We start from the raw sequence: 72,089 nt of genomic DNA, 5'->3' as shown, positions 1-72,089 counted from the left end.
GTGGGTCCTCTAAGAAGTAGAGCTGGGACTCTCTATTCCTGTCCTTGAGTCACTTTTTCCTGCCTGTTTGAGCATCAGTGGGAGAGAATGTGCCTAGTACTGTTGGAACTAGAAACCCCAGAGTGTGGTGGTGCTCAAGGTGGGCTTCCCTTTTTCTCAAAGAGAGTAATGGGGGTATTTGTACAAGTGGGACTTGGAGGAGAGGAGGAAGGGGTGCTATGATCAGGACGTAAAGTGAACTAAAGAATTACAGTTTCTTTCAAAAGAAAAGAAGAGAATTTATTTTCAATAAAAGGAAAAATGAAAGTGTGAAAGTTACATTCAGTGGGAAAAAACATTAATGATAAATAACTGTTAAGCATTCATCCCTAAATGGGACATCCATATCACATATACCCGAAACTCTAGTGCCCATCATGGAAGATACAGAAAGACTGTAAGATTCAGAAGATGAGGAAAAGAGCTACGACACACTGCCATCCAACTATGGCAGACAATTGCAGTCATAAATTCACAACAGTAATTAATAGATGGATACCAGTACAAGGCTGTGCCCCTCAACTTTTTAGCATAGGTAAAGAAAGCACCTGCTAGGTCCCGAGGAATTCATTACTGTGAATTGTTACTGTAGGATTGAGTGGTTTTTTTCAGTGCTATAACCCCTGACAGACAAGTTGGGAAGAAGTTTAGAGGACAAAGAAAGGGGATAACACAGGATAAGGGGAAGTGAGTATAATCACAATAAATTATACATAATACATAATATATAGGTAAAAACAAATTATTACAGTTTATAAACTTTTATAAAACATGTTTGTCATTGAAAAGCAAACAACAAAACTAAAGAAATAAGCAAAAAGAAAAACAAACAAACCAAATAATAATAAAAATGTGCAAAGATATAAAGTTGGGTGGGTGTAAAATTGAGGCTGAATCTGACAGGGGAGGGAGTGAATACAGTCAACATATGAAATTCACAAAGAATGCAAAATAGATTTTAAATTCACTATGTGGATCCTGGCATGGATTTGCGTATTAGAAGCAATTTTACTTCTGCCACAGGTGCTATCACTTCACACGCCACAAAGTCCTTGTGATAGCCAGGTTCATGTGATGGGACAGAGAACATGACAGCTTGCTGCTGTTTTTAACAGGGTGTTTACAACATGTTAATTCTTAACAACTGTTGTGACCGACACAACGGACATCCTAGATTTCCAGATTCAACTTCTGTTAAAGGTTTCAATTTCTCAACTTTGAACCTATGATAGCTCAGAAACTGAATATACCATACAGGTCTCTATGTTAAAAGCTTGGTCACAAAGTCATGCTTTTGGAAAATTACAGAACCTTCACAAGGTGCGAACTCCTAGGAGATGTTAAATTAACAGTGACTTCCTTTGAGGGAGAGAGTTTTAGGACCCAGTCATTGTCTGCTTCTCTCCTTTCTCCTCCCTTTCTTTTTCAGATTCTTTCTTCCTCTTCTTTCTCCTCCTCTTTCTCTTTTACATCCTGAGCATAAAGGGGACAATTTCTCTCCCAATATACTTCCACTACAGTATGTGACCTTATTCTAAAAACTACAGAGTTAACCAGTCATGGACTGAAATTTCTCAGACTGTAGTAACTGGACCTCAGGCATGATAAGCAAGTGCTCTAATACTGAAGTCTATCTCCAGCCTTGTGTTTATTTTATCTTTTCTTTTCTGTTTTATTTCTTTTCTTTTAGTAAGTCAGAGTCTTACTACAAGCAAATCAAAACTGTCAAGGCAGCCCACAGAGAATCAGTATACAACTGTTTTCTTTTTTCACTGTTCAAATGCCCTTCCTTTAACTTCTCTGTGTGTGTGTCTGTCTCTGTTTCTTTTTTCTGTCTCTCTGTCAGCCTCTCCTTATATCTCTTTGAATCTCTCTTTTTTCCTCTTGCTTATAAATCAGTCTTTAATAATATCTGATACAACGTTTTATAGAGATTGTAACATCTGAATAAAATTTATTACAAAAGTGTGAGCTTAGATGTACAGTGACATTATACAGAAAAAAGCATTAAATACCTAAATAATAAGTTTAGTTAAAGATATTTAAAGGTAAACACAAGTTACTTAGAAGGAACATAAACTACTTCCCATCTGATATTTTCTTGAGATCTTGCTAGCAGAAGAGTTATTTTACTCACAGAACATTTTGACTTTTCTTGCTCATCGCTTTCTTTGCCAGAAAGAACACACAATGAATCTCATGTTTCAAAAAGTAAAGCTTATAGTCAGGTGACAAAGTCATTAAAGAAATGAGAGAATAGTCTGTTTCAGATTCGTAAGTCAAGGCTAGGGATCCTGGAAGAAATGGGTCTCCAGGTGGCCATCACATCAGTGTAATCGGAATCTCAACCATTAATTCTTTGTAGAAAGGAAAGGTTATAGTCACCCTGTCAGAGCTAGCCACACAACCACACCAGATATGATAAATGGGGGATAATGGATGTAATATCTAACATTGGAACTGCATGGAGATCAGGTTATATTACTACAGTGTATTTTAACTATATCTTTACTCCTATGTGTTTTCTTACTAATTTCAAGCATGCAAATTATCACAGTGTTATATAGTTCGAGGAGAACAGATGTGAGGATGTCGTCAGCTAGTGCCTTGGTGTGAGATTCTACAAAGTCTTCCAGCTACAGCCATCAGAAAATGTGAGATCTGTCAAATTATAGACTGCCTAGGTTCTATTTTCCTGATCAGCAGGTTTGAAGCAGCTGGTCCCACCTCACACAATTGTAATGAGAATAAGCAGTCAAATTCCCAGGATTCTGCCTCCTCAAAAGGCTGAACTTGGACTAGCAGATCCTCTGGAGAAGCATCAACCAGAACCATCTCTTCAGTACCTATAACAACTCTTACAATTCCCTTCACTTTTAACAACTCAGTGGTCCTCAATCTTCCTAATGCTTTACCACAGTTCTTCATGTTATAATAACATACAACCACAAAACTAGTTTTTGTTACTTTCTTCATGATTGTCATTTTGCTGCTGTTACTAATATTTTTGGGTAACAGAAGTTTTCCGAAGTGGTTGTGGCTCACAGGGTGAGAAGCACGACTCTAGCCTATATTCATTATATAATATGTGTTTAATATTGGCATTTTCTGTCATGCATATGGTTTATTGTGATCATATTAATGCTTAGTATTTCTTTTGAGGTATCTACACCAATCTTCATTTTCTTCCAATGTAGTTCCCTCCAATTTTGTATATTAAAAATATTGATTCTATGTATTGGAAAATATATGACTTTTGTCTTACTGAGTTTGGTTTATTTCATCTACCAGGATGATCTGCAGTTTTATTGATTTTCCTGTGTGTGAAAGAAGTCCACTGAGAATAATATGGCACCAAGGTTGATTCTGCAAATTCATTATTGTGCAAAGTGTTGCAGTAAACATACAAAAGGGTGGGTAATGTTGCTTTTTCCCCCCTATTAAGGTGTTACCAAAAGTGACATGGTAGGGGGTCACATGGTAATTTTAATTTTCATTTCAAAGGAAAACCACACAGATTTCCAGAATGGACTGACCAGTTAACATCACATAAGGTTTTTTCTTTCTTTATGTCCTCCTAAGAAGATTTACTGTCATTTGTTTTCTTGATGCAGATATTATTTCAGAAGCAGAGATGGTATTGCAGGGAAGTTTTGGTAGTGATAAACTTTTCCTATAACTTATACTCATTTTTAATTTATCTATTTTCATATACCAAAATCATCTGTATAACCATAGTTATTTCATTTTTAATAATATAGCATTTAAATTATGCAAAATTTATATTCATGTTCTTAACAAAAATTAATGATCTTTCTACTCATCCCATAAATTTTACAACATGACAGAAATAACAAAGGAACTCTACTGAACAATGTCCCTTATTCATGTACTAGGTAGTCACTAATAATATTCTTTAAAAAATGTAGGATAAAAAATTACCTTTACCCCTATTTTTAATTTTAATGCTTTTTAATATCATTAATATTTGGGAAGGTAAAATCTTATCTCTGGTTTGATATTGACTAATTTTGAAGACAGTTTCTAAAAAAAATGAACATCTTGAAAGTTGGTATTGTTTATTTGAAATAATAATATTATTTTTTGGACATAAAACTACTAGACACAAAGATACTGCCAAAACATCTAAATACCGTGTATATAGCTAGGTTCTCTCACAAGTTTACTTCAAATGCTTGGGAGTACTCTAAAAGATAAAGAGTAGTTCCAAGGACCCCTTAAAATTATCACCTGTACAAATTCAACCATAACAGCAGAAGGTATAAGAATATAGCATGGAAGCCTTGGGTGGAAAGCAACAATCAGATTTGTGTTTGAAAGCCAATGTGTGGTGCTGTAGCAGCCCAAGTTTATCCTTCACTCTACCTCAAAGCCCTAATAGGAGACCGCAAGTCAAAGAATTTCCTAGAAAATCAGTGAAAATTGGAAAAAGTCAAAATCTAAAATAAAATATTTTACCTCTTTGTTTAGTAGAGGTGATGATGCATTTGGAGTGGTCAAACCAAGGACAGCAGACAGAAAGAAGAGAGAGAAAGGACATGGTCCTTTGGGCTAAGACTGACTCCCTGTATGAATCCGTTATAATATTTGATGGCTTTGAGTCAAATGTTTTCATCAGAGGATAGATGCATCACTCACAGAGTAGTAGCCTGTTCCAACTCTGAAAGTGTTATAATAATTAATAATAATAATAATTAATTATAATAAATAATTTTTAAAATTATAATAATTAATAATAATAAATAACAGCTTCAACACCACCCATTGTCATCATGGTATCTTATGGTAAATATTGTTCATAGTCAATGTCTCAGATTAGACAGAGTACTCCACGTGCATCAAAACACTGTCACTGTTTTTATGAGATGTATATTTTTATCTTTATGGTATTTCAAACAAACTGGTAAATGAAGATGGAAATTAATATGTAAATGTTTACAAAGATAACAGTGAGTTTGCTGACATTCCATGACTAGGACACTTGACAGAGTTTCGATAATTCATTCTGATTGCCTCCCTGCAGTGATTATAGAATCAGATGAAAGTTAAATCAGTAGATCCACTATTTTTTACTTTAAGAGTATGGTCAGGTAACAAGCACTCAAAATCCCCACATCCATAAAATAAAATTCCATTAATAACAAATGTATTGTAAAGATGAGGCTTATAAACAAATCATCATGAAAGGCTGAACGTCATATCTAAGAGTGAGAATTCATATGAAATTTCAGCTGGAGGGCAGATTTTATAATAATTACTGGGTATACTCATGTGAGAATGGGTGAAGAACAAAATTAATCAAGCCTCCTTAATAGATGAACTCTGGGTACTCTGAAAGCTTGTTGACTGAGTAATAGTAACGAAGACACCAATGGACATGTTTAATGATATTTAGCTAGTGTGAAAACCAATACAGAAGAGAAAAAGAAGCAATGGACAGGGATTCCTGGTGTTTGATTCTGGATCACATAACCCTACAAGCTGTTTGCTTCTCAGGTTTTACTGTTGTGTTGTTTTGGGAAGGTGACTTGTTTGTTTTGTTTAGGTTTCTTCTTCTTCTTCTTCTTCTTCTTCTTCTTCTTCTTCTTCTTCTTCTTCTTCTTCTTCTTCTTCTTCTTCTCCTTCTTCTCCTTCTTCTCCTTCTTCTTCTTCTTCTTCTTCTTCTTCTTCTTCTTCTTCTTCTTCTTCTTCTTCTTCTTCTTCTTCTTCTTCTTCTTCTTCTTCTTCTTCTTCTTCTTCTTTCTTGCTTCTCATGTCATTTTTCCTTTCTTGTGGTTTTAATTTTTTCTAACAATACAAAATGAGATCATCTCCATTCACGCAATGAAAAGTGGTCACCTCACAAGAATCATGGAACCTTCTTTGCAAGGGTCTTTGCAATATCCTTTGTCTATGACACTGTGTGACTAGCTTCCCTGGCCATCATTCGCTGTCCTCACCTCAGCGGTGGTCTTGTGCCATCGCCTTGACTGTGATGGCCCTGATGATCAGCCTCATGGGATTTTCAGGTAAAGAGAAATGTTGAGAGGTTCCTGTCATGGCAGTTCCAGCCATGGTGGCTGCATGCACTTGACCAGCAATATTTGTATTCTGAAGGAGCGGCTATGGCCAGTTTCTGCTCCCATTATTCTCATAAATGATCTTGGAAGTTAGTGTCAAGTTTCTTGTCATTTTATACTCAAAGATTTCAGAATATTTGTTCCTATTGCAGAGTTGTCCCATGTACAGAAAAAATATGGTGCATATTAAATTCAAAGGGTTGTATAAATTCCTTACACACTGGAGGTTTCAAAATGCTAAGAAAAACATGAAAGCTAGTTTTGTGCCAGGAAATTTTCATTTATAATTATGTTTTTCCCCAGCCAGTCCTAAATATGTATATTATCTCTAGCATTTTTGGTGGAAATTGCTCTGTGGTTACAGTCGTACGTCAACAGCTCTAAAGACAACTGCTGGGCAGGCACTCATTCCCCTATTGTGATATCATCAGGCTGAGTGCTCTACCTGCGTTGCACTTTCCAACTATACTCTACCATTACTCAGCTCCATGGTTTTCATTTTGTTTTGTCAGATGCTTAACTGCTATGCTACAGTTTTCTGTAGGAAACTATTTCTCTCCTAAATTTCTATCACAAAAGAAGATACTAGCATGCAAGGCCAAAGTAAAAGTTACCATATGGATAGGCATATTTTATAACTGTTTTAGTAAAAGATGACGTCAGATAACATGTCAGTGTCATCTTTCAAAGGACCTTGCATTCAACTGCAAACAGCATATATAGAGGACTGCTCTAGGGTAAACTACAGTGTGCTTGCATATGTAACATAAACAATAAGAGAGTTTATTTTCATACCTTGCAGAAGACCTGAGTTCAGTTCCCAGGCTCCAGACAACACAAACTCCAGGGGAATCTGATTACCTCTTCTAGCATTCATGGAAACAACACCCATGTGCAAAACTCCACAAAGAATACATACATAATATATACATAAATTAGGAATGACACTGTCTGCCCCCTAAGGCTAGATATTTCATGGTTTTATTGAAAGCTTCAACTTCTATATGATTGTTAGTAATATTTATACTTTTAGTTTCTTATTAAGATCAGAAGTATGCAATGGTTACTTTATTATCTTTCAACTAAACTCAAGAGGTAAAGTCTTAGTAACACATGTGACTCTATTTGGAAATGAGGCTCCAAGGAACAACTTATAATTCCATCGGCTGGTAATTAAGAAAAATAGATTTTTCTTAGGACTAAAAAGAAATACAAGGAATATTTGGAGGTCAGGAAGAAGGTGTTGGCAAAGCAACCCTGCTGAACTACCTGGCTTCCAGAAACTTCTCCCAAATCTGATACTGTTTTCTACCACCACTGTCACCACAACAGCAACAAAGAAAGGAAAGAAAGGAGAGGAAAGGAAAGGAAAGGAAAGGAAAGGAAAGGAAAGGAAAGGAAAGGAAAGGAAAGGAAAGGAAAATTTAGAAACACTTTCTTCAATGTTTATTAGAAAAAAAATTAATTGTGCATAAAGATCTTCTTAACATTCTATTTACTTTACCTAAAATTTAGAATTGTTTCTCCCCTAAAGAATACTTGCATTAGGGCGGTTACTAGTAAGATTTCTTTCTCTAGATTTTTCAACTGTATGCAAATTTTCTACTTACCTTTGTAGTTTTAAAGCCAAATCCACTCCTCAAAATTATCTGTGAAGAATATCCTGAAAACACAAACATCTAATTATCAGTCTTTTAGTTAGAGGGGAAACCCAATCGATGGACAGCAAGCAAAGATGACGCAATTATATCAAGAACAGCAATAAGCAAATACACACAATCCTTCCCTTGGCAGAGGTTGGATGCGCTTGTTTAGGTCCCATGGGCACCCAATGCTTTCTCCTCTGAAAGCTTTCCCCGTACCTCACAGAGATGAGCTTAGACTTCTTCCCCCTTCTACTAGCAAACATAAAGGGATCTATTTTTTTTTTTTGTTTAACCCCATCCTATGCAATTTTTTGGTATGACAGAATTCAAGGGACCCAGACATGCAAATCCAGGAAGAATTAATATATGAAGAGGACAAAGACAGTGAAAACAACTCAGGGTGGAGGAAACTGCAACTATGATAGGTAACTAAGATATCTGGGTTGTGGCACAGCAAGACCCACAGAAGTTGCACAGTCGATCACTGAGCTTGTGTTCCCTGGAAGTATGCCTGAGGGAAGGATTGAATAGCAAGCAGCTCCTTTAGGAAGTGGATGAGAAGAAAAGATTATTATTTCACGCTACTTATTACTGTGAGTGACAGGAGGCTGCTTCCCCATGAGGAACTTGAGAAGTTCGCGATGCACACCTCCCAAATTTTGAGGCACCTGAAGGTTTTGTGGGCTGGCTTCTGTTGGATCTTGAGATATTGAATATTGGATATTGAGGATATTTATGTTGAGTAGTTGTATTCTATAAGTCAGGTAGGCAGAGTCTTCTGTGGGAGTCATGTATAGGAAGATAATGAGGTTCTCAGGAGAAGGACTGTAAATGTCATAAGAGAACCTACCATACAGCATACAGCACATGGCATATACACAGGACATCTTTAGGGTAAACTACAGTGAGCTTCTTCATGTAACCTTAGCAATAAAAAGGCTTACAGATCTTGGAAAGGACCAGTGTTCAGCTCGCAACATATAGACAACTCTGGGTCCAAGGCAATCTAGAATCTAGTTTTTTTCCCATGAACACAATATGCATGTGCATAAACCAACATAAAGAGCACAGGATAAACACATAATTAAATATAATTAAATGCAATGTACGTTTAAATTCCAGTTATTATAAGCACCAGTTATTACATCTATTTGTTTGTCAATCTGTCTTTCTGTCTGTCTGTCTGTCTCTCTCTCTATATATATACATAGATATGTACATATATATATACATATATTTGTACATATATATAGATATACATGTATATATATATATATATATATATATGTATATGTCTGCACTTCAAAATCTCCCCCCTCTTATTTTTTAATTTTTCATGAAGAGCAACAAATGGAGACGTTTTCAACAGTTTTATAAACATTCCACTGACAGTGAAGTGGGAGATTGACTCACAGTTTTAAACTGCCAGGAGATATAAGGACTTTTCCCTTTGCAATCTACACAATGCTTCACACAAATCTCTTCCAGACCTGCTTTTCGTGAGGCTTCAATGGTATAGCAGAGCCCAGAGCTTTCTCTCCTAAGCTATGTTCATACTAACCAGGCTCACACTGAGACACGCAGTAGATCAGACCTGACCTGTGTTTGGCTATTTGACGATAATTTTCTCAAAGGTATACTAACTTGTTAGTCATTTATCTTCAGAACGAGTTTTGATTTATTATATTAATAAACTATCATAGAATTCAAGAGCAGTCAGAAATGAGAGGAAATATCATCTGTATTATTTAAAATGTTATAAAAGCCAGTAGGCTATTTCATATATTTCAACTTTATATATTTTTCTGAGTCCAGTATCACCACAGAAATTATTTTGTAACAAAGTTTCTTAAAATCTGATTCATTCATATTTCAAAGTTATGGTCAGTTTTAAAGTATAAAACAAATAGCCTTTCATCTTTACAAAAAATGCTTTTAGGTATTTCCTATAGCTCTCTATTTCTGTTCATCATCAAAAGATGATAAACCTGCTTCCATGGTGCTTGAATTCTAGTGCGCCATAAACTGAGTAATGAAAACAAATAAAATGCAGTCATGAGCTGCATAGTGCCATTTACCTTAATGACCCAGCACTCCTGTGATGCTGGTGTCATAGATCGCATAGCCCCATGTCTCTGAAGCCATCCTGGATTGAAAACGTATACTCTGTGATATCTTTGTCTAGGATGAAATTGCTTATAATGCAGATCTCTGAGCATGATACAGTCATTTAATTATCTCAAGTAACATGAGATGCTAAGGCAGAATCTAAGGCAGAGAAGGAAGAGTGTTTGTTTTGAGTAGATAGTTGGATTGGGGATCTGATGAACTCATTGGATATGGGGCAATAGTAACATTAGTAGCTATGAAGATTTACCCTGGGCAGACTAAACCTGCCTGGAGGGGCCTGAAGCAAGAATATCAGACCTATATGAAAGAGTCAACACAAACAGAGAGACAAAAAAGTTGCCCTTTGCCTTACAGAAGCTTTGCAGTTTTATGAGGTCCCATTTGTTGATTCTCGATCTCAGAGCATAGGCCATTGGTATTTTGTTGAGAACATTTTTCTTGTTGCCCATGTGATGGAGACTCTTCCCCACTTTTTCTTCTATTAGTTTGAGTGTATCTGGCTTGATGTGGAGGTCCTTGATCCACTTGGACTTAAGATTTCTACAGGGCCATAAAATGGATCAATTTGCATTCTTTTGCATGCTGACCTTCAGTAGAACCAGCACCATTTGTTGAAAATGCTCTTTTTTCCATTGGATGGTTTTAGCTCCTTTGTCAAAGATCAAATAACCATAAGTGTATAGGTTCATTTCTGGGTCTTCAATTCTATTTCACTGATCTACCTGCCTGTCTCTATACCAGTACCATATAGTATTCATTACTATTGGTCTGTAATTCTTCTTGAGATCAGGGATGGTGATTCCCTCAGAAGTTCTTTTCTGGTTGAGTGTAGTTTTATTTTGTTCTATTCCAAATGAATTTGCAAATTGCTCTTTCTTACTCTATGAAGAATTGAGGTGGAAGTTTTATGGGAATTGCACTGACCATATAGATTGTTTTTTCCAAAACTGGGTCTTAACATCTACTCTCAAACATATATTCATTATCACTAAACTATGACATTATTAACAGATAAAGGCTATGAAATAATCTATAGTTAGTGTTGTGGTATAAAACACACATACTACATATCAAATAGCTAGAAGTATATATTTTTCTCAAATTAAGAGATTATTTAGCAAGTCAGAACCTATTACAGGCCATAAGCTATATTTTGAATTTTATACAAGGAAGAAGTATATAACATCTGCTTCTGGAACATGGGTAGAGGAAAACTAGACATCAATAGTAAAAAGAACTGAGTGACTCCAAGACATAAATATTTATCATTGAACATCTGTCCACTGTTTGGCAATGGATTTCTGAATCTCTGTCTGAATATTATAAAAATATTTATACAATCAATCATCTTTTTTCAATTATAGGGAACCATAACAACTTAAATCCAAAGCAATAGAAAAAACAATTAGAGCAGAAACTCAATTGAACCACAAACAGAAATCAACAGAATTGATCAAAACAAGCAAACAAATGAAACAAACGAAAAAGCCAGGTGATGGTGGCACATAGCTTTAATCCCAGCAGAAGCAAGTGAATCTCCAAATTACAGACCATATTGGACTAGAGAGTGAGTTCCAGGACAGCCAAGTCTACATGGAGAAACTCTGTCTTGAAAAACCAAGCAATTAACCAATCAATTAACCAATAAACCAACCACTAACACCACCGCCACCACCACCACTGCCACCACCATCACCAACAACCACCACCACTACCACCACCACCACAATAACAACAAATGAGGATTTACGGAAGCTACCGATAAAGTTGAAACTGTTTTAGCTAGGACAAGACACCAATTAATTAATTAATATCAGATGTTTCAAATCTGAAAAGTCTACACAACTAAACAATATGGCATTCTAGAAGGGAAACTCTACAGAAACACTGAAAATAACATTAACTGACAAACTCTGTCGAAGAGTAGGGAGAATTGGTACACAATAGGACTTTTGGGTACAAAACCATTCTGAGTGATACAACAGGTGACAGATACAGATAACATACTGAATGCAAAATGGAGGTCTTCACAGATCAATAAAGACACAGTAGTTTTAACTAATGTACCACATACTGATAATGGGAAAATATGAAAATTTGGAGAAAAGGTGTAGTTTAGCAGTTTGTGGTTTTATTATCTAAGCATGTAAATATATCTCTTGAAGTTTAAACTGGGAAATAGCATCTGCTTCTGGAACATGGATAGAGGAAAACTAAACATCAATAGTAAAATCAGGTCAGTGTCTCCAGGACAGAAATATCGAGTATTGTCTATCTACATAGCATATAGTCTAATGGAAAAATATCTTCATTTTTTAAGAATTAAATCAGGAGGAAATGATAAGACATATGTGAATACATGGAGTCAATATAATAAACTAGAGGGCCCCAAAGAACCAGTTACACACTCACATATGCAAAAACAACAGAAAATATATAGTTAAAAACAGCTATTTTATGGCTGACCAACTGATTTTTGAGAGCCTTCTAACTACTATAATTTCAACATTATCAATAACACAGTGTTTATTCTCACTTACATTTGAAATTTTAAGATTAGATAAATCTAATTTGCTTTGTCTTCCTAAGATCCTACAATCCTTATCCATTTCCATGGGTGTACTGACTAAGTAGAGAGAGTGCAAGTTCTTTTTGTTTAGGTCACTCAGCACAGAGTAGATGCTTCTAAATTAAAAAACTTGTCACACTAATGAACCTATGAGCTAGCTAAAAGGTTTGGTTTGTAATAAAATATGAGGGTAATTCAATCCTAGCCTCAAAGGAAATTCTTGCTACATAGTGGTGTTGTTTGCTCCAGAGTCAGACAAATGTATAGACAAACCATCACAATGAATTGAAAAAGGAAAGAAAACTGCATCTGTGAACTCAAAATAATTGAGTCATGATCTTCCTATTGAATCAGGAAATTTGAGTATATTTCAGAAAGTGGATAGAGGCCACTCAAAACCAGGAAAATGGTGTCTGCCTGGGCAGAGACGTCAAGGTGCAGTTGCCAGGAAACGAAGTAGTAAGCTGTGTCTTCCGTGGCTTGGTTTGGATTTTAGAATGCATTCTATAAATGTCAAAGACATACCTGAGCAGGCCAGCTGCAGGTCCCTGGCATGTGGGCTACCACAATGAAAGACAATGAGGGATGCCTTCTGCATCTGTGGCCTACGACCCCTGTCTTCCATGTTTGTGTGTTAAATGAGGATGCTTATGGGTAAGCAGTGGACCAGTCATACCTGATCTCCTGAAAAAGTCTTGATAGAACATGTCATACCTCCAGCTTCTGGGGAAGTCATGAACAAGTAATCACATTTCTAACTTCTGAGGAATTCAAAATATATCACTCATGCCTTCAGAATCCGAGAAGGTTCTTTCAGACCAGCCAATCTCAGGGAGTCGTAACAGAGGGAAAGGATTGATGGGAAAGAGTTGCTTTGTTTTCCAATGATTTCTTGTAATGATAGAAACAACCGCAAAGTCATCATCACTATTAGAGAGATGTTTTGCACATTAATGAGGAAAAGTGCTGCTTGTATGTGACAGAAGCTGAGGCTTTCCTCAGGAAGCAGAGATTTTGGCATTTTCACAGAGCCAAAATGTCTTACCAGTTCAGCAGTGGCTCCTGCTGTGCTTGACGAAGAAAGATTTGGATTCCAACCTGGACCTGCATTGTTCATCATAACTGCTATTTTAGGTAACTTAAAATTTAAAAGCAATTTTTATTCATGGGTGATCAAGCATTTGCAAACTCAAAATCACCAGACTCCTACAGAAAAATTCTCCATTTTATACTAGGGTGCAAGAAAATAATCAAGTGGACATTTCTAATGAAGGAAAACAAATTTCATGCTCATTTAAAATTATTTTGAGTTCAAGTCCATGCAACTGTTGTACTTGTTAAATCATCGGTGATGAGTCCCGATGGCAATATTTAATAAACTGAACACAGGGGACAAAGTATTAATTAATCACAGCACACAATTCAGTCATAGGTGATTTTTAGATTATGAAATTTTTTGACATTCTTCCCCAAAATGCTATATTTTATTTTTGTTTTATGTTTGAGAATGAAGAGCTGAATCCACATCAGTCTTACTTATCACTTCCTATTCTGTTTCTTTGTCCTCCTTCTAAATTCATGATTTTTCTTTATTATTGCTACATGTATATACATACATATGTGTACACGCACACACACATATGTATATATTCAATGTACTCAGTCCATTTTTATTTTGTAAATAAACAAATCTGAAATTCAACGAGTAGAAAGGAATTTCCCAGGTATATCTGGAATGACCACATCAAGGATTCTGAACTAACTGAGTTGTTAAAGAGTTGATTATTAGAAAGAAAGAATACTCACAAAGCATAAAGTCACACAAAGTACACTTAATTTCCACATTAGAGATGCACAGACATATATGTAAAATGAAACATTTGATGGCAATTGTGAGCCATTTTCTTCATTCTGTATTTTCAGAATAGTTTGCATTGCATTCTTACAATGTTGATAATATGACCGTGTCCATATTGTATTTGAGGCAATATGACTGAGAACAAGGTAAGTTAAACAGGACCACGGAGAAGTGTGTTGCTATTAGTCAGAGTGAAACACGAATATTCTCTATACTGAGGTAAATTTTAACATAATGCTGATCTGCATTACTTTGTTAAACACTGCAGAAAATTATTTCTCTCTACACAGTTATATGACAGGGTTACCAAACCAGCTTCTTAAAAGACAGATTAAAAGACTCTTTCAACAAATCACTTATTTTATTTTATTTTTGTTTATATCATCAACACTCATATGTTTGTGAGAGATGGAAGGGTTGCTAGCAGGGCATTTTAAATGGTTTTGATTTTGCTTTAATAACTTGCCTTCTGTTATGGAGAGGAAAACATGTGTAGGTCATTTGAAGTACCCAACTTTTGTTTCTAGTCAGTGCACATTAGTGACCTGCCCAATAGAGCTAACTAAATTTAATCCTTGATGTTAGAGTTTAACAGGGTGGCTCAGAAATACAGCTTGTAACTTAATGACTCACAGCAAAACCATGATGCATAAAGAGGCTCCTGCCCAGCAGTGCCACTGCCCTGATTTATAATTTATACAGCACTTACATCCTGAAAGGATTTATAATAATATATCATAAAATATACATGATCAAGGTTATCACAAAAGGAACAGAGTGTGACTTTCAAGACATGGCATGCTTTAGATTTCTCCCATACATTATTCACTGGATTGAGTAAAACCAATGGAGGCCCTGAGAGATTCCTCAGCTGAGTCTTTCCAAGCTCATTTTCCAAGTTGCCTATCTTGGAGGAAAGAGAGAATAATTATGTATTTTATGTGTAGTATAGGTCCCCTGGTTGCCTACTTTTAACTGTAGTGTCATAATAAGTATTTAAGACAAAAATGTTAAACCAATTTTATACCATGAAGCATTTGTTAAAATAAGAGTTGCATACATAACATGGCTTTTCTTTATGAAAAATTCAGGCTGAATTAGAATACAAAATCGTGGCATGGAAGGAAACAGAACTGAAAACAAGAATATGGGGCTCTAGGAATTTCAACAGGGACCTTGACTACATAATGACAGACCTGGAGATCTGAGTTCTGTCCCATTCCACTGACTTTACTGAACTGTTGAAAGGATAATAAAATGATAGGTGTTTTATTTCTGTGAGCATCTTGCATCAAAAGCTCATGTTCCCTTTTTCTTCATGGCTTCAAAAGCTCTGTAACTGATTCCAGCCCACGCTCCCTACTCATGATCCCTTTAAACCTCTTGCTTTTCATCCTCACTGAGCTTATTGAGAATCACTTGACTTCCCTCTGAAGTGGGAAATATCTCTTCTTTCCTCTGAGTTTCTCCCAGAGACTTTCAGCCATATCATCTTGTAGGTTATTCTGGGAAAGAAAACGTTACCCTCATCTAAACTGAAGAGTTCAAAGTTTCAGGACACACACAAACACAAACACACACACACACACACACACACACACACACACACACACACACACACACACACACGGAAAATTGAAAAAGAAAACAAAATAAATGAATATCCTAGAGCGACAGAAAGACAGAGAGACCACAGAGAGGTCATTTCTAAAGAATGAATAATCCAACAGCTGAGTCTAAATGAAGGCATCAGAGTTGGCTAATACATGATGTCTCTGAGTTATAATTTTACTGGTACTGCAGTCTTAGCTAGTTTCAGAACCTCAGTTGCCCTGGCTAAGGCTTTACCTATACAGGAGGTGTTCCTCTTGCTCTGTGCTTGCTTCACACAAAGGCCTGGTCAGTGAGGTTACATAAACACAACAGACTGTTACTAATTATGGAAGAAAAAAAAAGACAGAAATTGGCACATAGATCCTGCCTCTGCTTGATAAGAACTATCTTTGCATCCTTATGTAATTCAACTCTCCTTTGACTCAGGTGAGAATCTGCATATTATGAACATTAATTAGATTTGTTATTTAACATACTGAATATGATGCATAAAATTAATGTAGCATAGGTCCCTTGTGTGCTGCTCCTGTTATTGTATACAGTGTCATTATTACTAGTACTTTTTTCCCAGCTTTTCTTTTTAAGATGACACATGGCGTCAGTGCAATCAGATTAATTTTCAAAACACTTTGTAGTCTTATAATCAATCCAAAGTAATTAAAAATGGTTATATAATTCATATATCCATTTATTGGTATAGCTTAGTGAATGTACTCATTAATTCATTAAACTATTTTACCTCATTAAAATGTTTTGTGTGAAGAAGGTAAATTTTAGGACGTTAATTTACTGGCTTCTCAAATCACTGATTCTGTGAATAAATAGGGATTAAATTTCTCTGTCTGCTCATTGGACTCTGCAGTAGCAGGCACCATGAACTTAGATATTCTACTTATAAAGCCTATGAGTACCTGAGCCTGTGGGAAAGAGACTAAAAATATTGTTGAGTGAAGCCTGCAAACTGACTGCTTTTAGAAGAGAGATTAGCCACAGAGTTCTGAATGCCTGCACAACAACTTTAAACAGCTCAATAACTCTAATTCACCAAGAACAGAGCCCAAAGTGAAGCCTTTAGGAGCCAGTTAGGTAATGACCCACTAATGTTGGTGAGATTATCATCCCAGGAAAGAGCCTGTCCAGTGATGGGCTCCTTCCACTATGAAGAAGTTGACAGGCAGTGTCCCCTCCTCTGAATTGTTTTCAGACACTTATGTTGCTTTCTGTCAAATGCATGACTACCGTGGGCCGTCTAGCTATTCCCTTTCTAACTTTGAGTTGGAACAGCTAATGTCTTGGAAACTGGTTTAACCTACTCATGCTTCAAAAGTCAAAATTATGCCCATGATGATACAAAGGTATATGCTGAGAAGCTTGTAAACTTGGAGTTTATATATATATATATATATATATATATATATATATATATATATGTATATGTATATATGTATATATATATATATATTTGAAAACAATGAAAACAATTTATATATATATATATATATATATATATATATAAATGCAACGATCACTTGTAAGTATCCCTTGAGTATGTCTATACTGTGGAAGCAGGGAGGGTATGTAACTGTTAGATGGATCCTGTGCCCACCACAAGCAAAATAATTATGCATTTTAGTTCACTTGGGTTTGGCCGTGGGTCCACCCAGGCACACAAGGAACTACTCAGTGTGTTAGAAATTTTGTACCCTCCAAATGTATAGCACAAAATCCAGAAAGCATTGGAGTTACTTACTCCAGTGATGCTTTCCAGTTACTCCAGTGATGCTCTCCAGTTACTCCAGTGATGCTCTCCAGTTACTCCAGTGATGCTCTCCAGTTACTCCAGTGATGCTTTCCAGTTACTCCAGTGATGCTCTCCAGTTACTCCAGTGATGCTCTCCAGTTACTCCAGTGATGCTTTCCAGTTACTCCAGTGATGCTCTCCAGTTACTCAGTGATGCTCTCCAGTTACTCCAGATGCTTTCCAGTTACACCAGTGATGCTTTCCAGTTACACCAGTGATGCTCTCCAGTTACTCCAGTGATGCTCTCCAGTTACTCCAGTGATGCTCTCCAGTTACTCCAGTGATGCTTTCCAGTTACTCCAGTGATGCTCTCCAGTTACTCCAGTGATGCTCTCCAGTTACTCCAGTGATGCTTTCCTGTTACTCCAGTGATGCTCTCCAGTTACTCCAGTGATGCTTTCCAGTTACTCCAGTGATGCTTGCTCCAGTTACTCCAGTGATGCTTTCCAGTGATGCTCTCCAGTTACTCCAGTGATGCTTTCCAGTCCAGTGATGCTCTCCACTCCAGTGATGCTTTCCAGTTACTCCAGTGATGCTTTCCTGTTACTCCAGTGATGCTCTCCAGTTACTCCAGTGATGCTTTCCAGTTACTCCAGTGATGCTCTCCAGTGATGTTCATTCTGTGATCCCTCCTCATACTGCTCACAACCACAGAAGTCTGTTTGTTACATGTTCACTGAAATTAATGGAAATCTTGTAGAGAAATATCGATGCACCACTGTGAAGTGATAATTCAGTCAGTAAACCGGCTGCTATGTAAGCATGAAAACCCATATTTGGATCCTGTAGTGAAAAAAAATTCTGAGTGTGGTAGAACAATATTCCAAACCCAGTGCTTTGTGAGGCAGATACTGGTGGATGCCTGGAGCTCATAGGCCAGACAGCCTAGCCAATGTGATGTTCTCTAAGTTTAGTGTGAGTCCCCTCTCAGGAAATAAATTGAAGAGAAATGATAAGGAACACACGCAGTGTAGATCTCAGGCCTCCACATGCACATGCCCACATACATTTGTGGATACACTTGTGTGCATTCCCATGACAACACACAGACTCCCCCCCACCACATACAAGTTGATGACTGGTCTAATTTACTCATCCTTTAAGTTTCCTTCCAAAGGAATTATTTCCTTCATAAAATTATGGATCTTTTTTAAAATAAAAATATAAGATGTGGATATGAGGTTTGCTATCTTCTACATGACAGGCTTGAGGATTGGAGTCTGGGGGATTCTAGGCACCAAATCTGAACTATGTTGTTGTTTTCTGTTGTTTTTGTGTTTAATGATCCCTTTGAGAATGTTGACTCTTTACTTCCACAAATATAAAATCATGAATATGTGTGACTCTGCTTGGCTGGACTTCTTTTTGTCTTATGAAAATTATGTCACTCTCAGACCTCTTCAGAATTTACCCATGGAACGTCAAAGCAATGACCTTAAGACATACTCAAGCACAACTTAAAAGGCTCAACATCTATGGCAGCACAGTAGCTTTCTATCTTCTCTTTCTAAAGCTGCACAAAACACACAGGACATAATATGAGTTTCTGCTCTTTGTAAAGATTTCCCAGATGTGTTCTACTACAGAGTGTTCCTCATTTCTCTTCTCTATGGCCTTGGAGGGAAAACTTCCAGAACTCTAAAACCATGCCAGTGTTTGTGTTTTCACATTCTCATAAACCAAGAAATGGAGATGCCTTTTTCACTATCATTTCATTACCTTTTAAACGTTATTTCCTTTTAGAGTGGAAACTGGTACCCCATCTGCCTGTGGGACTTCTGCTGCCTGAATGTTCGAAGCACAACTCTCTAGAGGGAAGCCTGGAAACCCTGTGTTTATAAATCTTTTTTTAAACACCTTTCCCTTAAATAGTGCCCCAAATTCTTCTTTCTTTTTGATTCTTCTCAAGGTTCTTTTCCCTCATCAATGTTTTGCTTTAGGTCCAACATCAATGCTTACATTGTCTTTTATTTGACTCCACTGACATAGGCTTGCTGAAGGAAATGTACAATGGACCAACACAAAAGCCTAGTTTAGTGTGCCAAGTATTCACTGAATACACTCAGTCTCTCACTCTTTCTCTCTCTCTTTTTCTCTCTTCTTCTTCCTTTCCTTCCTCCATCCCTCCTTCCCTTCTCCCCCCCTCCCCACTATGTAGACTCACCTAGTCTAGAACATTCAATGGAGATCAGCCTTCCCTCATCTTTGCTTAACTCAGCCTCCTCGACGTTGGGATTTCAGACCTTTTCTACCATATACAGTTTGAACAAATTTCCAAGTCACTTTTTTCACCCAGACAAGCCAAAAATATACATATGCATCACACGTAATTATACATGTGATGTGTACATGGCTGTACACTAATTCCAGCATCTTTGTGGAACACTGTTTTTAAAAAAAACGAGCAACATGAAAGATAAAAACAAAAGAGGACCCCATGCTCTCCATGTCCCTTTCACTTGATGCAAGTTGTATTTCATTCTTATACATTTTCCTGTGATTCATGTGTATCAAACTCTCTCCAGCTACTGATCAACTCTCAATCCCATCATGGCTGCTTTTCACACATTATAGCCCAAGATGCCATCTAAGGGATTCTACATAGACACGGTTTTGTTTTCTATCTTTCACTATATTCCATTCTTTAAAATTCTTTTATTTGTGTGTACTTTGTCTTTTTTTAGCTCTGTGTGTGTGTGTATTTTGTTTGTATGTGTGTGTGTGTTGTTTGTATGTTGCATGATTTCACAGGAATTTAGAGTAAGCAAGTCTAAGGTGTAAAGAGACATTACAACAGACAGTGCTAAATGAATAATGTTTCCTGAAAGGACAGTTAATACATAGTTCTGGACATTAGCAGAAGCACTCCTGTGGATGTATGCTTTTCATGTGGATAAATGCTCACATTTTAAGTTCATAGTTCAGTGAACTAAGTCATGTTTATACACATTCAGCTGTCAGTGTTACATCATAAAACATTAGCTGAAGCTCAATCACCAAGCTACTCAAAGACATAAACACACACACACACACACACACACACACACACACACACACACACACACACAAGATATCAACGCTTTAAAATAATGTCTTTGAGGCCTGGAAGGATGTCTTAGTGGTTAAGTGCACCAGAAGACCTGTGTTTAGTTCATATCATCAACAATGGGGCCCTCAACTGTTGGTAGTTCCATTACCAGGAGATCTTGTTTCTCTTGTGACTCTGGGGATGATTTATGCATGTAGAACATAGATATACCTGTAGGAAACTCCTATACACACTTAATAACCTTTTAAAGTATTTGAAAAGATAACATCCTTGTCAGTCTGTGATATTTGTATGCTCTGTGTTTAGTTCATATTTCTGAAACTCCACATGTAATTGAGCTGGCTTCTATGTTAATCTTTAAAGTCTCCAAATAGAAAGTCACAAATGCAGAACTGTCACTTATTTACTACATCTGCACCTTAAGTGCCCAGGTTGATCACTGGATTTCCCTTCTCTGCATGAGGCTTATTTCAGACTATGGATGTATTCAGATAGCTTTTTGGCCTTTGGCTTAGACCAAATACATTACTGTATTTAGAGTAATGATTGTATATCAGGCACAGCTCCAGAAATTGGGTTTATAATGACATTTGGGGCAGGCTAATGTGACTGGCTTTCTACTATGTACATTTCAGAAATATTAAATAACAGACACATAACAAACACAATAATCAGAAAAGATTAAAGAAGAAAAATCTGTGGCTCACACTTTAAGCCAGAAAAGTCACACAGAAGAGAAAGCACATGAGCTATGTCCTCAAAATGTGAATGTCAAATGTGATCAGAGCAACACAAGATTGATGATGTATAAGGAAAATTTTAATTATCACAGGTCGTTTAAACAGAAACTAGATGGAGACACAGTGGAACTAATAGAAGTTATGATCCAAATGGACTTAATAGACATCTACAGAACATTTCACTTTAAAACCATAGAACACCTCATGGAACTTTCTATATAATCAGATACAAAACAAGCCTCAAACAGATACAAGAAGATTGAAATAATCCTATGCATTCTTTCAGATTTCCACGGACTAAGGCCGAACTTCAATAGCAACAAAAATAGCAGAAAGTCCACATACGCATAGAAACTAAAGAATTCTATACTCAATGATAACTTTTTGGGGGAAGAAAGACAGAAAGAAATTAAAGACTTTTTAGAATTCAATGAAAATAAAAGCACAGAATAACCAAATGTATGCAACACAATGAAAACACTGTATAAAGATACTCACAGAAAAAAGTCACATGTTCATCTCATTAGATTCTAAAAATAAAGCCTTTTAACACTTCAAAACCCCTCATGCTAAAAGTCTTGGAGAAATCAAGAATACAAGTCATGTGCTTAAACATAATAAAAGCAATGGAAAACAAACCAACAATCAATACTAAATTAAATGAAAAGATTCCTGAAGCAATCCTACTAAAATCTGGGACAAGACAAGGGTGCCCAGACTCTATCTCTTTAATATAGTATTTGTTATTAATAAGACAACGAAAGTATATTGAGGGGATACAAATTAGAAAGGAAGAAGTCAAAGTGTCAGTTATTTGGAGACAATATGATAGGGTACATGAGTGACTCTTAAAATACTACCAGAGAACTCCTACCACTGATAAACCACTTCAGCAAAGTGGCTGGATATAAAATTTACTCAAACAACTCAGTAGTCTTTCTTTATACAAATGATAAATGGGTTGAGAAAGGAATTGGAGAAATAACACCTTTCACAATAGCCACAAATAGTATAAAATATCTTGATGTAACTCTGACATGGCAATTAATTACTTTGATATGATAATAGATTTATTGCTATATATACATGACCAAATATAAAATTGTGTGCCTTAAATATGCATAATTTCTGTATCACATATAACCTAATAAAGTTTCAATTTATTATGTATAACACCCAGTAACAGAGAACATAGACCCTGGTTCTCAAAGGGAGAATGATCACATACTGTCAGATTAATATTTATTTAGCTATGCAAGAGTTCATCTAAAGTCAGTCATCTACATGAAAGTAGAAGAGGTTCTTTTGCAAGATGGGGGAGCAGCTACTCAGTGTAGGGGAAAAGAGCATAACATGGCATGAATTGGTAAAAGTATATAATATACTGGAATAAAATGTCATTATGAAACCCATCCCTTTGTCCAATGAGAACATGCTAATAGAAACTTTTTTTAAAAATTTCAAACGATCTGCTTTATTGGTGCTATCATTCATGGAAACATGATTTTCTATCTTTTCTCTCACAAAATATATGTCACTCTCTAATAGAAAACATATTAACATCTATTATTACAGGACTCTTCTCCATAAAAAAGTATCAGTTATGGTAGCCCCATAATCGGTTTCAAGGGTCAACATCACATAAGAATAATCAGGTACTGATGTAGATGAAGCTTCTAACTCTGAGTGTGACAGTGGAGATTTTGAGTACAGTTCTCTCCTCCTAAGAACTTCTGGGCTAAGGATACGGTTCTATGCTTCAAAACCTTCAATGAATGGATGTGTACATGGTAAAGTGTGGGTCATGTCACTAGGTCATGCCAAAGCCAAGTTCAATTTATGCAATGTTGAGAAGGATAGATAGGGAGACACTGACTGTGAATTAAGGGATGCTGGCTTGTGAGGGCAGTAAAATGCAGATATCTTCCCCTGTACATGACACATGATGCCTGCCACCTGGTGCATTAGAGCTGCTGTTCAAGAGTGCTCATCCAGAGATGAGGAGAACCGCAGGCATTCAATCTAAACATACTTGAAGCTTGTTCATATTTAATTCCTGTCTTATATTATTATTGCCTCTTCCTGTTGTTTATCTGAAGAAACCACCCTGGGAGGCTTTGAGGATGCTTCTAAAGAGATACCTTGTTTCTCTGAAGAAAAAGATTGGAATATATAAGAAATCAGGAAAATGAAGAATTTTAAAATTTGTCACTGATTAAGTGAAAATTTTCAAATTTATTGTATTTTAGACTTTAAATTTTCTATTAAAAAACAAAGACAAAACAAACCATAAACAAGTTTACACCACATGACACAATTAAAACATATGTTGTTAAGCTCTTTTTCTTCCAATAGGGGGTCAAAAAAACTCATTCACAAAGAAACTAATGAATTTTTAGTCTTTAATGTAAGGGACAGAACATGCCACTTCATTTCTGCCCCTGAATATATTCTCACTGTTAGTAATCCTTAGGAAATCTCTCATCTTAGTCCCAGAGTAATACAGTTTAAGATGAGGGTTTCAAGAGGCACTTGGCATTCATGTGCTGCCAATGTAAAGACCAATAGTTAATAAACCATGAAATATAATTTTTTGAATTGTTGTTTTAAAAGAGAAGTAAGCATTTTATATGATTAGAGTAATTATAGTTGCAGACAGGAGACTTGAAAGTCATCTCAAAAGTGAAAGCACTTATTTCTGATGTTATATCAGAGTTAAAGAAATGATTTGAAAAGATCAATAGTTATACATTGTGTTCTTTGCTCGTACACATAATAACTCTCTTTCTTAGAACATTCTCAAATCAAGAGACTTTTAACCACTAACATTGACATTTCAGGAACAAGTCACCATAGCAAACCTCTTTCTATTCAGGAAACATTCTTCTATTCTGTACAAATTGGAGCTCAGATTACTTTGAAATTAAGTCATTTTGTAAAAAGAGATCAAAAGCATGACTATAGTGTTAGATGTGGAAAGCCAGTCTCAGGGAGATCACACCTTTGAAGAACAATGGAGACGGAAATCTTAACACATTTGAGAGGAAGATCCTTACAAGAGAATAGATAATATAATGTGTTATTTAACAGAGTTTATTCTCTTCTACAAACAGTTGAGAAATTGACAGATTGGATGACAGAAATATATACAGATGATACAGATAGGTTGGTAAAGAGGTTGATAGATGATAGATACATAGATGATACACAGATAAATGTTGGGTGGTAAGATATACATGATGGTTTGAGAGATATGTAGGTTTATTGATGGCAGGTAAAATAATAGATAAATAGATGATAGATACATAGATGATGCACAGATAAATGATAAAGGATAGATTATATATATGTAGAGAGAGATGACAGACACATATATGGCAGATAGGTAGATAAGTAGGTAAAGAAAGAGGAGATAGGAGATAAATAGATACATGTATAGAAAAAGAGGATAGATTATAGATTATGAAAGATAGGTAAAGATAGATAGATGATGCATAGTTAATAGGCAATATATTTATAAATGTAAATCACAGATCAGTGAAATGCGAATAAAAAGTCATTTTCTGGCAAAGGAAGTAGAAAATAAAGAAGAAAGTATAAAATTATTTCATTGGTATAATTTTGAAGTTATAAACAATGACGTTTAAGTATATCTGCAATACACATGGAACCAACAATGCCTTCAGTCCGGTCTCTAATCACAGCCTTTCCCACTGTGTTCCAAATTGGATGCCAGTGTTGCAGCTAAGTAACTGTCAAGTGGTCACCCACCGGGTCTTCATACAATCCCTATTATCTGGGATGGTTGGCAATGAGCTTTGGGGAAACACAACACACCATATCCAGCCTCATGCTCAAAAAAACACACCATGTCCTACTACCTACGGTTGTTCCAACTCTCAAAGTTTGCAGAAAGGCAATTTTCCTGAATTCTGGCAAATGAAAACTTTCAGCAAGTTCCAGGACAGTCAGAGCCACTCAGAAAAGTGTTGTCTTGGAAAAAATTTAAAAAAATATATATAAAAGAACAAAATGAGAAAATTTCCAAAAGCAGAAATCCCCACAACAAAATGCAGAGTCAGGTAAGGGTCACCTTTGATTGCATAAAGCATGATGGCAAAGTGCGCATCTTTTTCTATTTTAAAATAATTTCACTCATTTCCAAAGATTCACTGATTTTTACTTGTCTTGTGTGTTCTCCCTGTTTTTGATTGTCTGTTTATATTTTGTTTTGTAATTTTTCTACCATAGTCCTCATATGCATATCAGATGTGGTATTAGGGTTCTCTCGAGTAACAGAACTGATAGAAAGGAAGGAGATTGATTAGAATGCCTTACAGGTTGTGTTCCAGCTAATCCAACAATGGCTGGCTGTGAAAGCAAAGTCCTAGAATTCAGTTGTTGCCCAGTTCACAAGGCTGGATTTCTCAGTTGACTCAGTAGATATTGAAATCACCAAGAAGTAGGTTCTATTGGGGTCTGAAATTTGATGAAGGAAGACCCCAGACTCAGAGACTATGCAAAGACAAGGAACATTTATTCCTCAGAGGAAAAAGAAAACAGCATGCAGGGTCAACCAGTTTTTGAAATAGTAATCCCAGACAAAGTTTCACATGCCTTCTTATAGGGAACTGGAGGAACTCTGTAGAAGGATTAGGTAAATTAAAATTTCATTGGTGAGTGTCAAGGGATCATAGGTGGTTTGAATTCTTATGTCATGAACACTTAATCACAGGATGAAATAGGGTTGCCCAGCATAGGTGACTCATTCTGAGATATTTCCCCATTTTTGTGGATATCCCCAGGCTGTTCTTTGGGAGTAGATTTTAAGACCTTGTTTCTGGATTTTATGGTCTGTTCCTGGAGCTGGTGCTTTATGTCTTTCTTCTGTTCCTGGAGCTGGTGCCTTATGGCCTTCTTTTTGAAATCAGGACTGGTCCTTAAATGTAGACAATGAGGCTTATGTCATCCTTTCAGTTCTAATGTCAGTGAAGAATGGAAAGGGACCATATTCACTTTCCCCATCAGAGAATTGTAACTCCTATTTTGTCAAATTGGATTGAGGGAGATTTACAGTCTCAGCTGGGTGTCAGCAGGGTGTCAGAATCCTTGCTTTGTTCTAATCATACCAGGCAAGCTGCTTACTTACTGATGCCTGTGTCATGCACTGTTCTATTCTTTGCAAACTAGTCTGAGTTTGTTGAATGAATCTTAAAACTAATAATTTCATTATCAGTACTTTTTAATGACATGATATTTTCAATGTAACTTTTAGTCTTCGGTCAGCTCATCTTAAGTAATTTGAATGTATTTACAGTAGCAGCTTAAAGTTTGCATAGAAATTAGCCTAAAATTTCTAGCATTTTTTTTCTTTAGAATCTGTTGATCACTGTGACTGAATTTCCCCCTCTGTGTGGCATTGACAGCATAAGGAAAGCAGGAGGACCACGCGCATCTTCCCCAACTGAAGTGTCCACACCGTTATCACTACAAACGTTAATCAGTAAGAATCAGACACTTGGCTAAAGGCGTCTGTGTCTGGTGGTGCAAGTCACGGATGCCTCTTAAATCTCTATCTGCCTTCTTCTCTGGCTCCTCCTTACATCAAATCTGCAGGGGTTCTCTAGACACCGTGCAATACTTGTCCATAAATGCCGTACCTGCTGACACCAGTCTGCAACATCTCAAGAACATAGCACTGCCCTGCAGGACACTTTGGAAACCTTCCAACTGTGTTTTTCCTTTCAGTTTCTGTCTGGAGTTGAGTTTGTCCCATTCAATATTTCAGCATCATCAGCTGTGTTGTGAGACAAATATAACTGATTACATTATAGTAAGTTATATTTTCATAAACACAGAAGTTTAAAGTGGTCAAAAACACATTTTGTGAGTAGGGAGTCTGGGGAACTGAAAGCCAAGCCAAATGGTAAAGTAATCTAGGGAGGTAAGGCACTGAGTTCCTCCACAAAATGTCGCCTTGTTTTCAGTGGGAAAGCAGTTGCATTTTTCTTAATTTGGGTCTGACGCTGTCAGATTTCAACTAAACCAGTAGTTAGAGAGGAAGTGAAGGTTGTTATCCAAGTTCAACATCATAAATCTCACTTTTCCCATCTCTTAGTCAGTTTTAGATTATTTTATGTGTCTGATTAGTTTTCATTAATTTTGTAAGTTTTGTTTTATCAAATCCTCCAATATCCCCATTGCTTTCCTGGAATACTATTTTGAAGTCATTACTCTGCCACCTTGAAAGCCTTTTTATCTAGGCCATTGAAGCTTTAAACGTTGGCAGAAGAGGACAGAATGGAACCAGTTTCAATACTCTTAAATCTGTCCACATTTAGGAGGCATAGAGAGAAACCAAATTGCAGTGTGATTTCTCCTTTTTATTTATTTCAAGACACCATGCCATGCTGCCCACATTTGGTGTAGTTTAACTTCTTAGTCTTCTCTGGAAATACATTTCATGAGAAGTGTCTCTTCTAGATGATTCTAAATCCAGCGACCATTAATTGTCACATGTAGAAAGCATTGTTTATGGGCTTTTATGGAATCCCTGAATGTTCAAAGGAGTGCATCTCTGACTCTGTATCTATTTCGTATGGCTTTTCCTTGGTGCTTCTGTTTGTTTTGTTTTACTCTGATGTATGTTTTTGTTTTATCTTCTTTGAATTACCTTATAGAAGCCAGTTCATTTTCTAATGACAAACAGAAAGTAGATAGCAGGAGAAGTAGTGAGAAACTGCTTAGATGAGGAATCATAGATCATATATGTATATATATATATATATATATATGTACACACACGTATATTAATCATTTAAATCTTTTATTTGAAACGAAACATATTTATATTTTAGTGTTTTTACTGATTACTTTATTTATTTATATTTCAAATGTTATCCCCTTTCTTGGTTTTCCTTTCCCAAACCCCCTCTCCCATCCCTTCTCCCCTCTGTTTCTATGATGACGCTCCGCTATCCACCCACTCACTCGTGCCACACTGCAGGAGCATTCCCCTACACTGGGGCATAGAGTGTTCACAGGACCACGAGCCTCCCCTCTCATTGATGCCAGACAATGTCATCCTCTGCTACATATGCGGCTGGAGCCACGGGTCCCTCCCTCCATGTGTACCTTTTGGTTGGTGGTTTAGTCCCTGGGATGTCTGGGGAGTCTGGTTGGTTTATATCATTGTTCTTCCTATGGGATTTCAAATGCCTTCAGCTCCTTGCGTCCTTCCCCTAACTCCTCCATTGGGATCCCCATACTCAGGCCTATGGTTGGCTGTAAGCATCCACATCTGTATTTGTCAGGCTTTAGCAGAACCTCTCAGGATCCTGTCAGCAATCACTTCTTGGTGTCACAAAAGGTCTGAGTTTGGTGTCTATAGATAGGATGATCTATTTTTAGCAAAAGAAAAAAATCTATTTTTGATGAAAAAAGATTTTTAAGTCCAGAAAACAAAATATAATTAGATTTTCTCCTTTCTTTCTCTCCCTCTAACCTCCCTGATCTAGAGTCCATCTTCATCTCCACAGAATCATGCAGGTGAAAAGAAAGCACCGCAGAAAATTATGAACCTTCCACATGTTCCTTCTTTGGATACAATACTAATCCAGTATTTCCATATTTTATAGCTTTACAGGAAAGCCATTTTAACTTATCTTCAAAGGAATAAAAAAGCCAACAAATGTGCACAAACACAAATACTTAAAATCATAGATCCATAAACCAAACAGAGCACATACATGCATTCACAACACACACACACACACACACACACACACACACACACACACACACACACACACACACAGATACACACAGGTATTCATATATTTATGCAGACCTAAGAACACACAAACATTAATCCCCACACCCAGATATATTCACAGGCACATAAATGTGAATCAATATTATTAAACATACATGAGTTGATCATATTCAAACATTCATACACATTGCACACTTCTGCACATGTTTTGCCTCTGATATAGATCAACTTACTGACTGGAGTCTCTTAGTGTGTAGGAGGCCATAGAAACACCTCTTCATTTGTCTCTGAGAACCTGTGAAATCTGAGGTATTTCCAAAACAGGTAAACTCAGGGCAGCATTTGCTCAGTGTGCTTGTTACTCTGGAACTTCCGTGGTCGCTTTGTGGTTTTTAACAGACGGTGAACAAAGATTGACATGTGATGCTGTGAAGTCCAGAGAAGACACTGAATGGCAAATTTCAAGATATACTTTCACTGAGGAGAGAATTTGCCACCCTGCATTCCATGAGACAATTAAATAAGCTGGATTTGAGCTTTTCATTCAATATTAATTTTCTGAATCTATTTGCATAACAATCCAATGTATGTATGCTAACACTGTCTTACAAGAATGTATGAGTTCAGAGTACAGCCATGGGAGATGGATTTTAAATTCAAATAAAATAAAAATGAGAGTTCGATCGGTGGCAGGAGCAGAGAGCTAACCCCAGAGAGTCCTGAGAGCTCCATCACTGTCACCAGCCTAGTCACCATCACACCTGGGAGGAGCCACAGCCATCACAGAAGGCACCAGTCACCATCACAGCAACCATGAGCAGCACAGTGAGGCAGAGACCCAGCAGCCTCCTGCCACCCCCTCCGCCACCCTCAGTGCCACTGACCCCAAGCCCTGCTCCGCTGGCAACTGTGAGAGTAGTGGCGGCCTGGGCGGCCTCACATCGCCTGGTGCGAAGGTCATCACAAGAAAGGTTTTGGGAACAGTAAAATGGTTCAATGTAAGGAACGGATATGGTTTCATCAACAGGAATGACACCAAGGAAGATGTATTTGTACAGCAGATTGCCATAAAGAATAACTCCAGGAAGGACCTTCGCAGTGTAGGAGATGGAGAGACTGGAGTTTGATGTCGTTGAAGGAGAAAAAGGGTCCAGAGGCAGCGAATGATACAGGCCCTGGTGGAGCTCCAGTTCAAGGCAGCAAATACTCAGCAGGCCTTACCATTATAGACGCTATCCACATGGTAGGAGTCCTCCATGCAATTACCAGCAAAATTATCAGAATAGTAAGAGTGCAGAAAGAAGGAGGGATTGGAAAGTGGGCCAGGCCAAACAACTCCGGCCCTATACGAAGGTTCCCACCTTACTACATGTGGAGACCCTAGGTGCGTGGACCACAGTAACCCAACCCCCTGTGCAAGGAAAAGTGATGGAGGACGCTGACAGTCAGGGTGCAGGAGAGCAAGGTAGACCAGTGAGACAAGACTATGAATCAGGGTTAGAGAATGTGTTACACAGGTGCTCTCCACACCAAAGACAGCCGAGAGAGGGTGGTAAGGAAGAGGACAAAGAAAATCAAGGAGATGAGGCCCAAGGTCAGCAGCCACCTCAACTTTGGTATTGTCGCAACTTCAATCACCAACACAGAGGCCCAGAGAACTGTAAACCACAAGATGACAAAGAGACAAAAGCAACCAATGCACCAGCTGAAAATTTGTCCGCTCCGGAGGCTGAGCAAGGCGGTCTGAGTAAATGCCGGCTTACCATCTATCTCTTCCATCATCCAGTTTGGTCATCCAACAAGAAGAAATAAATAGGAAATTCCAGCAATAAGAAATGAACAACGATTGGAGCTGAAGATCTTAAGTGTCTCCTTCGTGCCCATTGACCAGATACACTAGGACTGTCTGCATTATCTATGCAGCATGGGGTTCTTATCATTTTTATCTAAAGATGTCTCTTTTTGGTAAAGAAAAACGGTTTTTGTTATTTTAGAAAATAAAAGGCCTGGTTTTTCTCAATATCCTTTTAATGGTTTTTAAAGTTTTTAAATTGTTTCATATCTGGTCAAGTTGAGATTTTTAAGAACTTCATTTTTAATTTGTAATAAAATTTACAACTTGATTTTTTTCAAAAAAGGTCAACAAATTGCAAGCACCTGTTAATAAAAGTCTATAATAATAATAATAATAATAATAATAATAATAATAACAACAACAACAACAACATGAGTGGGAAAAATAGTCACATATATAGTGGGAATGACAGAAAGCATTGTTGAGCTCAGTGGTCAGTAGTTCACCAGAACGGGCAATAAATCCTGCCACTAGGGGATGCTAAAAGCAGAGAAAGGCATGGAGAAGGAAAGAAAACATTGGTCTTTGGTTGGTTGGTTGGGATTTTAATAAAGCAAGTAAAAAAGACTTAATAACTGTTAAGGACACCTCTAGATCTCTAAATAAGTGGTAGGAGAGGAAATCCCATTTGGAAATCCCATTTGTTTACAATGATCTTTGAAAAAGTCCTGTTTCCTGAGACAATCCTGGTTCCAGTGTGACCAGGCAAAGACTAATTATATCGTCAGGTATCAACCCAGAGGAGTATATTTGAGAGCTTGATGCTGCTGAGAGGCCACACCCAGTGCGTTTGTGGGTGGGAAGAGGAAATATTAAGGGACATTTTCATAGAAAGAAGAAACAGATTATAGTACAGATAAGACAATGTGAGATTTGGACAGAGGGACACACTTGTTTGAAGAACAAGGGTGGGAATGGTGAGTCAGGAATGAGACAACTATGCCAGTGCTAATAGATTGGAATGATAGTTACAGATAAGGGTGCGAGGTAGAGTAAGGCTCATGGAGAAGTTAGTGCTCTGTATGTATGCTGCTGCGGCCTGCGTCTCTTAGAACAACTTTCATAAGTAACAGTAAAGATTGCATCTTGTTCTTACATTCTCATTTCTTATTATAATTGCTCCTAAGATTAGAAACTCACAAGCTGTGAATTTCAGAACAATGCATGCTGGGATGTACAGACTTGTACTCCAGGGAGTTTATTCTTGTTTATCCATCCTGTGATTTAATAAGGATATAATCACTGTATTTTATATTCAAATACTAATGTGATTAAGATTTTACTAATAGAGTCATCCAATTAACATTGTTGTAAGTGCCAGACGAGATTTGCGAATGCTCACAGGAATTATACCATCGATGATTCTAAGCAGAATGAAGGCAGCAGGTGCTAAGTAAAGGGAACAGTAACGAGAACAGATCGTATTACCTATCAAAGTTTGAGCCAACAATTGAAAAGAAAAGAAAACACCTAAAGGAAGGAAAAACAGAACTCTAATCAGATTGTGTTTAATAGGAATCCTGGTACAAAATTATGAAAAACTGATACCTGAGACATAAGGCAATCTACAGAAAGTAGGGCACTGACGTCACAGACACAGGGGGCAACACCATTGACCTCCCCTGCTTGCAAAGGATCTAAAGCCAATTCAGCAATCTCTGTTGTCAAAATTCTGCAATCTTGCTCCTCTCAAACCTGACACGCTGCAGTTTTTAATTTTTTTCCTGAAACATACGTAGGCACAACTTAGATTTTCACTGACCAACTGAATAAGTTTGAATGCATCCTGCTCCAATACAGACTGTCTCCACATAGTTGAGATTATGGCAAACATTTCAACATTTTACCTCTGGCTTTTGAAATTCACCATGATTTGCAACATAAGCTTTCAAGAAACCATAAACAATTTTGTTCATGGTTGGGAAGAATTGAGTTTTGGGGAGATAAATGACTCATTCACTTCAAGTAGGACTAGCCTAGTCTCTCTCTGAGTTAGACAGATGCTTAAAAACTAAATATAACACAATTGATCTCTACTAATTGATATCAAATGAAAGAAACTACATATTGCTATTGTGGATTGAACAAGCTAAGTTATCATTGAAAAAAAACTGCACATTGGCATTGTCGATATGAAAAGGAGTGATAAGAAATAGAAGCTATCAGCTTTGCTGTAGAGTGGGTGAGATGATGCTTTAGAGTGGGTGATTCTGTTCAGAATTAGTTAGCAGTGTGATCCTTATGAGGTGATATCCATTAGACAGGTGATTAAAACAAAACTGATGGCTCAGTGTCCTTGTTTTTATCTCATGCAGGGTCACACCACATTGCTCACTGTGAAGTTAATACTCATACTCAATTTCAACAGATAGTAATTTAATAAGTAAGACATAAACAAAAGTTCCTTTTTAACAAACTTGTTCTCTGATGGAGAAAAGTCACCGATGTGTTCTTGTCCCATAGTCCTGTGCTACATTCCTTGTTACATCATTGGTCACAGTCTCAGAGAATCAGACTAAATCCTGAGGAATGAAGGTTAATTCTGATGGCATGGAAAAACCATAAATCACATACTGTGCCCTCAACAGTTCTGAATATGGTGGGGACAACATTGTGCTATTTCACAACAAAGAAAAGAATGGAAGTGTGATTTGGTCCCCTCAGGTCCAAATTCCAGAATGCAATGGTGCCTAGAACTTGAGATTCAAATTCATCAAAGGAGTTTTCTTTGCAGTTTGACTGACCTCTGTTTCTTCAGAGAATACCCTTCTCTACACAACTGAAGATGATTAGGATATGTAAAATTTTTACACATATCCCTGAGAGAGATTTTGCTTTCAACCATTTGCTTTCGGTTTTTAAACACAACTTCTACTTTTAATGTAAGGAAAAATATATTCTCATTCTAAAAGCTCTTTCTTACTTGAAAGAAGGACATATTTCTTTAGAGACTCATGTTCTTAGTATTGAAATACCAAAAACGTAAAGAAAACTATAAAAAGAAGCCATAAACTACAATTGCATTATTCTCCCTATACATTTGTATTATTATTAGTCTTTCTTTTTGCCTTCTTCAACATTGCCGCATACATAAATGTTTAACTATTTGATTAAAACAAGCCATCATACACTTTTATGATCGATTTGGGGCTATTTCAAAGGATGTTTGCATGATGAATTCATAGCTTCTCAGCTACTGTGTTTTGCTGCTGTCATGAGTTCTAACAGACACAAAATAATAAAAATACTGATAAAGCATTTGCAGAATACATAAAATTCAAAAATTATTATGGATGAGATGGGATTAGAAACAAAGAATAATTGTAATCAGGGTCATGTTATTTGAATCTCTTTCTTTGCTTGACTTCAGAAATGTATTATTCTATCTTTTTAATTAATATTTTTATTAATGTTATTACATCTAGATTGGGATAGAATGTAACTTTTGTATCACTAGTAATAGTAATGGTTATCATTTAATATTACACAGTAGCCAATAGAGTACAGATGAGATTGGTTTCTTACTGATGTGATAGACTATTGAAAGCATTTTTAGTCACATTATGATTTAGAGATGAAACTTGTGGGGAGTTGCTTATCTTAATATACCATGATATTATTTTTCAAAGTTAGAAGATAACTTGTATCAATATATTTTAAAGAAGTCTGAAAGAATCACTTCCTTTAATAATTGCTTATTTATTTTAGTGGGTTAAAGATAAACAGTCTGAAATAATATTAGTGATGAACAGTTCAAGACAAGATTTATCTTTTACTTTAGTTAACATGAGGGCACAAAATAATCTAGAGCAGAATGTATTACAAAAATAATTGGAAATTCCTAAGTAGTTACTAAACTTTGCACTGCCCTTTCTTTAATGCACATAGAACCTTTCACGCAGTAATTATCAGCACTCTGGTTCTCTTGACACCACGTGTAAGAATCCTAATCATTTTACTGAGATATAGAAACTAACTCTTATTTTGTCTTTAATTGATTTTTTTCATACATGGTACTTATGATCTTAGGCTTTGCCTCTTAATGGAAACTGACAATACATGTGTATTACCAGGGTTAATTTCTACTTTCCCCACATAGCTTAACATTTTTCTTTAAAAAATTGAGACCAATAGAAATTTTGAAGTATGTACAACAGCTATTATTTTCTTCTGTGATTATATTCACCACATGCTATATTGTTCTTTTGTTTGCTTTATTTTCTTCTGTAAATGATGAACTATGCCTCTCTATATACACATGGTTGTTATCTATTTTTATAGTTTATATAGACCATTCCATGCATCATCTCTCATTGCTTATAAGATCTACAAATAAGACTTGAATGCCTTCTCTCTCAATATTAGCTTTCATAGCATTAGAAAGCAAAGATCTTCAGTTAAGGATTGCTGAGAATGGAAGAAATAGTATCCCCCTAGAAGAACTTTTAGAGTGGTTATTCAATACCCAACGGTTAACCCTGGGAACATATAATATGAGTTACATTACACAGACTAAGAATGTTGTATTTATTCATTTAAATTATATATGAAAAAACACATGCATATTCACAGAAACATGTGCATACATATATTTACATGTATATGTCACAATTAATGAAAAAGAGCCCATACATTTGAAAGAGGGTAAGGTGAACTTGACTACTGGAAAGCTTAGAGGAAAGAAAGAGGAAATAATACAATTTTATTATTATCTCCAAAGATCATTCTAACAGCCCTCAAGGGGAAGAGGCAGGTGGATCTCTGATTCAGAGGCCAGCCAAAAATACAATCAGATCCTGTATAAAATAACAAAAATAAAAACACCCTAATATGCTGGTGCTGGATATTTTTAAGTCAACTTATTTTTATTATGGCCATGTAGTCATCAGAGCTACTAAAGGCAGATAGAAATGAAGAAGATAATTAATAATTACTCTAATATCCACATAACAGCCTGGAACAGAGTCTCCAGAGGATCCCATGGGATGGAGCTTCCATCAGTTCTACTTTGGAAATCATGCTGTTTGCAGATCTGTAGTGCTATATCATCCTCATTGTTTTTGAGCACAGAAAATGCACAACAAACTGCTTCTATTTTCTCTAGGACAGTAGTAACCAGGCCCAGCCTGCTCAGCTTTGCAGATAAGATGGTATTGGGTATATTCAGAGTAGTTTCTTCATACAACTTCTGGTACCTAAGCCTGCTTTCCCTCCATGTATTAAGTTGATACCAGAGGAGCTGGAAATTCATGACAACAGAAAAATTTCACTTCTATCTCACCAAGGAAATATTGGGTATGTTAATAAGTTCTAGACATATTTCTCTCCTCATTAAGTACAACTTTGATATTTTCATCAATCCAACAGCAAAACTCAACCTGGATCCTTCCGGTGTCTGAATAGGCATAGCTGTAATATTGGATCATTTAACACTTGCTTTCTGTGTGAATTATTTACATCTAAATGAGTATGAAGGAACTGTTCTGTATAAGGCTATATTAGATGGAGTGGTGCACCTGAAAATTTTAGATGAATAAAATAAATTCTTTCTACAACAACATAAAGGATTTTTCAAATGACCACATAGAATATATGTGTATGTGTGGTGCTTCTCTGTCTCTCTGTATCTATCACTTTTTATATAATTCTTCAGAAATAAAAATTTTAGAAGGATTTTTATCCATGAAAATAATTCTAACAATACTGTTTTAAATTTATCAAACCGGTAAATAATATGTAACATAAAATATTAAACATAGTATAAACTTAGAATTCAAGTTCTCACTGTATATTTTGAGAGCTGAACCCTTTAGTATGAGACCTTGGCTACATTTTCAAGGCATAATTTTAACTTGATCTCTGCTGCCCATTACTTATTTAAGCTCTTCCCTAGCCCATTTAGCAGGAACTCCCGATGAGATTGCATCCTTGTGATGATTCAGTGTTATTCACCAAAAATGGTGGAATTTCCACATATAAGGAAAGTCTCTTTTTACTTCCAACTATCATATACACTAGGAAGGGAATGTGTATTGTTAAATATAAATCCACAGTTAATATATAAACTCTAAGTATATGTATCCTCAGCCAAAGCAGATTACTTTCTTTCTTTCTTCTTTTTGAGTATCAGGCAGCCATGCCAGGGCATAAAATTTATTAAAACTGGAGAAGCTAAACAGAAATTCTTTGGTAAGTTACTGATTTTGTCAATATATCTTATGAAGACAATTTTTAAATTAAAGATGTCCTTTAAAAATAACTGCCCAAGACCTGTTAGTAAAATATTTATATCTTATCCAATCTCGTTTTTCTTTTTCTAGTGATACTTTCACAACTCCACAGGCATTTGCTTCAAAGCTCTGGTTTTCTTAGAGGCATTTTATTTAAGAGCAGCTTTCCCTTCAAATTCTCCATAAATATGATTCTCATAGGAATAGCTCTTAACACTTCATTTGAAACGGATGAAGTTGCTTAGCAACCATCTTACTTTACCATCCCTATCAGTTAGAAAGACACTACCTCACATAGCAAGACTGAAACAGAAGATAAAAATTAAAAGGGAATTACCAGTGGCACATCCATGGGAAGTGGATGCAGATGCTGGAGACAGAATGTACCACAAAAGTCCCCTTGTTTAAATTTCCATTACTAAAAATGCATAGCAGGACTTTAAAAGGGAACTTCATCCTTTTTCAACCTCACAAAGTTTTGTATTAGCAATGAGAAAGAGGGACTCAGGAAAAGTTATGTGAAGACATGAGACTAAAAAGATTGTCTTCTTCAATATCAAGAGACTGATAAACTATCCCTTAGAAACTACAGCTCTGGACAATAGGATTTTACCCAACTAGTCTGCTACAATTGCAAAAGCTCACAATTTGGAGAAGAAGCTAAAAGTTTCTTTCCCAGTCCCTGATGATATCATCTGAGAGAAGTTCTTGTGTAGTTCGAAGTTTCTTTAACCTCCAATGAAACAACTGGTTCCTTCACATGAGTGATTAACTTTAGAAATAATACAGATTTATTTAGAATAGTGTTACAGTCACAGGTTGAGATCTTTCAACTGGAGAAGGCCATTTGCTAGGCAGAGTTAGAACCCAACCAACAATACCACATTACATGAGCCCGAGAGAGTATTTGCTTATCTCCATGCTCAGGTATGCCTCCAGAGATGTAGGTACCTCTGCTCTAATGATGGTCCCACACAAACTTAGTAGATTCAATGGGTTTTAAAGAACAATTAAGTTTAGAGAGGAAAGTACTGGGTGGATAAAGTAGGAGTAGGAAGGAGGTAATGAGGTAGATTTTGTCTAACACATTTTATGCTCCCTATGACTTTTAAAACTTTTAAAAGAATTATGAAGTGAAGACACTGACAAAAGTAGCAGAGACACACATTATTAAATGGGAAGACTTAGGTGTTTTCAAGCACACAAGAAAGAATTAAGGAAGGTGAAATTTGTAAGGTGAGAAAGTGTCCTGTTGTTAAATTTATGTCAACCATCATAAAGTATTGAGTCTCTTTATAAGAATATAAAGAAATTCAGAGAATGTTACAAGCAGGAGAACCTTCCTACTCAAACAGAAAATATGTATCACTTGAGTAGTGGGGATTAAAGGAATAGAGAGAAACACAGTAATTAGAATTATAGGAGAGAAATTCAACCAATTTTCAGTCTTAACTTTTCATAATATTCAAAATACTTTATCAATTCATTGAGTGTTTCATATAATGTATTTTGATCATATTAAATAGCTCTTTCAAGATACATCCTTTCTTCTCAACCAACTTGAATTCATGACCCCCTTTAAACCTTCAGTATTAACTTGTTTTGAATAACTGATCTTGAATAAATGGTCTTCTACTGGAGAATGGGTTATTTCCCAGGGGCCACACTCAATTAGGTAAAACAAAACAAACCAAACCAACCAACCAACCAACCAACCAACCAACCAAACAAACAAACAAACAAACAAACAAAAAACAAAATAATGTACTCTGTCACTACCAGAGCTGCTTGCTAGTAGCTCCATGGTTTGGGATAAAATTTTATGCCCAACTTGTCTGTTAATGGTGGGACTTTGACTGGATTAGATTTGAACAAGTTTGTGCACGAAGAACTATAATAATGAATGGTCTGGCAAGAAATGCCTAGGAGTGCTCTAGTGGCACAAACATCATGGATGTAATCAACCACTATTTGGTTGAATTTAACACAAATTCCACAAAGATAAAACCCATACCTGGCACCATGTATTTGGCCAAGAACCTATAGGCTGTATATGAGAAGCTAATAATTTTATGATGTTTAGGTTAGTACAGTATTACACTGCCTCCTAATGCCTTATTTTATACCCCTATATTGCTAAGCTTTTACACCCTTACCCGAGTATCTTATAAATTTAGTAAATGGTAATTAACACAGTGATGCACAACTGGCAAAGATGAAGATAATAAGAGACTATTGATGATGAAGCCCTAAAGAGAACATATATGCAGCATCTCTACACTCCACTCAAGGCTCAGGAGTCATAGTGGAACAGGTACTAAAATATCATAATACCTAAAACTGGTAGGTAACTGCATGGGAATTTAACTATTGAACACTGTAGACTAGCTACATATATGATACTTTAAGGATAATAGTTACTCCAATGCAGGTGTACAGTTGACAGAGTATAATGTATTCAAATACTCTGTATCTCAGTGGAAAATAAGCTTGTTTTTCAATTTATAAAATTGCTAGTTCAATTAATTGGTTTCAGTTGTATCTTCTAAAGAGTCTGAGGAGACAGCAATCCCATATCCCTATCCCTAGGAGAGAAAATATGAGTCGAGATCCTATAGCAATTCTTTTCCTCAGTAATATATTTGGAACATTTAAGCGTCCGTTCCCTAGACATTAACAATGGAGTGCTCACTCTGGATACTATTTCAGAATCCTAAGCTGACATTTTGATTTATTTGCAAATCAATATTAGGAAGTTTATTGTTTGTAAACCCAAATTTCTTTGACCTTTACTAAATGGCAATGTGTTTAATTATCCTTAAGTTCACTGAAATATGCAACCTCTTTAAGCACCATAAGGTTATTTTTAGTACAAAAGTAGCTCCACTTTCAATAAACTTATCCTGTAAGTAGTAAATATAAGAGTCTGCTATCTGTAAGGATGCCACTATAATATTTTTACTGTAATTAGACACATAAATATAGATGGTCTATAAATGTCACAGATGTTGCATTAAGATGAGGATATACAGACAAGTTCTATAATACACAATGGCCTTTTTCAGTTATTAAGTGAGCATAGTAGATGAATCCTATTAGTTACTGAATAGTGAAATAAAATTAATTCACCATTTGAGCATAGTAAAGCCAATTTAAGTTTATCTCTGACTACTTCAAAAATAAATAAGACTCAGACCATGGTTATTTTATTTGCCTTTGACAATTACAAGGCTTTCCCCCCCTAATCTATTCTTCTAAAAGCTGGCCTGACTATCTCTCCAGTAGTATACTTGTAGTTTCTCCTGACCATAAGCTCGTGTGTTTCCTCTCTCCTCATGGTCTCTCTCTCTCTCTCTCTCTCTCTCTCTTCTCTCTCTCTCTCTCTCTCTCTCTCTCTCTTTCTCTCTCTTTCCTCCTTTGTCCTAGTCTCACTTCCTATCAAATAACTCCAAACCCACTTAACTGTCATCTAAGCTCATTCATAACAAAAGCTTGTGAACATGAGAACCCATTCATAGGTCTAGGCCTTATAGTATAGATTTAGCATTACAATACATGTCAACAGACCAAACTTCAACAGTTCAGTAATGAATAACATAAGAGTAAAATCCAGACCTCCCCACATCCTGGGGCCTCAAGTCTCTCAAGGGTTATTTGCCTCTTCTCTCATTAAGGCCAGCCCGGTCAGTCCTCTGTTGTATATGTGTCAGGGTCTCATATCAGCTGGTGTATGCTGCCTGGTTGGTGGCTGAGAGATCTTAGGGGTCCAGGTTAGTTAAGACTTCTGGTCTTCCTATGGGGTCACCCTCCTTCTTAACCCAACATTTCCCTAATTCAAACACAGGTATCTACGGCATCAGTCCATTGTTTGGATGTAAGCATCAGCATCTGACTCTTTCAGCTGCTTGTTGGGCCTCTCAGAGGGCAGCCATGTTAGCTCCAGTCTGTAAGTACATCATAGCATCAGTAATAGTGTCAGGCTCCAGGACCTCCCTCCCCTTGAGCTGAATCCCAATATGGACCTGTCATTGGACCTCCTTTCTCTCATGCTCTTCTCCATTTTTATCTCTGTAGTTCCTTCAGACAGCAACAATTCTGGGTCAGAACCTTTGACTCTGGGATGGTAAACCTATCCCTCCACTTGATGTCCTCTCCCACCACTGGAGATAGACTCTACATGTTCTCCCTCCCCTCTGTAGAGCACTTCATCCACGTTCCGTCCCTTTGAGTCCTGAAAGTCTCTTATATTCCAGGTCTCCAGTACATTCTAGATGGTCCTCCCACCCCCTACCTCCTGAGGTTGCCTGTTTTCATTCTTTCTGCTGGCCCTCAGGACATCAGTCTGGTTTTCCCCTCCCAATACCTGATCATGTTCCCCCTTTCCCTTCCCTGTCCCCTCTCCCACCCAAGTCCCTCCCTCCCTCTGCCCCCCATTATTACTTTCTTCTCCTCCTAAGTGGGATTGAGGCATCCTCACTTGGGCCCTTTGGCTTGCTAACCTTTAATTCTGTGGACTATGTCCCAGGCTTTCTGTACATTTTTTTGGCTAATATACACTTACTAGTGAGTACATACCATGCATGTCCTTTTTGGTCTGAGCTACATCACTCAGAATATTTTCTAGTTGAATCCATTTGCCTGCAAAACTCATGATGTCATTATTCTTAATAACTGAGTAGTATCCCGTTATGTAAATGAACCACATTTTCTGTATCCATTCTACGCTGTGGGACATCTCGTTTTTTTCCAACTTCTGGCTATCACAAATAAGGCCACTATGAACATAATAGAACATGTACTCCTGTGGCATGATAAGGTATATGCTCAAGAGTTGTCTAGTTAGATCTTCAGTTAGATCTATTTCTAATTTTTTGAGGAACCTCTAGATTGATTTCCAAGGTGGTTGTACCCATTTGCATTTCCAGCAGCAAGGGGAAATCCTTGCAAGTGGAAATCTCCACATCCTTGCCAGCATGTACTGACACTTAGCACACCTGGAAGCTGGAACTCTAGGACTCACCTGGCCTTGGCATATGCCTCCCGACACAATCTGTAAATAGCGACTAAAGAATGAAACCCAGGAAGCCTTTCAGTACTGGGTTTTTCCAGATCAGCCTTCTTTCATTGAACATCATGAAAATATCTCATGTTCATAACCCACACCTCACCCCCAGTAAAGGGTCTGTCTCTTGATCTTGTACCACATTTGATTAGGAAGTACTAACAGAGGCTAACAGTTTTGATCTCTTTAAATGATCATTTCTTCTCATGTCAGCTGTACACTCTGATGTACTTCTTGAGCTCTTGTAAAGATATTTTTGTTTTATTATTTTATATTCTTTAGGTAGTGTTCTTTGTTCCTGAAATTGTTTTTATTCATGAATTATTTTGGAACAGGAAGTTACTATATAGCACTGGCTGTAAGCTACCATCTTTGTAAACCAACCTTTTCTCAAGATCACAGCAATGTTTTTTGCCTCAGCTTCCCAAGTTCTGGATTACAAATGTGTATCCAACACATAGCTTTGGAATATTTGTTCATATTGATGATTTTACAAAGAGCTAATCACTAAAAAAGTTCATCCTGCCAAATTGTAATGTCCCAGAAAATATTAAACTATGAGTAAAGGTTTAGTGTATTTGATTGCAAATGTAAGCTAATAATTATAGAAATGGATGGAGCTCCATTAATAAATATTAAATGTTGAAGAATACTCTTTCAAATTCTGCCTTTGTTTCTGTAAAATGCTTTGTCTTCATGCACATAAAAATACAAAAATAAAACTCTTAACATACAATTACACTTAGAAAAAAGGAAAATTATAAAGAAAGGTAGTGGTTAAATCTCACGATGTTAAGAAATCATTAGGATTTTCCTGGAACGATGTGCTAGAAATGACTCATTAATTTCGTACAAAGAAGGACTTTATAGAAAAAAGGCTGGGGATGGTGTATAATGATTTCAGTAGCAACTTTTATGAAACAAAGGAAAGCTAGAATTGCCTTATTGACTCATCAGTGCACACACTGGGGTGACTTCAGTGGGTGTTGTGTGTGATTAGCAACAGCTCTGCATTTGTCTATGGAGTTACAGGTGCAGGACAGAGTGAAAACAAGTTCCTAACTTCAGAATGTCATGTATTTCCTCAGAACAGAGGTACTGGGTCATCCATGTAATGACATATGCTAGTATTACAGATATTCTAGAATGAAAGAATGACATGCTACATAAGAAACTCTGTGAGGAAAGACCAGATACTCAACTTGCACCTGCCACCTGTGGCTGAAAAAACAATAACAAAGACACTTTGTCTCTTTAAGTGGCCAGGATGTATGGTTTTATGATATGCCGTGTTCTAAAAATCCAAATAATTTCCCTAGATTTCAAAAATGAAGGTATTATCCTATTTAGGAATACTAAATTTGGGGAACGGAGAACTGACCCAGTGGGTAAGAGGTCTCCCTGCTCTTGCTGAGGACCTGAGTTCAGCTTCCAAGCACCTACATCAGGTGGCTCTCAACTGCTTGTAATTTCAGCTCCAGGGAACCATTGACCTTTTGCCTTTCTCATGCACCTGCACCCAAATGCACATTTCTAAATATACAAACATATAATTAAAAACAAATTTACTTCCCAACACATGAACAGCTTTCAAAACACTAGAATATTATTCATAAAATTTTACTGTATTGAACACCTTCTCTATATAATTTAGAATATACTGATGTCCAGCCTCAGTGTGATGAGGGTCCTGAGAAAGCAGGGAATGGGAGTGGCACTGATTCAATAATACCTCAGAATCTCTAGGGGATTCGAGCTCTCAGTTCAAGTGCTGTTTCTTAGCTCAAAGATTCTCAAGATTCTTCATTTCTCTCCTTTTATCCTTCTCCCTTCTCATTCTTTGCCTTCTCCCTTTTCAGAGAGCCTGAACCCAGTCTTTTATTTAGTAAAGCCACAGCATCAAGGCTTTGATCGTTGTTAATAATATTTTTTTTTAGAAATGCTTAAATTCACATATATTCTATGAGTCCTGGATCATTAATCCCAACCCCTGCTTCCTTAAAACAGAAACTAAACACAAAGCAAAAATACATTTCTCTAGAGGATTTACACAGCCTATTCTTCATGAATAGCTGGGCACAGTTTTTGCGGTTTCCTAATACAGGAGGCAGCAGCCTTTAGTAGCTACATTCATGTAAGAACAGAAAGGTGACAGACTATGAGGGTTAAAATGATTTCTTACAAATTTCTAAACTTCATGCAAGTAAAGCATCTAGCTTTTTAATCCTGTCACTAGACATTGTTATCTCCAGTCCTTCAATTAACTAGGAGACTGAAGGACTAACTTTTATATGCTTACATAGCATCTTTTAATTCTTTGATCTTTGTTTCCTATTGTAGTAATTCCATGGCCTTATATACTCTTCGTCTAATACTATTTGTTGCTAGATTGTATACAAGCCTTTTGCCTTTAAGATGAACTCATCTAAAATTTGCTTGTTTTCTATAGATTTCTTCTTTTCCTATCCATACCTTTTCTCTTTGAGACCACTTTAACTCTCTACTCTTAATGTCTCCAGCTGGATAGTTAACACAGTAGTCATTGAAACAAGGGGTGAATGTATCTCCTTAAAAATAAAAGTTCTAGGCCAAGTCTCACAGTGAACAATTTCTACAAAGGATCTTTACGTTTTATGGCCTTTGTGGTTATGTTGTCTAGATCCTTTTCCATGATGCTAAAGCCCGAACATAAGATGTGTTCCTTGTCTTCCATAGGTAGCCTCATGGCCATCTCCATTCCTCACTCCTGAGAGCTGCATCTATTTCATTTATTATGGAGTGATTAGCTCTGAGTAAAGGGTGAAGTATATTCCCCAGAAAATGAGATTGAAAGCAAAATGGAAGACATAGTAGATCAGTTTCGGGACAACAGCAACCATCAGCAAATGTGGGAATCAATGGCCTGGAAATGGTCCATATACAGGAATTGTGTCACGCCTCTCTTTATGCATCTATACTTGAGCCAGCATAAATAAGAATCCCAAGTGGCGTCACTATATTTGTCAATGCTAAGGTCATGAGAGGTACTCCTGATCTTCCTGGATTACCACCTGTACCTGTGACCAGGACAGCCTGCCCTAATTTACTGATGGTCCTTGCAGCAAGTACTACTTGTAATAACGGAGTTAGTTGAGATGCACCAGGGCAAATGTCAAGTGTCTGCCCTTGTAAATGCCTCAGTTAGAGCCAACCATAATGAAGTCCTCCTGCTGTGATTTCTGTAAAGATCTGAAACTGTCAGATTATATGTGTATGCTCGGTAGCAGAGTGTTAGTGCGTGACTTCAGTTTTTTTTTTTTTCTTCTGCTCCAGTATTTATAATATAAAGATCTAACAGGGCTTTTGCTGATGAGTTTAGGATAACATGCATGCAGGAAAATCCATTAAATGTCTGAGAACATTCAGACTTATCATGAATAACTTTATTTTTATGCTAGACTATTACAAACATAGAGGAATGCAATCTTTCCAGAGGTAGATTATCTGTAGGTAGTTACACATGCACCACAAGAAATGCAACCAAGACCCAAATCCATCTTTTGCATAATATTCACATAAATTTTTCCTCAACTTGATCTCCTAAAGGTCAGTCTCTATACCACATCCACACTTGTTGTCTGAATATACATTTCAGGAAGAGTAATTTTTCTCATCCAAGGCGAAAGTGATTTTTATGGTCAGATATATTGATAGAAATAGAAGATTGGTTTATCTTACTTCTACTGTTGACGTTTAAGAGAAAAACTTTTAAAAATCTGTTTTCTTGTACTGCATAAATAACATCACTTAAGTTTAATTTATTCCATTTATATTCCTTGTAACTTTGTGTTATTTGTGACATTGAAATATTAGAAACTATTTATTAAACTATTATTAGAAACTATGTATTAAAATGGATAGAAACTGGAAGCAAACTGTCATATTCTAAACCACGCATGTTAAAAATTACACATGATTAATATATGTTAGGAATCATACTTGATTAATATACTGTGATTTATTATTCTCATTTTTCTCTCATCTCTAGAAAATTATTTATGGAACAAATATACATTCAGAATGACTTTTAAAAACCTCAGATACTTCCGTTTTCCCTATGAGAATCTTTGGACGTGTGTTTTCCATAAGAGTACTTTAAAGTATTAGAGAAAACACATGAAAGTCACAGTTAGACGATATTTCCTGGGGTACTGGTTGCCCTTGTGCAGTACTAAGAGAAAACACACTTTCTTCCTCCTGCAACAAAGGCTTCCTGTAGGATAAATACATTTTTATACAGGTGGTAAACAAGGGAAGAAAACAAACACAAGTATCTTTTGTGTAAGCAGAAACAGTAAGACAATTAATTCTAACACAAAAAAAGCAAATCCACATGAGACAGGATCATCTCCAGTATGCCCTGGAGGATAAGGTGTAAAAATGTAACTTGCCAGACAGGTTCTTCTCACCTCTTCCATAGGATCACCTACTTATCTCATATCTCACAAGATTGCCCATTTGCCTCAAGTCTGAGAGTGATTTCTGTTATAACAAATTTTCTTTATAAATCACAACATGTTCTGGCTTCTATATACTGTTTCCTTCATCTTTTGCCGGGGCCCCTCCTCTTCATTTCACCTTTATTCTTCAGGAATTGGCTATCCTGAGTTAGTTCACACCTATGCCCATATGTTCCTCCACATGAGAGACTTTGCCAGTGTTATTTTACACTAATTGGAACTCTATATCAAAATAGATGTTCAATGTGCTCCAAATATTAAGAATACTATAGAAGATTGCTATGAACATTGCAATAGATATGGAATTGAGAAGTCATATCTATTAAATGTCATTCCTTGAAAACTCTGCTTCATGTAAAACTTTGAGTGAGCAAAGTTGCTGCACCAGCTCCAGGGGAGCCTGTCTGACATGAAACAATCGTGGTCAGCAGGCCAGAGATAGGTGTTCCTCGGGACTTGGTCTCCTGGAGACATTTGGCCACTTCCTTCTTGACTTTCTGCCTAGCTGATTCGAATAGGTATGATAGGGAGTTACATATTTGCTCTTTCGTTTCTTTCTCTAGTAACAGGAACATTGAGATCTGATTTGGTCTTTATGGACCATGCCTCTTTTGAAAGCACTAGCAAAAATTAAGTAGAATCAGAATGAAACTCTAAGAGTTGTGATCAATAACTTACAACAGGAAGAATTAACTGAAAAATCCAGATATCCTAGATAGTGAAAAAAGTAAGGCACTAGCTATTAGAGGGGAAAGTCTTGTCAATTATAAAAAATCCATACATATAGGAATTCCTATCGAGTAGTTAGATGGAAGAAAATATTATTTAATTAGAGCAAGGTGGTGGGACCCTCCTTTAGGTAAAATCAGCATGAGTAGATACAGGACTACTGCAGAGCCATGGCCCTACACAGGGACATATGATAGAGAAGGTGATAGATTGGTTAATATTGATGGAAAGAGAGTACTATATTTTTCTTTTAAATTTTATAGAATGCTTGGCCAGATCACTTCCTCCTGCTTGCGTATTATCAAAAGGAATTATCCTATCTTTAAAAAGACAATTACAAAATTTTGGCTAAGAGAGTGTAAAAGACTAAAGATTCCTTACAGCTGGCTGTCCTTAAGTTGCTTTTGATCATAATGTATTATCAAAGCAGAAGATAATGAGTACACTACAGTAAAATGAAATTATATTTATTAATTATAAATAAGTGCCTAATAAGGAACTCAGAAATAAATGAATAAAAGTCACACATGTAAATTCACATTTTGCTTTTTTTATTTCCAAAGCAACAGTAAATACATTTAAATCTACTGAAATGTTGTCCACTATGATGCCTTTATGGGTCTCCTTGGTAATCAAGAACTTAGGATCTAAAACAAGAGGGTTGCCATGAGTATGCAACCATCCAGGGCTATGCTGTGAATTTGAGGGCAGCCTAAGCTGCAGAGTGAGAACATATCTTGAAACACATCTCTTATTGATTTCTGTCATTATCTGTTACCAATCATTGGACATATTCCATTCCTTTCTCTACAAATCTATAGATCTTTGAGCTTTACATATATTCCTGTATCATGAAGCAAAATAATAGGAAAATAAATTACAGAATCAACACAGCATATTATCCAAACTACATTTATTAATGCTTTTATCATTTAATTACTTACTCAATTGTATCAATGATGCTGCCACGTGTTTGAGAGGATCAAGAAGAGTTATTATTTTCAAACAAGATATAAATATATTTCAGTTAATGTTTTTATCCACTTCATATATGTGTGTATATATATATATTGCGGTCATTATAAACAGACACATAGAAACATTTTAATGATTGTAATGATAATGTATAATTACACACACACACACACACACACACATATATATATATACACATGCATGTAGAAATCTTGTTAAGATATTCAAATGCTGCCAGTATGCATATGTGAAAACACCCATGTGAAGATGGATATGTCATTAAATGGCTTCTTGTGTACATTGTGATTGATACTGTGATTCACACTGGGGATTGGTAATGCTTAATCCCATCTGTTGGTGAGTCTACTTCAAATGTGGTGTCTGACATTCTTTCCCATGCCTGGGACAATCATGCATGGAATACATCAAATAGTCAATGTGGCTGTGACGCTCTTACTGAGTCCTGTGATTCTTATTTAAATCTCTACTTCCTTATGTATAAAGAGTGGCCAACTCCCATCATCATAATACTATCCTGGTGTAGCCTGGCTGATGGTTATAACAACCTAAGACTATGTACTTAGGTAAAACTAGGTTAGTAATTGACAAGAACATCAAAATGCCTTTGGACGTACCTCTTATCTCTGAATGTCCTCTCAGTGATGGCAGTCATGTCTCAGCATGGGCATAGCATCTCAATGAACAGTGTGCAGTGAAGCTGTTTATTCAGACAGGTAACTTCTCTCATGGACTCCTCATTCTAATAGTGAAAGTATTGTCAGTAAGGAAGAGAAACAATCAAAAATTTCTGTACACTTATTTGAAGCAATTCATTTCTTCTTTACAGTCATTGTAGAAATGAAAATAAACTTCTGTTTGCTAAGTATCAATAGCACACAGATTTAAAGCATTATTAAAAGAGGAAGATTTTGGTGTAATGTTTACCGTAACAACTGATGTTTTTAAACTATTATAACATTTTACCAAGCTAGTATTCTTTTTCCTTAAATGATAAAATGGATGTCTTTCTAGTTTATACCTTTTTAAGGCAGGGTTGTATGATCAACTAGCATTTCATTTTAAATTCTGATTGTAGAATGTTGGGCTTCTCCATTTTCTTCTCCATTACCTTCTTGAAAAAAAAAGGAATAGTTTTTTGTTTGTTGCTTTTTGTTTGTTTGTTTGTGGTACTTTTGGGGGGGTTGGAAATAAAAAAGAAGTCTAATTGTATCCCTAAGTTAAATGGAAAGTGACTGTGCCCGAAATGGATACGATAGATTTTTATCTGGATTCAAACAGATTTTTTATTTAATGAAACCAATTTAGTCACAAGAGTAGGAATATAACACAGAAATTTTGAAATATTTAGGTCAGGGGAATGAATGTGTAAAGTTAATCTAACTTCAAGAAAAATGGTGCTAGCTCCAAAAGAATTTCCTTTCAGCCATCATATGCTCTACAAAAAAATGGAGAAATAAAATCAAGAGTGCCCTTGAACTCTGTGAATCATAGCTCTTACAGGCCTTAGGGTCACTTACATGTCTAAATTCAACATAGGAAAGTGCAGCCCTGGGCTGGAAAGATGGTTTAGTGGTTAAGAGCTGATTTTTCTCCTATCCCTAGTATCTGAACCAGCATTTCCAAAGAAATCAAAGGCTTCCCTCTGAACTCTATAGGCACTTCACTATCATGCACTTATCTACACACAGACCATACACACACCCATAATTTATACAGTATAAAAACAAAATCTTTTGGTGGTTTTGTGGACCCCGCAGAGCTGAGAGCAGAGCCAGAGGGGAGTGGGTGGGCCTGTTGGATGGTTATGATTTGAACTTGGGACTTTTGAACCCAGGATCTCAAAATGCATCTTGATTCTTGTCTCTTGGATTGTAAGGTTTATTACTTTGATATTCCATCTTACATCTAAGATAAAAACAGAAATGACAGTTTATGATAGTGATGATGTGGATCAAGGCAAACAATACTCTATGGCTTATGGGAGTGCAACCTTGTACAGCCATTGTAGAAATTAATATTTTGGCCTCACAGAAAATTGGAAATTAATCTACCTCAATACTCAGCTATACCACTCCTGGGCATATGATCACAAGATGCTCCATCCTTTGACAAGGACACTTGCTCAACTATGTTCATCGAAGTGTTATTCATAGCAGCCAGAAACTGGTAGTAACTCAGATGTTCCTCAACCATTAAAGAAAATGTGGTACATTTATAAAGTTGAGTACTACTCAATTGTTAAAAACAATGATATCTGTTAATACCGTAAGGCCACAAACACATTAGTACCTTGACTTCAGCACATGCTCATGTACAGTCATTGAATAGTGGGTGGAGTTTCTTGAAATACGGAGATCCTAGGGGCTATGAGATCTTTCTAGATCTTCCATAAAAGGAACAATTGCCCAACAGAATGAAATGGACCAAGGAACAGGGTTAGGTTGCATTAATCCTTCCTGAGGGTGATGATAACCTATGATAATTAATTGTTTAGCTATTTATTAACCAAGGAAAGTCTGTTTCAGAGGAGGAACTGTGGTTTTTATTCTTTATGTCACAAAGAGAAGACACATATTATGTCCTTCAGTCATGAATTTAATAGCACATTGCTAAGTGACTGGAGGCAAAGAACCAAAAATATTGATTTTCTCCTATGATAGTAAAACATCTCTATGAGGATGACTACATTCCACTCCACATCCTTTCCACTGCATATGGATTCATATGTAAGAATATGCATTCTGGTCATATTCTTACAATGAACTGTCATATGAATTGATATTTAGCATAATAGTAAATGTTTAAGCAAATATATTCTGAACTTTAATTACATATTTGTTTATTTAATGAAGCAATTGTGATATATTTCAAACATTCTGAGTGCTTCACTTATTCTATAAATATTTTAATGCCAAGTTTTGAATTATAGAAATTTCCAGTTTTTATGTCATCAATCAATTAATGACTGCTTGGCTGTTTTGAAGAAATTACACATTACTTTTCAAAAAGTCAAGTTTGGCTGTATAAAACTATGTTTCAAATTGTATGTAATTTTTAAATTCATTGTTGACTATGTTTTGGGTATGTAAACTTCATCTTATTCTTCTTTGTCTAATTGTCTATTTACATTTATTCTACAAATGTTATTAGGAAAGAAAACTGTAAATAATGTACAATGAGTTTTACTCTGAGAACAATTTCAGAAGAGGAGTTAGAATGAGAAGAGATGCGTGATTTCCTAGAGTTTTTTTCAGCTAATCCTTATCACCACGATGCTGAGTCATCAAGATTTCCACAGTGATTGAAAGTATTAGCAAATCTCCCAGACAACGCTTTTCCTCCAGACAGGCATGCCACTTCTGAGTCCCTTTATACCTCAATGCATTATCATTGATTAGTTCAGAACTTAATACCCAGAGAGAGGTCCACCAGCTGCTTTGTGGTGCCACTATGAGGAGCAAGTGTGCGATGGAGAGATAAGACAAGAGAGAAGAGAGGGGGGATGGTTTATGTGTTATGAAGAGAGGTGGAAGATGAAGTGCTATGGTGGTGAAGAGCAGTCCCATGTGTGAGACCCGCACTGCCACCTGAGGCCATGGACATGTTAGGTACTCTGCTGCCACTGAGGCCATGCCTAGGTTCGTGGCCCAGTGGTCTCTCTAGCTATCTTTTGCCAGGTTGATGTATATAGATCTGTGCTTTATCTTAGTTTCCTTAGAACTTTCATTAGAAGAGGATAGTGTGGGGATATCAGGTACTTCTCCTGATGCTGTGACAGAACTCCTGGCAAGAGCCAAGTACTGAAGAGAAGGGTTTATCTTGGTTCACAGCTGGAGGATAAGGTCTGATATGGTGGGGAGTCATGGCGGCAGGAAGCTGAAGCAGCTGCTCACATTATATCCACAGTCAGGAAGCAGAGAGATGAATTCTTGTGTACAGGGAGGGCTTTGTCTTTTTTATTATGTCTGGCAATCAGCCCATGTGCTGCTCACAGTACACGGTGTTCCCTTGTCACTTAACTTGGTGAAGATAATCCTTCATAGATATGCTCAAAGGCTTTCCTCGTAAGTGAATTTAGATCAGCCGAATTGATAATTAAATCAGCCAAACCAATGTTTTGGAAAATGAAACCCCTATGTAAGTTGCTATTTCTTTGTTCCTTATGGAATTTTGCACCAGGGATCTACTCAGTGTTCCTGGAGCATACTTCTTCAACACTTGTGTTCTCACTGCCTCTCACCATCTCAGTCATCAACTTCACAAAAGGCAGCCAGAGATGCTACTGGGCCACGGAACCAGACATAACCTCAGGACCAGTAAGAACCCTAATATCTGCAACAAATTGTGACAGGCCCTTTCCTATACACCTGGTATTTTCCTGTGATTTATTTCTATACGAATAATGATCTACTAACACATCATTTGCAAGCTGTGTGTTTCAGACTTTGTACAGTTCTCTCAGAGAACATTTGATTCCCTGTAACTAGTTTCAGGAGCTCCCAAATTCCTTGTAATTCATCTGATACCCTTTATTCATTCATTTACACATGCACACACACACACACACACACACACACACATGCACATACCACATACACATAATTTAAAATAAAAATAAATCTTTAAGAAAAAATGTCATTTGTTCTTTCTAAAAAAATTTCAAAAGTTTAAAAAAAAAAAAACAAAAAAAAAAAAAAAAAAAAAAAAACAATATTATTTAACCATGCGCTCCCTCCTCTGAAAGAGCTTCTCACTGTGAAACACTAATTCTTCTCCCAAATGATTTAATTTCTTTCTTTCTTTTTATTCTCTAGAAGATATCTTAATAGGCACATTTGTGATTTCTTTCTAACATAATTTTCAAAAGCTGCAGCAGTGTCAGGCACTGGAGAAAACAAAATTAAAAGATAAAATTAGATGCAATAGCTGAAGATGAAAATAAAAACGTTAACAATGAAATAAATGCATTTTGTCTTTCTTATCCTAAGCACTGTAACACCCTATCTCATCCTTACTGAGGCATCTATAAAGATAATCAAAATGAGGGGAGTGTGTGTTTCCCTTCCATCAGAGTTACATCAGTTTTAAGTTCTCCCTGGTGTCTGCTTTGCCCCATTTGGTGTATATAATATGCTGGTGACTCCACAGTAATTTCAGATTTTCTACTTCTCTTTCTAGGTGTCATTTTTACTTTACTGTCCATAGATGATAAGACAGATATTGTATGACTTCTCATATTTTGATTTGTAAAATCTGAGTTGGCACACAGTGAAACCACTCTTGAGCTCAATGACATTTGAGAATTCTGCTGTAGTCGGAGGAATTTGTCCACAGCTGCTGCTTGGATGCAGGCCCTGGCAGAACTTTTGAGATTAACTAGGAAGTCACTGTTTTCTAGCTGCAAGACTTGTAGTCCTTACTGGAGTGGTGTTCAAGTCTCCCACACTATCCCAAGTGTCTATGCATCTCCCTGTGGTTCCGGCAGTGCCTGAATCATGAATGTTGGTGCTGTTTTATTTGGTTTGTACACAGTGAGAAGCATTCAAATCTTTCATTACTGACTCATTTATCATGAACTGTTTGTTTCTGTCTCTATAATTTCAGATAGCACATTTTCTCTCGAATGAATGAATGTTTTGACTGCATAACAGCCATTACTTAAGTGTGTTTTGACGTGAAAAAGGAACATGAGGACTACTACCATAAAAATCTTTCTGTGACATGCTTCACCTTTGTCAAAGTAACAAGACTTTGTTGTGGAGACAGTCTTATATTTTTACTATATTTTCTTGTTAAATGTCAAATTTCCTTGTTTAAAGTGAACTGTTGGAGGGCGAGCAAGAGAATGCCTAACACATCAGATACTCCAGGCATACAATATGTAAGACTTGCTCATAGACCATTCTCCTGCTGTTGCTGGTCAGTGCCCAAGATGAGTGATACTAATTGCCTAAACTCAAACTCTGTTCTGCCATTTTCTGGATATTAACATTACTTTCTCATTATCCTGTTCCTAAATCTATAAGAAATTGATATTCTGATGATAATTTCACCCTTGTAGAACTTTTATATATGGACTACAGCAAGTGTCTGTTAAGCTTAATGGACAACATGGAACACATTTGGCACCTCTAGCCTCAGTGTCCCATTTCTGTCACAGTCCCTGATGCCTAATCAATAGCCATGTTTGCCCTTTCAGAGAGATTCAAAGTGAAAGATATAGTTTTGCAAAGAAATGGTTCATGCCTCTTTTCAATATTGTTGTGTTAGGAGAACTCAAAGACATTGCTTCTGATAAATATGAGTGTAAAGGGAAAGCAAGAAACAAGATCTGTATGAGTTAATTTCTGTTGGTGTGATAAAATACCATGACCTTTGTTAACTTATAGAAGAAGTGTCTATACTGACTTACATTTACAAATAGGCAAGAGACCATCATGGCGGGGAAGGCATGGCAGGATGCAAGAAGTATGGTGTCAGGAGTAGGAAGCAAAAACTCATATCTTCAAAGGTAACCAGAAAGCAGAGAGAACAACCCAAAAGTGGTGCAAATCTTGCTACTCTTACAGCCTGTAATGCTGACATAATCTCTTATTGTTAACTAATTGGAACCACATAAACAGTTTCAAAGAACAACTGGATTGTTCAAGTATCTGATACTACGGGGAACATTCTCATTCATACCACTACTGGGCTTCCATTACCAAGGACTCTGGAAGCCATAGATGGAAATGACAAATAGAAAAGTAGGAGTTAGAATTTTGGTTGTGATATCTGTAATAACTCAACATAGCAGAATGTGGAGAAACACAAGGCAGGAAGACAATCCAGCACAGAACAATGTAGCCACAGATGATCTGTAAGCTGAGTTTTGAGACTCAGCTGGAGAGAAATGCTACATTCTGAAAGAAGAAGCATCAGAAGATAGACAGTGAAGTAACTCAGATTGTAATGGGGCATGGCTCACCCCTATGAAGAGCAAGAAGCATGTGAATGCACTGATGTGAAAAACCATGGTACTTGCAGCTTCACAAACCATAGAAGTTCCTTTTGTAAATGAATCAGAGTCAAGGTCATGAGTAGATATGTTAGTGCTTTTGTGGAAGTTAAAGGTAGTCTAATAGTGTTGCAGTTTTTGGAAAAGTTGAAAATTTTGAACATAACTAAGTGAAACCTACCTTTCATTAATATGATGTCCTTAAAGGCATCTATGTCCCTTTCCATTACATTCTATTCACTGTGTACTCACTGATTGCCAATAACAGATTAACAATTTCATAATAAGTATAAATAAAGATTGAAAAACATATCCAGTCACTCTTCTAATGCACTATGGTGAAATATGTTTACATTATAAGGTCTATTTTTAAGTCTTCAAATCCCCTTTGATAGCTCGAAAGTTCATAAATGCATCTTTCACTGTAGTTTCATACTCAGGTCATGAAGTCAAAGAGATTTTCCACACTCAGATTTCCTCATATGCCCTGACTACAGAGCTCAGAATATTTTACCTTTCACATATCTTTAGATCGTCTGTTCTGGCATAGAGTGAGTATATATAATAACTTATATAGTAACTTTGAGTCTAATGAGGACATGGTTCTTGAGATACAAAGAAATTGGTTACTAGCTTGCTGTATGTGTTCAGAGAAAGGGACCAAAGTCTGATATGATCCAGCTAGGACAGGATGCCCTTAAGTGTCCTGAGGAGAAGGAAAAGCTCTGTTTATGGCTACAACCCCAATGTTTATTAGAGTAGAGTCTGTCTCACTAACTGGAGCTATTGTTGTCTATTTTTCATTGTGTATGTTCAGCTGTAGAAACATCCCTGGTAAGAAAGGTAGATGAAAACTCCTCAACTGCTTTTGGGGTGCCTTACCTCAGACAATAAAGTACTAGATTCCAGCTATCATGCTAAATTATATAAGATATGAGTTCTGGTTTGTAAAGCCAACTTGTTATTCATTCATAATAGTAAATATATATATTTCTTTCTTAGAATGTTAATTTCCATAAGGACAGAGTATGCTAGACAAAAACAGTTTATGTTGACTTAGCATAATCATCTTCATGTGAGTGGTGAAGTTTGGGTGAGGCTTCCAAACCCACAGAGATCTTATATGAACACAGGCAGGTTAAAAGTCATAGCTACCAAAAGACAAGCAAGCAAAAGTGGGGAATCAGAACAGTCAGCAATACTGAGAGTAGCTGTATGTGGACGCTAACCACAGAGTTGCTGAAGAATTAGTCTCATTGACTCACACTCTAAATAGTCCATTAAATAGTTGTTTTATGTAAACTAGAAACACACACATAAACATATCCATACACAGGCCAACAGACACACACACACACACACACACACACACACACACACACACACACACACAGGAGAGAGAGGGGGGAAGATATCGCTAGTCCTCAGTAAATCCAGTGAACATGATCATTCACAGAAGAAGAAAAAAGAAGAACAATCTTAAAATTGCCTGGAATTAAAAGAGTAATAGATATATTGGTGATTAAATTTAAAATTTTTGGAGTACAGGATTGTTGCTTGAAATTTTATGTGTTCTTAAAATAGAGAAAAACTCTACATATTCCTTATAGGACCAGAATAATAAAGACGCAAGAAGAAACTGTTGCTTCCCAGATCCAAGATGGATGAAAAGCGAAGCTCTTCCTAGGAGACCACCATGTTGACTCCCAAATTTCCATGCTGTTCATAAACAGGGAGCATGTGTAGGTGTGTTTTATATCCAACACAACCATTCCAAATCAATAAAAAGTGTTAACCACTTACATTGTGACAATTTTTTTTCAAAATGCAGTTTCAAACACAGAACATGAGAAAGTTTTCTGGAAAAGTGCTTACTGCAGTAAGTGTTTATTTATAAATTCTTGCATTCTGATCCCAGCTTCCGCACCCTCGCTAGCAACATGGACCTTTTTTTCCTTCCACTTAACTCATATCCACACACCCTTAAGTAGAAACTGTTATCTTTCTCAATGGGAAAGAATCTTGTGTTTGGCTCCCTGCATACTTTCAACATTTTCCTTAGCAGCATAGGCAGCCAACATGGAATTGTCTCTTAGATCCACCTACATAACCACTATACAGTGGTTGCTATCCCAATCTCTTTAACTATCCTTCTACTGACTTGTTGGAGAAGATGTGGGGAATTGAGATCCTCATACACATGTGGTAGGAGAGAAGTCTGGTACAGTTGATCAAAGTCAGTATAGTAGTTCCACAGAAAACTAGACATAGATATTCCTAGCATAGGACCCAGTTGTGGCCTTTCTGGATATACCTGAGGAATCTGTTTCCAACCACAGAAAACATGCTTATTCATGGCTAGGGCATGGGAACAGCCTACATGGCCATCAACAGAAGATGGAAAATAATAATATGATATGGAATTTTATTGAGCTGGAAAGGAAAAATGAAATTAGAAAATTCAAAGGTAAATGAATAGAGCTGAAAAACATACCAAATCTGACAAATAAAACTGTTCTCACTCATATGTGAGTCTCTGCATTAAAGACTTAGATTGCTGTGTTTAATTCAAAGTACCTGGAAGCCAGGAATAGGAAGGACTTTGGTTTATGAAGGCAAAGCTCTCACAGGAGGAGGGAGAGTGACAGGCTAATGTGAATGGTAAAGAAGACTGACTCAAAGGGAGGTAACTCAATCCACAGGAATGCTACTCAGGCAAAGGACCCAAACTCATTTCCCAGCTCACCCGGATGCCTACAACTCCAGCTCCAGGAGATCTGTGCCCTCTTCTAACATTCAAAAGTCATGTGTTCTAGCTAGTACACATATACACAAATACAAATATAAATATTTATAGAAGTACACATGAAAGGTGTGGAAGCTGCAAGAGGAATACAATATTTTTAATGGTTTGCTATTGAGATGACAGTTATATAATTGGTCTATGAACATATTGCGTCTAACAATTTAAAAATAGCGAAAAGATTCGTTTTCAAAGTGTCATGGCTATTTTCCTAATGAAGTCCCATTTGTTGTACTTCTCTGACACCTGGAAATGGGGTTGAGTGACTCAGCTTCTGCATCTTTTGTTGTTAGTGGCAGTTGTGGGATGTCTGGTCTACTTTACTTCAGAAGGTCACTAGCTCTGAGAACACTATCTATTATTTTACCTGCTAGGAGCGATTTAAAAGATTCATTAGGCATTCTTTCTGCTTCCAGGGCATTAAGCTTTGCAGTCTCACTGCTGTGGTAGCAGGCGCTCAAGGAGCAATTGGTTCATTTTGGAGACGTGGAGGTGCTGGGGAGCCTGTGCTTCCTACAGCATCACTAGCTCAAGTGCTGTGACTGCATCTCTACATGGACCTGCTGCGGCTGCTGATTGACATCTGTTTCCTGGCCTATGTGAGAAGATCCTGGAGATTAAAATCTCTGATTTTTGTTTTCTATGGCTTTATTTTATCTGTCACAGAGAGCAATATCTGGTACTTGATAGGAACCTAGGAGCAAATTAAATCATCATAGCAACTAATAATCTTCTGGATTCTTAATAAGCTTTCTTCTTATTTCTTAATTGAACTTCAAGTTATAATTTTTAGATTAGGGAATGTTGACACCTGTGTTTCCCTTTATATATATTTTCTCTTTAAAACAATACTGTATTCTATGTTTATATGTTTCATGTTGATAATCCACAAAGTTTAATCTCTTATTACTAAAAACGAATGCATCGTTTCATTTGAAAGGTGCATCTATATTTCAAAGAAAATATGACTAGAAAAATCAATATTATATTAAAGAATAATAGAAAAATGAAAACAAAGAACATCTTTAAAGAATTAATCACATGAACAATCTTACCCAAAAAAGTAGAAAAATACCTCTATGATACCTTTGCTGAATATTAGAAATGTTAGCTAATTTAGTCTAAACATTAGAATTTTAAAAATCAATAGACACAGCAAGTTTGTGCCTTCTAAAACTTTGAGGACACTTTTTATAAGTAAAAGTGAAATAAAATATCCAACATTTACTCGAGCTTTCTGAAAAACAAAGTATAGAAATATGGGAGGTTGAAAGTCTATTCAATGTCTGCACAGCTCACAAGGAGCATCTAAGGAGGGTAAACGCCACAGATGAGCCAGCACAGCTGCTCTTTTCTTCCCCTTGCCAGTCCCTGCTGCAGGCAACAATAAGACACCCTCTATGGCTCCTGTAACTGTATCTTCAGCTTCATGCTCCTTACAGTTATTAGCCATGCAAAGCAGGAGCTGTGGAATTGTGGGAATGACAGAGTCACCAGCACTCACAGCATTAGCAAGTGGAGATGCATCTCAGAATTTAGTCCACTCGGTCACGATCTCTAGTGAGATGATAAAGATAGAGGGAGATGACTTCCATTCTCTGATCCTCCACTCGTATAGTCATGACCTAATCCTAAAATAGACAGTAAAATGATCATTAATTATTGCTGAGTGCTCTGACGCTTTACTTTCTCTTTCAATTTCAAAAGCAAAAATTTCAATTCAGTTACTGAACCTGCCAAATACACTTTGATATTGAAAAGAATGATAGTAATGGATTCTGTATTAATAATAAATAAATGATAGACATAGATTCAGATAGATGATAGATATTATATATATATACATATATATATACATATATATAGGCAGACTGATTGATGATAGATTAGATAGACAGAAACATAAAGACAGATAATCATGATGATGATAGAAATATATGACAGACAGATAATAGATTGAAAATTATTAGATACATTGATAGACAGACAGATAGATAGTTAGATAGATAGACAGACAGACAGACAGACAGACAGACAGACAGACAGATAGATAGATAGATAGATAGATAGATAGATACTATTTTAGTTAGGATTTCTATTGCCAGGAAGAGACAGCATGATCATGACAACTTTTAGAAAGGAATATATTTATTTGAGGCTGACTTACAGTTTAGACATGTAGTCTGATATTGCCATGGCAGGAAGCACGAAGACGTGAAGGCAAGATGGCAGACATGGTATTTGAAAAGCATCTGAGAGTTCTACATCCAGTTCAGCAGATAGCAGGAAGTGAACTGACTTGAGGTTCTGAGACCTCAAAGCCCATCCTGCACTCTACTGCTGCACTTCTTCCAACAAAGCCATACCTACCTCCACAAGGACACACTTCCTAATAGTGCCACCCTCTATGGGCATATGGGCGCCATTTTTATTTAAACTATGACAGATACATCCATGATATAGTGGTAGATACATAGATATAGCTGTCTTGCTGCACATAGAATCATATGACCAAAATAAGAAAAGTATTAATTAAGGCCCCAATTGTTCTGAGGTATTTGTGAGAATGAATTTTGCTTTCTTCTGAATATATCTAAGCCTGTGGATTCTTGCTGATTCCTCATTAGCAATTAGGACCAAAAACATGAAAAGTTTCATACTGCATCTACTTCTTCAGTGGTTCGAACATAACAAAGTGTGAGACACTCTTTTGTCAGTTACACAATAAAAGAAAACCAAAATGTTTTCACTCATAACCTGAAGTGTTCTGGGAGTTTGTGACTGAGTATCTCATATATTTATCTTCTGCATACACCTTTCATTTGCTCCATTCATGTACTAGACACCTGTCTAGATAGTGTGAACGGGGATTTTCTATTCATCAAACCAGAAAGGAAGTAGGAATATTCACTGACATCTCAATCACTACTTAGTGAAATTACATCAAAACTTCCATTCTTCTTCATTCCATTATCTGGTTACTTTGTACTAGGACTTTTGACCCTCCTTAAAAAGAGTTAACCCTTTATCTGATCTATGAGAATAAGCAGAAGTTACATGAATATCAAAATTTTATCTACTAAGTGGTTTATGTTTTAAAAGTTGTCCAAGTATATCTAAATTTTAAGCGCCTAAATAAATGAGCAGTGATCGCTTTTGTGCTGTTCGGAAGTTATAGGACAACATATCAAAGATAAAGTGACAAGAGATGAGAAAGCTCAGGCATTATGTTTTCTCTTCTAATCTCCCAGGTGACTCTCCCTGTGGTGGAAAGAACTATGGGAAGCCTTTGTTCTAGCAGCTCCTCTCTGAGTTTTCTACCTCCTTCAGGAAGCACTCCATCCCATCACACCCCTTTTCATGTTATCTTGTGTAATAAGGAAAAGGTAAATTATAGTCAGCTGCTGTGGACAGTCAGAAACAGTTCTATCTCCTTCACCTGGGGTTTAAAAGGAAACATAATGTTTTGGTGGTTTTTAAAGGAAGTAAAATCCCAAATTTTCACTAAACCCTGTGTTTTCTCTCCACTGCTAGAAAGCTGTTTTAAATAGTATGAAGTAGTTTCGAAGAGTTAAAAGCAGCTTCATTTTTTTTTTTATCTTTCATGTCTATAGTTGGTTACTCAGAATATTGGGGGAAAACAAACCAGTGAATTAAAATAACCATTAAGTTTGTGGCTATAATTTAGCATTCACTCAATTGTGAATAAAGTAAAATAATAATATTGAAGTCATATGGTATTTTAGGTCTATGATTCTGAGTGCTTGTGTGTGTGTGTGTGTCTGTGTGTGTGTCTGTGTGTGCATGTGTGTGCGTGTGTGTGCATGTGTGTGTGTTGTGTACATATGTGTGTGTGTGTGTGTGTGTGTGTGTGTGTTTTATCTGTTATGCACTTTTGGAATAGCCTGAAGCTCTGTTGATGATCACTGTTTGTACTTTATTGATCAGGGAGCATCTGTCACGATTAGTTGATTTTTCCTGCCTAGCAGGGGAGGCTAGATACCCTAAGTCTGCAACTGATTGGGCTGCTACTGCCGTGCGGTTAACTGGCTGTTATGTAGCTCTGTAATGAAATACATGTCTGCATCAAAGCAGTTTTCCCAATATTAGTATCTTCTAATGAACACCAGGAAAGTTGCATCATAACTTTTGTCAGCATAGTGACTTTGCAACTCAGCTTCAAGTTTCCTTAGCTGTAAATGAATGACAACCTGCCTGGTGACACAGATCTGTAATCCCAGCACATGAGAAGAAGAAGAGGAACCACTACTGTTTCAAAGTCAACCTTGGCCACTCAGACAGGGGCTCTTTAATCCCTCCGGAGTTCTTAATTTCCTGGGTGCAACCTTTATGAACCTGAACTTCACATTGCTGTCCATACAATGTTAATTCTCTCTGAGTGGAATATCTGAATCCATGATCCAGGAGGTGCCTTTCCATGAGGAACATACTAAATTAGGCAGAGTGCTCATTAAAAATCACTTAGCCAAACAGCATTAGGAGAGGATTTGTCCCATTCACTCTTCCTCAGTCTCCCCTGGAGATCATCATATTTTCTCAGGTTTCTTTACACAGTTTCTCCATTTTCCATTTGCCTATTGAGATCCCTTTCTTTCAAGTTCATTTTATTAATTAATTGATTGCATACAATGCCAGGATAGAATGCACAGGAAATTATGGGATCACTGACGATGTTTATCAAGGACTCCAGCATCATTTGCTCTGAAGCTCATGATCTGCAGACACTGCCTTTCATGTATTTTTAAACAATGAAAATAGTTGAAGGGAGGCTTAATACCTGTGTTTGTATGACCTTAGGCAGGGTCTTACTTCGGGCAGTGTGTATTTATCCAGTCAGGATTTGCATAAGATATTGAGCACCTGCTCTGCATATTGCCAGAAAATAAGCTTTCATATGTTAGTTAATAGTAATTCATTATGTATTTCCCACAGCTAGATGAAAAGTTTATAGTTTTGAATAACCCAGGAAGCTAACAGTTAAATACAAATTTTTATGACAAAAATAAATGCTGTGAACTTTTACAGTTTTGTTCTTACATGTAGTTATATTTCGGAATCAGAGATGATTAATTGGATCCCAATAGCAGCTTTTTTCAGTTGTACATATGATGTTACTGAGTTGTAGCTTTCATTTTACACTGCAGATAAAGTGGTGTCTGGAATAACTGGGTAAAGAGAAAGTCACATGAAAATCATCAGCTCCTCAGTGCAGGCTGAGAACATCAGAGAAGCTCAGGACAATGATCATTTCTCTTTAAAGTCAACATGCTTTGTAGAATAGGGTTTTGCAACATAGTCACAAATAAGACAATGTAAGACAACTTGGTTCTGAGAAAGGTTTATTGTGAGTATCTTTTCTACTAAACATTTAAAAAATTAACTATAAACATGCACAAACATACCCACATAAATGGCCACATGCGCACATATTCATAGATATATACATGACATATACATGCTTTACACTCACACACAAACACACACACACTACACACACACACAGTATGTACTGAACACACATGTACACATACACACAGATATATGCATAAATGTGCTTCTTTCTTCCCCCACTATGACCCTACTAAAAAAGAAACATAAAATTCTTTAAGGTGCTTGAAATAGCTAAGACAAGTCTCTGTTATCCTTTCACTCATACTCTTGCTTGAAAACTTCACTTTTACATAACACTAACACATCAAATATACTAATACAGAATGAAAAGAGATCAATTCTCACTAAGCAATTTCATGCATTTTTAAGCAGCACAAAGCCAGGCAGTGAAAGTTCTGAAATTGATCCATCCTAGTAACAAACACTTTTATTTACAGAGGAAATCAATATGTTCAGATCATTAAGCTCCTTGAATAGGTGCCTTAGTGTGGTCTGTTCTTCAGAAAGGATCATCTGTGCTGTGCCTGACTCTGCTTTGCTGTCCACAACAAAAACGAAAAGATGAGGTGGTTTGAAGTTTTGTGAATTAAACTTGGCTGTCCTTGGAACTTGCTGTGTCAACCTAGCTTGTCTTGAACACAGAGATCAAACTGTCTCTGCCTCCCAAGTGTTGGAATTAAAGGCATATGTCACCACTGCCCAGCTGGTTTTAGTTTTTCCATGGAAATTTTCTGAGTAAGAAATTGCATTTTAAGGATCTCTAATCAATCCAGTGTCAGTTTCTGCCTCTGTAAAATTACACATAATATCGACATCTAATAAATGAACCAACCTGTTACATTACTTATGACCGAGAGATTTACCTTTCTTTAGTTTTAAGAACTTATTACATGGACAGGATGACCTGAGCAGACAAACAATCATGTGTAGGGTGTTGTCATCCTCAAAACTGCAGGTTTATGTATCAGAGTAAGTGTGCTGTTGTCCAAAAAGTAAAAATCAAAACAAAAGCAAACACCAAACTCCTTCATGGTAACTCAATTGTGATACTACTGAGGTGTTTCAGTGTGAATTTCTCGTAGGAAACTCATGACTACCCAGCCTTTCTATAAAATACATTCCTCAACCATCACTTTATAGCATTTACTTGAAAAAAATATCTATTCTACCTTCACTCCCTTCAAAAAAATTGAGAGTTGATTTATTGTCTTTTCCCAGAGCCTAGAAGATTAAGATGATAGATATGATGCAGTAATAAGAATTTATCGAGGAATCTATAAATTTCTGTATAATTTTAATCAATGAGTATGCTTTGGATGCATACCATTTGACTGGAAACAAAAAACAATGGTTGTTTAGCAAAGATTGTTGAGGAATACATATTTTTGTGACTCATAAGAGTATTTGTCCATAAAAGTGTGGCAATTTATTACTTTAGTATTGATCAAATCTCCAGAAAAATAGATGAAAGAAAAATATTTAACATTGATAACTCAAAAGTCATAGAAGAAAAATATCAATAGAAAAATAAGACACAAGTTGTACTATTAAATCTATCTAAGACGTCTAATACATTCGGACCCAGACTCATAGGATTGATGACTTACTTAGGGAGGATGACGACTGCCTCCCACATGTACATTCAACATAAGACGCTAGCAAAAACAGTGCACAGAAAATAAAGACAGTCTAATTAAAGGTGTTACTACCATTGTCACAGGCCAGAAAGCGAAATTGACATTTTAATTTTTAGAAGACAATTTAACCCATGACACAATGTCCACCTGCATCAATAGCTAATGTTTTCTTGGGCAGCAGTCAGTCTCCTTATATTAGTGGATTTAATCTTTGAAGACATGTATTAAATCCCACCCAGTAGGTAGAAATGCTGAATAAACTTGGCAGTACCAATCTTGGCTTTAACAGTATCTTTTATTCACCCAATGTAATTGTTACCTGAAAGGTTTATTGCCTCCTTTTGCTAACCTAGTCTTGGAACCTTCTAGCCCAGTACAATCTTATCTAGGCCTAGAATATTTTCGGCCTCTGAGACTTACTGCTGAATACATCATCTTTTCCTAATTCTGTCTGATCATTGGGAGGCTGTTCCAACTCAGATGTCTGGCCAAAACTCCTCTCCACGCTGACTGACTCAGTTTGGCTCAACTCTCTTTTTGATCTGCCTGGCCTCAACTAACACTGGCAATCAGTTCTAAGCTTCTGGATCCTTCTCATTCTCTGGCTTGCTCTGTCTTCACCTGTGTCTAGCTTGTTGTCTCTCAGAAATCTGTGTCTCTACATCTGTCCCGGTAAACAGCCTTGCCCACTCTTTGTCTGTCTGTCTAGCTCTTCTAAGTAGAGTCTCTTTCTTCTTTCTTGTGAAAGTTGGACATATCCTCTTCTGTCAAATCTTTCTCTGTTTTGTCACTTTGTCTGCACCCAATTACGTACCACTTTCATATAACAATACTTTCTTTTATAAAGTTTGCCTTCATTGTTTGGGATTAAAGGTGTGTTCTGGGGAATGTGCTGATGCTGAGTCACAGCACAACTACACAAGCTTTTCTCTCTGTTCTCAAATTATTTCACTATAGAACACATATCTACTATAGAGAAAAGCTACAATCTATTTCATAGTAACTTGGTATTAATAATATTTCCATTTATGTAGAACAAAATTCAAAGCAGCAAATCAGAGAGCATCAATTTATTCACATCACCCAGAAAATTACAGAGCAAATTCCCCCAGTAAAACACAGTATTGCTTTCATCATCCCATTGTCGCTTTTCTTGAGGGAGACAATCTCCCTACCACATTATTTTATCTTTAAAAGCCTCATAAATACTTACTTATAATTTATTTATGATTTGTGCTTTACTGTATTGCTTTTTAAATTATTCACCATGGCCTACAAATGTTGCGCATTCTGTGTTCACTTTCATAGTTAAAGCAAGTAGAATTTTCTTTTCCATCTAAGGAGAGATTTGGGGTCCTGTGGGACAGAGTTTCTGGGTAATATCTAATACTGATTACAGTTTTGTCTTTGGTAACCATATCTTCATCTACCAAGTCTTTAATTTAGCTCCACAAAATAGTCATCATGCTCATGGGATTTTTTTCTGAAAACTATTGAGCTGACTACAAGCTAATATTACTCTTAAGGGATTCCCGAGGAAAAAGAGTGAGGAGACTCACTACATGAATTGAATCTATGGTTTTGGCAAGAGAAATCTATAAATTACAAGAGAGAATTTAAATGAACTAAGCAGTGGAAAATCTCATTCAATGATTTTGGGGTTTGGATATAATTCAGAACATGGAATCATGTCTTTAAGACCATGGTTGTCACTACATAGCAAATAGACAGAACCAAGATATGTGCAGAAAAAATATATGCCTACTGCCTCGTCATGATTAGATTTCTGAACTCGTCATTTAATGACTTGATGCCTCAAAAAGTCACAATTGAATCCTAGAGAAAATGACACTGAGGAAAAGGACCTACCAAGATCAGTGCCCAAAATAGCAGTGAACCATGAAGGATTACGTCTACAGATGTAGAGTTATGATGTGAGAAGGGAAGATACTGTTAAATGTTGATCTTTACTCTGTTACTCTTTCAGTATTGTGTTTGATGTTAAAGAGGTACTAAAACATTAATAAGGAGTTTGTTGAAATGATTTCCCCCAAATTGGGGTAACCTTTAACCAATCAAATGTAGTGTTTTATAAAAATACGGGAAGAGGTAGACTCTGGATATTCTACACCACTAAAATTTCTAATATGACTTAGTGTTCTATTACTAGGAAGAGACATCATGACCTCTACAACTCCTATATAGGAAAGCATTTAATTTGGACTTGCTTACTGTTTCAGAGATTTAGACTATTATATTCATAGTGAGAACATGGTAACATGTAGGCAGAGGTAGTACTGGGCATGTACCTGAGAGTTCTACATCCAGATCTGTAGGTTGGAAGAAGGAAGAGACTGTGGTCTTGGAATGGGATTTTTGAGATACCAAAGTCCTCCCCCAGCGATATAGTTCCTCCACCAAAGCTACATCTCCTATTTCTTTCACATGGTGTCTAGGGACAGGCAGGATACAGAGAAGGAGATGATAGTTTGATTCCAAATACACCACACATAACCACATCCCTCTCATCTACTCTGTCCAACACTCCCTTTTCTATTATAGCCACGAACATCTTTTAAATATTCAGAGAAGAGCCTGTGTCTGGACAGTGTGCATTCCTGTTATGTTCCTCTGTGTCAGGTCTATGTTAAATTCATACCTAATGAATTTAGAATGACTCTTTTTAGAGTGACTTTTGAGGGAGATAACCGCTTTGCAAAGGTTTGTTTAGAACTTCTGTCAGCTGTAAACATGTTCACAGAGCACGACTTCCGTATGGCCTTTAAGCCTTCTCCATAGAAACTGCTGCACAAGCCTGAATTCACGGAGGACCCAGGGTGACTTCATGGAGACACCATGACCAGGCAGAGTGTGCTTATGGCCTTTCCCATTCATTCTTACTGTAAATGTGTCCCCCACAGCTTGCTGTACCTGTGTTAAGTTTCCAGACAAGCTCTGCAAGAACTCAAAGTCCCTGACTCTGCATCAGACTTCACTGCCTTCACTCTAGTCGGCTCCCGCCCTTTTCTCAGTAGAGCCACAAGGGAAGCGTGGGAATCGAGTCCATGGATGACCCTATTGAGTCTCAGCCTCAGAGACAGTGCCAATAACTCTCGTCAAATCCTCTTTAATTCAGGCTAATGTATACCCCAAAAGACAGAAGATGAGCTTCATTTTTGCTTAAAATAGTGAAACAAATTTGATCTAACACACAGTTAATATATGCTTTTTTGACATAATTTTCAATTTTTCACATTTATTACTGGAGGAAGATAAGCAGTTATTGTAGTGTTTTACATATGTACATGTGTGTGTATTTGTGCACATGCTTATGTGCTGTGTGTGTGTGTGTGTGTGTGTGTGTGTGTGTGTGTGTGTGTGTGTGTGTAGGTAGGTACATGCATGCCAGAGCATGAGTTTGGTGGAGGTCAGAGGACAAATTTCAGGATTCTGTGTTCATTTTCCACTAAGAGTCTCAGGGGTTGAGCTCAGCTTATCAAACTTGGTGGCAAGCTCCTTTATCTGACAAACCATCTTGCCATCCTCCAAATAACTCAATGTTTAAAAACCTCTTTCAGCCCTCTATTAGATTGTATAAATCATGCAATTTTGTTAATTATTTAAATATATATTTAATTATATTTTATTTGTACATACTATATATTTGTAATTTATAATATATGTGAGTAAATTTAAAGAATGGCTTTTGAATATGAAAAGATTTTAATTGCTTTTTTTACTATCTGCCCACATTTTTAGTTTTTGTTCTCTACTATTTTTACCCACCCCCCCAGGCTTGCCTTATTGATGAAAATATTGAAAATAAAATCCATAGCACTAATTTTCTGGCTTATCAACCCTCTAGGAGTTGGAATTATGATGAGTGAAATAAAGAGGTGTATGTCTTTCACATATTGCTAAAGTAATTCTAGGCACCATGTGGGTTTTGTACTTAAGTCTTGGTATTGCTTAATAAGATTGAACTAATTGGCTATTAGGAAAGAAAATCTCAGCCCTTGCTGGATGTTCTGTAATCATTTACTCCTTCACTAAAATTCTACTGAACACCATTTTTTCTTTTTCTAATATACAGTTAGCTTATGCATTTTAATGATTCTATATATTTGTGTGTGAGGCTAAGAAACTTCCAATCTATTTTAAAGAAGAGGATTTTCAACAGAAAAAATAGAGAAAGCCAAATAAATATGTATATAAAAAGTACCACCCAACAATTGTCTCCATTCATACAGTTGGATTTTCTGCCGGATTGTTTCACTTAACTTCATGTCTGTCTTCAATCAAAGCTTGTTAACCCTGCACCCCTGTATTTAACAAACCTGATCAAGTCTTTTTTCCAGATTCCATTGTCCCACCTGGATTCAAGCTTTGGAGAAACCTATTTCTGACAAGTCCCTGCCTTAAACGCTGATGTTCTTCAAATATTCATCTGTATTAACTTAAGAAAACTTGAGCTGATGTTCTTCAAATATTCATCTAAAACTCAGCTTTTGGGGAAAAATCATAAAAATTTAATAAAACTCCCCAGTTAATTTTCTTTCTTTCCTTTTCCTCTTCTTCCTTCCTTCCTTCCTTCCTTCCTTCCTTCCTTCCTGTCTCCCTTCCTCCCTCCCCCTCCCTCCTTCTCTCCCTCCATTACTTTCTTCCTTCCTTCCTTTCTTTTTATTAGATATATTTCTTTATTTACATTTCAAATGTTATTCCCTTTTCCTGGTTTCCGTACATAAGCCCTCCTATCCCTCCCTCTCCCCTCCCTCCCCCATTTGGGTGCTTTCATCCACCCTTACCCCGCCCTGACATTCCCACTGGGTGTCCAACCTTGGCAGGACCAAGGGCTTCCACTTCCACTGGTGCCCAAAAAGACCAGCTATTCTCTGCTACATATGCAGTTGGAGCCCTGGATCAGTCCATGTATAGTCTTTGCTTAGTGGTTTTGACCATGTCTTGAGATGAACTTGACGTGCCATGTTGACATCACTCAGCGCCTGTGCTTCCAACCTCACTTTGCAATTTCTTCCTTGGAAATGCTAAACCTCTTTGTGTCAACATCACTTCTGTTTTGTTTTCTCTGTAAAACTTTTACATTTATATTTTTAAGTGTTTATTTTGACTCCATGCATTATGGTTACTTTCTTGAATCGAGCACCCTCATTTCCTCCATTCTAATTCCTCTTTTATCTATTCCACATCTTTTCAAATTTAAAATTCCGTTGTTTCAAACTTTACTTGGACTTGAGTGCAGTGCTGTTTTGTATATACACAGGTATGGAGTAAAAGATTCCCTCATTCAATTCCTTTTGGGAACATAAAGGAGTGGTAGATGTAACAAGAAGGGAAGAAGGACTTTCTCTGACCTTGCGAGGCGAGGGCGTAGTGAGAAGGTTGTATTCATGGCTATCATTGTCTGCAGCACTGGAATCAGCAGAAAAGCAAAAAGGATCCCTGCCTGGGATGATTTTATTCCTTAGTCTTTGCTCAGGCCTCAGCTCTTCTCTGTCCTAAAACTGAAGCTAGTTCAGAGCAGAAGAGAGAAGAGGTCCCCAAAGTTAAAGCATCTTAAATACATTGTGAATGTGATTCTGCTTATGGTCTTTAGGGAGAAATAAAATTGTCCATTTTCCTGTAGCACCAGGAAACTTACCTTGAAGTTCAAGGAAGAACTCCTCCTTCTGAAGAGATGATGGATATTCATTAGTGACACTGTGTTCACATGAACATAAACAACGCACAATGTCGTTTCCCATGTGGCATATGCTCAGTGTTGCTGTAGCAGGGGAAGAATGAATCATTTAAAGTCTCTGAGTAGACCACGAGAGGGTGTGTGGGAAGACAGAACTTTAATAAAAATCTAGCAGCAAATGTAATCTGCATAAATGCATGTATGGAAAAAGCTTCTAAATGTGACAGACAGATAATGTAGAGATTAAATTCAGTAATGATAATGAAATAAAAGGGTCAACACTATAATAAAATGTAATGCATCCGACTCAATTACAAACACTTCTTGGAAGTCATAAAAGTAACCACATAAAAGAGTGGGTGTGAGATGTCACCTTATTTATGAAGAGGCATCCTACTACGTATAACCCTGCAATGAAATAAAAGGTCATTAAACTTTTCAGAGGTAAAAATACAAAAACTAAAAATGAGCTGCTTCTTTTCTAAAGAGGGCCAAACTCCTAACAAAACCAAATTCATAGGAGCAGGAGAAAAGGGACAAATTGAGTTTCCCTGTAATAAATCAGCCTTGACTACTTGGGCTATGTGCAGTTCCTACTGCTGAGAAGAGCAGGATTTATAATTGCTGTTCTAGGTCATCCCTCAAAGAAAGACATTCACACACACCCTACTCAGGGCCTGTAATGGAAATGAAGCTAAAGTTCAAAAGGAATCCTGCAGCTACCTTCACTCATTTTGTGAATTTTCATAATTAATAAATTGTAAAATGAGAAATATGAAATTTCATATTCAGTGAAATTGCATTAAAATAATATCAGTCATTTTATCAGACTTTTTATGTATATTTCCACACACATGTATGTATGTGTCTG

General features: G+C 36.7%; 1 pseudogene; it reads left to right on the top strand.

Annotated features, from left to right (window-relative positions):
* The first annotated feature begins 14,453 nt into the window (after positions 1–14,453).
* Positions 14,454–31,112, top strand: LOC116893281 (annotated as a pseudogene).
* The last annotated feature ends 40,977 nt before the right edge of the window (positions 31,113–72,089 follow it).

This window comes from Rattus rattus, chromosome 2 (genome assembly GCF_011064425.1).
Source record: "Rattus rattus isolate New Zealand chromosome 2, Rrattus_CSIRO_v1, whole genome shotgun sequence".
Taxonomy (NCBI): domain Eukaryota; kingdom Metazoa; phylum Chordata; class Mammalia; order Rodentia; family Muridae; genus Rattus; species Rattus rattus.
Note: the sequence above shows the minus strand (reverse complement) of the source record. Positions and strands in the feature narration are given on the sequence as shown.